This window comes from Polyodon spathula, chromosome 32 (genome assembly GCF_017654505.1).
Source record: "Polyodon spathula isolate WHYD16114869_AA chromosome 32, ASM1765450v1, whole genome shotgun sequence".
NCBI classification, from domain to species: Eukaryota; Metazoa; Chordata; class Actinopteri; order Acipenseriformes; family Polyodontidae; genus Polyodon; species Polyodon spathula.
The window spans coordinates 6,574,766-6,646,854 of NC_054565.1; the positions used below are offsets into that span (position 1 = coordinate 6,574,766).

The 72,089-nt window shown below is 41.5% G+C and overlaps 1 protein-coding gene across 1 annotated transcript; it reads right to left on the minus strand.

Moving 5' to 3' along the window:
- Positions 1–1,299: 1,299 nt before the first annotated feature.
- On the minus strand, positions 1,300–35,016 carry col8a2 (collagen, type VIII, alpha 2). Its single transcript, XM_041233848.1, has 3 exons — positions 34,442–35,016; positions 9,495–9,676; positions 1,300–3,403 (listed from the first exon to the last, which is right to left on the minus strand). Exons 2-3 carry the CDS (start codon positions 9,652–9,654, stop codon positions 1,488–1,490), a joined length of 2,076 nt encoding a protein of 691 aa, XP_041089782.1. The 5' UTR covers positions 9,655–9,676; positions 34,442–35,016; the 3' UTR covers positions 1,300–1,487.
- Between the last annotated feature and the right edge of the window lie 37,073 nt (positions 35,017–72,089).

Here is a 72,089-nt window from a genome sequence, read left to right on the forward strand (position 1 = left end):
TGTAAAGGACGGGTTCTGCAGCCTGTAAACTCATTCATTCTCACCAGTCATGAAACCCATGTCTCCACATTTAAAATGACAGCATAAACCCCAAACAAAAAACACACACATTGAAATAAATGCTTTGTTGGTCCCTTATAAAGGTTCACCACAGTAAATATGCATGGTCACTTTGCAGCTTTTCCCATGATTATTCTACGCATTTACAATGCTTGCCTATGCTTTACCATGCATCTCTGTGCTTTGCAATACTTCCCTATGCTTTACCAGACCTCTCTGTGCTTTACAATGCTTCCCTGTGCTTTACCAGACCTCTTTGTGCTTTACAATGCTTCCCTGTGCTTTACCAGACCTCTTTGTGCTTTACAATGCTTCCCTGTGCTTTACCAGACCTCTTTGTGCTTTACAATGCTTCCTTATGCTTTACCAGACCTCTCTGTGCTTTACAATGCTTCCCTATGCTTTACCAGACCTCTCTGTGCTTTACAATGCTTACTCATGTTTTTATCATGCTTTATTACACTTTGCTTTCCTTTTATTATGGGACGCTTTTATAGGAGGTGCACTGTCAAGGACAGAAAGGCTGTTTAATAAATTATTTGTGCTTTATGTATTAAAAATCCTATTGAATGCCACTTTGCTCCATGAAGCCACCCTCAAAGTAAGAGGAATGCACGTCATTTATAATGAATACTTCCATTATTTCATAGAAGGAAGGGTTATGTACAGGACTGTGTATATTGTGCACTAAAGAGCGATTCAATATTTCAGGGGTGATTTGCATATAAAGATTTTTCAACAGTCAGGGATTCTGGGTGTGCAACTTGAATCTCTGAACAACTGGACCAATCTGAAGAGGCCTGGGGGACGGTTAATAATTTCAGCCAATGGGAAAACATATTTTCAACCCCATACAACATCCCTTTTTTAACACTGGCACACGTATGGCCGGGTCACTCAAGCACACTGCGTTCTTATCAGTTATGCCCTAGGTTCTGTTGTGGAGCTTGGCATGGGTTGCCAGTTATTGAAAATAAATTCAAATCCTTTGGAACACACAATCTTTTTAGTCCTCCCTGGCTACATTTTAATTGCCTGCAGCACATGCTGATGTCTTAAACTCGTAACAAAGGCACGCTGTAACAAGTGAAGGAATATCGGTCAATTACACATTGCAGAGTAATATAATGAATGGACTGATTCCAAAATGAAATAACATAATAATAATAATAATAATAATAATAATAATAATAATAATAATAATAATAATAATAATAATATGAAATGAAATGACATGAAGTAAAAACAAATTGTATCCGCTAAAAAAAAAAAACACTGGAAAAAGCGGTGTAGAAACAGTACTGGCTCTCTTTCCAGCTCTCCTCTGCTCCCCTGCTCTTCATTTATTTCAAGCAGTTAAGCTGTATTTTTTGTTGTTGTTATTTCAGATCTATGGCTTCCAAGGCGATGCCCCCTGTGAACAGCTGTTATGTAGGACAGAGCAGGAACCCCGAGAAGGACGAGTGGATGTACTCAGTGGAATATATTCCGTTAGCCTGGTCCGAAGGCATCTGCATCCACACCTGATCGTTCTCCTTCAGTTCCAGGACGGCGCTGCCCGAAGCCTGGTCCATGTAGCCTTTCTTGTACTCGTCATAGGTGTACGTGGCCGGCACATTGTTCTTGTACAGAGCCACCCAGATGTTCGTTCCCTTTACGTGGACGTGGTAAGAGAAGTAATAGATTCCTGAAGCAGGGCTGGTGAATATTCCCGTGGCGGGGTTGTAGGCGTTGAGGCCGTTGTACAAAGTCCTGTCAAACTTGATGGGCATCCCGGAGGGGGGGAAGGGGGTCGACAGGATGGCGGTGAAGGCTGGAGCCACTCGGGCCGACAGCTCGCCCCGACCGTACTGCGGCTTCCCAGCCCCCGGCACCGAGGCGCCCTCCACCCCGCCATCCGGGAGGTGCAGCCCGGCGATGCTGGTGTCCTCTCCGTTGATGAAGGCTCCTGGCGGGCCGGGAGGACCTGGAGGCCCTGGGGGTCCGGGACGGCCGTTGAGCCCAGCTTCACCTTCCTTGCCGGGGGGGCCCATGGGCCCCGGAGCTCCTTTCTGACCCAGTCTCCCCTCCCCTGGGAGGCCCGGAAGGCCATGTTCCCCCTTTAGTCCTGGGATTCCTTGGGGACCAATCGGGCCGGTCGGACCCTGGATACCTGGGATGCCAGAAATGCCTCTCGGCCCCGGGGAGCCCGTGGTCCCTGGCTGTCCTTTCTGCCCGGGCACACCTGGTAACCCAGGGGCCCCTGGAAGACCAATATGTCCAGGTTCTCCTTTAGGTCCACTTTGCCCTGGTGGTCCATGAGGGCCCGGCAATCCCCTTTCTCCAGGAGCCCCAGGTTTTCCTGAGAGGCCATTGGGGCCTTCCTTGCCTTGGATGCCGGGGGCCCCTGGCGGCCCAGCAGGGCCAATATCTCCTTTCAGACCAGGCAGTCCGTACTTCCCTGGGAGCCCCATGTGGCCCGGTATTCCTGGGGGCCCCTGAATTCCCTCTTGGCCCATCTCTCCTGGCAGTCCATCCATCCCTGGTTCCCCCTTGTACCCCGGTAGTCCTGGAATGCCATCATGGCCCTTATCTCCTTTCATGCCTTGCAACCCTGGCTTACCATAGCCAGGGGCCCCTGGGAATCCAGGAGCCCCTCTGTTCCCGAGCTCACCTTTTGGCCCCTGTGGCCCTGGCATGCCTGGAAGTCCATCTAAACCAGGTTTCCCCACCCCGTCTACTCCTGGGGGCCCCCGTGGCCCCTGATCTCCTTCCTTCCCTGGTGCGCCTGGTTCTCCTGGATTACCCTTCTCTCCATTGAGCCCAGCTGGTCCTGGAAGCCCATTCAGCCCAGGCTTGCCGAGCCCTGGCGGGCCAGAGAGCCCCGCTGGACCAGGCGCACCGACTGGACCTCTCGCCCCTGGTAAACCTGGAATGCCATTCCCAATTTCCCCCCTAAGTCCAGGCTCTCCAGGGATCCCTGGGGGCCCTTTCTGTCCTGGCTCCCCTGTCAACCCTGGGTTTCCTCTGACACCTTGAGGTCCAGGCTTGCCATTCACAGACAGACCGACTGGACCCGGAAGGCCAGGTTGCCCCGGTAACCCTCTAGGCCCGTTTTCCCCTCTGGGGCCCCCTTCTCCTTTCGGCCCCGGCATCCCCTTCCCACCTGCCTTCCCTGGGAGGCCGGGCAATCCCGGCTTTCCTATTCCGGGGAATCCTGGCGGCCCAGCGGGACCCTGCTGTCCGTTGTGCCCTGGTTTTCCGACTCCTGGCTTCCCTGGCAATCCGGGAGGCCCTTGAGGGCCCCTCGGTCCTGGTTTTCCTGGCGGTCCGGGTTCACCCATTGGGAGGACTGGGGGCATGTCTAGGGGCAAGAGAAAAACAAACAAACATTGAGTTGGTTTGTCTTAATTACCCAGACAAGAAAGTGATGTCTTAATCACAGACAACGCTAAACACGCTCTGCTCACACCAATAGCACAGCAGCAATAAGGCCATGTGACCTACGACAAAGTTACCAGGATGCAGCAGTTATTAAAACAGCTAAAGAACAACAATGAAGAACTAAAATAGTCACAGCTTTATAAAGAGGTAAGAAAACAGTTCAAACCGGTGTTTATTAGCACTCCTTTAATGGATAAGGTATAGGAATATATGCTTTTCTTTTTTTTTTTTTTCAAACTGAAATGCACTGTTTATTGTAAACAGCTAGCTATTTGGAGTGTTTGCTACTGAGCAATGGCTGTTGTTTGTTATGCTAGCCTAAGCCGACAGTGAGAAGGCTGGTGAGTTTTATTGACAGCCGAATGGCTGTGAGGCATCGTGCTTTGTGTAGCCTGTCTGTGATTAAGGGGGCCCGCGGGGTTCATGCTCCAGCCCCTCCCTCAAGTTGACGTCAAGTCGTTCTATACTCTAAACAGTTTTTAATTTAGATTTGCTCTCCCTAGAGATCCGACCAGAACCTCTACAGCCATCTTCTGGTCACTCAACCCATATTACACCTGCATTTAATTCCTGACTGCCAGAGCTGAACTGCCACATTGTCTGTCTGTATCTCTGGAGTGTCACACTGACTCTGAGGGCAATACTATTCCCAGACTCCAGCTAGCCAATATAAAGAAGATGTGAAACATATTGCTAGACTCAACCATCGTAACCAGAGCTGTCATTCTCCCGCGGTCACACTGAGGTTTCAAGCTATAGCTGCCGTGTTTACATGACTGCTTGGTATTTACTAGTCAACCTGCAAATCTGTGTTACACGGCAAACCAACAGAGGAAATTAAGGAGTCTTTTGTACTTTGCCAGAATTTTTTGCACAAGCATCAGCATTGATCATGCAAAAAGAAACAACAACCGAGGACACGATCTGGGTGTCCTCCTAGCTGGCATATTCAGTTTTAAAAAGATTGCTTTGACTACACATGTCCACAAGAGGGCCCCAGTTATACAGCATAGGGGCGTCATAAGTGAACGGATTAATAAACTGCTTCTAAGGGCTGATATCAAAGTGCAGCCTAAATATAATTCTCAGAACTTTTGACCAAAACGGAAGCTTCACGTAAGTTTTGGAATTGATCAAAGACAGTCATCTTTTTTTTTTTTTCTGCAAAGGTCAGGTAGATAGGGGGACAGGCTGCGTATTGATTTTCTGTTAATGACATTATTACACAACTCGCTTGCGAGGAATCCAGCTATTCTAACGTCAAAAACATAGTTGCCCCGCATACAGTAGCTGCCTGCTGGTTATTGTTGCAGGTTATGTCTGTATTAGACCCCTCTGTAAGCTTTTATAGTCATTTCCAGAGTTCCTCCACACTGTGATAAACACTGCTTGATGTTTTCATCTTGGTGGTAATCCCTCCATGGAAATGTGGATCTGCTTGTAACACAGCTCTCTCTCTCTCTCTCTCTCTCTCTCTCTCTCTCTCTCTCTCTCTCTCTCTCTCTCTCTCTCTCTCTCTCTCTCCAGGGGATACCCACTCACTGCTTTGTCTGAATCAGACATCTGCAGACACTTCTAATTCAACTTCCTTTCAAAGTGAACATACAGTAAGACTATTGTACAGATCTGAACAGATCCTCCCAGGCAGTGAGTTACAGACCCACTTTTTAAAATCACTACGTAGAATAAGTTGGCTAACGCTAATCTTTGTCGCCTGCAGCAGGGTTAAGTATTCGATTGACAACCCCAGTGTAAAAATGTTTCGTACAGACAGCCAGACAGCCAGATAGCTAGACAACCAGACAGGCCCACGGTATAATGAATCTGGGTGTCAACTAAAAGCTTGCTTCTCCTTGTGGTCAATGAAGTTGATCCTGAAAAGTATTGAGTAAATGAACAAAAATGTCTTTGGTTTTGGCATGGCGAAAAAAGAGAAAGTTCTTTCGTTTTTTTTTTTTTTTTCTTTTTCTGTTTTAAAATAAACCCAGATGAAATATTGTATTACCGTCTGTGGTTTTTGGATCTCAGCTCTCTGGCGTGTCTCTGCTGAATGCCGTCGGCTTTAAAAATTTCCCTCCATTGGATACCAAACACCAGGAGGCCAAGAAGTAGCTTTTCATTCCAGTCGAGGGCCTGTCAACAAAGCCAGGCTGGGCTGCATGCAGGAGACGTTCGGCAGATGGATTTAAAGACTGGCCGATCCAGGAGGGGGCTAGCGATAGAACTTTGCAATTTTGGATAACTACCAGCAGGTGGTAGTATAGACATTGCGTTGGAGCTGCTTGCATTCTGCTGACTCTTAGTTCTTCCAGCCACCTGCCGTATTCTCAAAAGGTTCCAGCTGTGTTAATCTCCTAGTGAAATCTACAGCAATTGTGGCAGTACTGCATTAGAACCTCAGCATTATCCACTAAATGTAGCTGTGCCTTTTTGTACTGCAAACTGCAATAATAAAGCGAAGAGTAACAACAAGGATTGTGTGTGATATGTGAAGGATAAAAGCATGCCATGGTAATTTTGCACTTTTCCAATGTTTTCCTGTGCTTATACTGTGCTTGCACCTCACTTTACCATGGTTTGTTATATTGTTTTTTTGTATGTGCTCTATCATAACTCTCTCTGCTCACAATGCTTACTTATGCTTTCCCATGGCTACACCATACCTTTTTACACGCTGCTATGCTTTTACTAGGGTCAGCCTTTGTAGGGGAAAAGGCCAGGATTCATGAGCCTATAAGGTTGTGTTCTATGGCCATCAGGGGGCGATTCAGGTGCAGTGCTGGATAGGGTGACGTCTAACTGTTAATGTTTAAATTAGCATAGCTGAGCATACATGGAACAAAACAGAGATTAACTTATTTCGACATCCCCGTGTGGCCAAATAAACTTTGAATGGTTTCTTTAGAAAAAACCTACATGGAACCTTTTGAGTTACTATTTCTGTAACAGAAACAGTTTTGTTCTGGTTTTAAAAGAGGTGGAAATTTTGTGTAGACCTTGATAAAGAGGTCTGTGTTCTGGGCAGCTCTACCCCTGAAACAAGACTCCCACAGCCCCACTTTGATTACATAAGCTGCTCAGTGGCCAGGAATTTAGCAGAAAATTGCAACTGGAAAATGCAGGAAAATACAATTCCAGAGAGCCATTGAAACAGCTACCATTGGTCTCGGCCACTCAATAAATCATGCGCTCATGCACCATTTAGTGCCAAGGATGTGGGTCATTCGCCGGCTTTAATTCACTAGCAAATCACCACAGCAACTTCCAAAAAAACAAGGGATGGCACATGGCACTTACCATTCATCGGTCCCCCGAAAGCCAGGCTGCATTGAGGCTTCTCAAGATTGAAAGGGACACACAATCGCTGTGTCTCACGGCACCAGCCCTCTCTCATCTTTGTGAAGGAGAAACAGCGGGCACCTAACGCCTGTGCATGAGTCATTTCCACAGATTACAGGGCTCCGGCAAAAGAGGTGGGACTGCAGCATCCCACAGGCGCTGACGCTGCCTCGCACAAAGACAACCGCGGAGACAGCCACAGCGCAGGCTCACAGGGTGAAGCTGCATGGTCAGAACTGGGGTCATTTAAACCAGTGTCATCAGGAACTGAGCGGCTTCCTTCTTGGCATCTTCTTGTACTTTCATAAACTTCTGAAGACCGATTGAGAAAGCCTTTTTGTCAAATGTGTGCACACGTTTCTTTTTACCGCAATTTTATGAAGTTTTTTTTTTAAGTCTAAAATTCCATTTGGTACAAAAAGTTAATTTTTTTTTTTAGTAGATAAATGCTTTGAAAACAGTATCCTAAATATCTTACAATAGGGATTATGGATGATTTATATCTATATATATATATATAAAATTCAACTGACGCAAGAATAAGCAGCTGTTTGCATCACCCTTATAAAGATTACATTTCCACAGTATGGGTGCATTCAGCTTCTTTAACCATGGCTTGCTCAGTTCTTTTCTATACTCCTATGTGATTGAGTATTCTTGCCTACGCCTTGCCTTGATTTTACATTTACTTCTGTTTGCTATGCTTTGACCATGTGACTGCAGTAAACTGCAAAGGCACACACACACACACTCTCACTTGCATGCAGTAGTGAAAATGCGTGTCTCATCACCATCACTCTGATGCAGCAGATCTCTCTATCTCCCTCTCCCTCTCTCCACACACCCCTGGGTCTGCAGCCTGGACACTCTGCCAAGACAGCAACCCGTGGAGCACCAGAGTCTGAGTCTGCGAGCCAGCGCCTCTCCTGAGCGACGGAGCAGCTCGTAAATCACACAGCCCCGATCAAATGTCTTCATTCCCACTTCATTGGCATCCCACAGGGATTATGCTGGGATCAAGCAGGTTTAGAGTGAGCACTGCGCATGGGTCATACAGCTAACGATAAAGATTTCAAGCACGCCTTGCTCAAAACATGCATGATCCTTGCCACTTTTTTTTCAAAAGAACCCTGGCATGTTTTGTGCATGAAACCCTTCTTTATCTTTGCATGTTCCTTGTCTAACCTGCATGTCTCCCAGCACAATCCTGATGGGATGACAAAGAGTTGGTCTGCATGTCTTGCCTGATCCCTGTTTCTTTTTTTTTTTTTTTTTGGCCATTCTGAGGTATAAGTTTACCACGGTTAACCATTGGGGGTTTAATATGCTTTGCCAAACGTATCTGTGAAGCACCACCCTTGCCTGTGCTTTACCATGACCTTACCCTGTTTTTGCCTTGGTGTGCCACAGTAACCTTTTTTTAAGAGGAAACTGCTTCTTAATGTAATGTAACAGGCTCTTGCAAAGCCTCCTAACAAGGGTCCTTCAAGAAACATTCTATATTGACACTCAGATAAATGTCAGTACATTCTCTTGCCAAGTTTGAAACGGCAAGTCGGTGTATTTAACTTTTCCAGGCTCCTGGATATTTAAGTACTTCATAGACTATGAATTTGTTATTTGATCTTAATCGTAGCCATAATTTTCTACAATTGCAGTGAGCTTTTAATGTAATTCACTCTGAATAAAACACTAGAAGCAGAGCTATCCAGTATTTTTTGATTGAAAGAGCGATACCGATGTCCAGGGAATGCTTGATTATTTAATTACTAAGATAGTGAGTTTTCAGTTAAGCAATTACTTTTTTCTTCATTTTATATATATATATATATATATATATATATATATATATATATATATATATATATATATATATATATATATATATATTGCTAAATTGCTTCTGAATTGTTACTATTAACGAAGACATAAAATGACACAAGGTGCTATTTTTTGTCCCGCTATTTTTCTTTGAGAAAAATGGTCCCAGGAGCTTAAAGCTTTGATAAATACAGTAAGGGCCATTGTTATTCATTGTAATATTAATATTAATAGTGATTTTCTTAGGTCCCCAGAGTTTTCCCTGAATTTGTCCGGCACTCTCCATATCTGATCTGGGATCCGCTCCCCAGACACCTGAGGAATTCGGCTGTGGTATTTTCCTCTGTTCCACTCAGACACGAGTGCTCTGGAATTCTGGGAATGTTCTCCAGTGCGCACACAGCATTCCTGCTGCTGGAGTGAGTGGCTATTCCTGAGTGAGGCAGAGGATCTTCTCTCTGTTCACACAGCACGCCTCTCTGGTTCTACAACCCACCTCACTCCCTCGACTCTCATATTCTTCAAAATAAAAGGTTATTGATGTTTCAAAACTATAATTCACAGGACGGAAGCAAATCGTTTCTGGAGTGTTGTTAGTGTTTCGCATGGTACTATTTTACCTGGTAGGCTATTCCATGCATTTACAAACTTTCCTATCTTCTGTTTTCAACTTATATTTATTCAGCTTCCATTTTTTGCCTTCTCATTCTAGTGTCTGTGTTAAATTTTAAAGGGGTTGTACCTACATCTGAGTTGTAGTTTGGGAACATTATTCCACTCAGGAGAAAGGGGTTTTGCTAGGGGGAGTTATCCCAGAGATCCCAGATGAAGCTCCACAGTCGGCCACTTACCGAGGTACTGTCCCTTGCCTTCTCGGAAAGGGGGACCCGCAGGCCCCTTCATCATGGGCTGCGGGTACTTCATCTGGGGGAGTGGGGGGTAACCTCCCCCTGAAACACTGCCCAGCACCAGCAGCAGACAGGCAGGCAGCAGCAGTAGCAGCAGCGTCATTGCCTTGGTCTTGGGTACAAACCTGCGGAGACACACAGAGCACAAGGGTTCGGACATGGCTGCACCGCACATGAGAACAAAACATGGGAATGATCGGAAATGGAAGATTTGGAAGTTAATTGGGAAACGTCAGTGCAATTCACAGCAGGTCATCTGTCATTCTATGTCCTAAGTAACACCATTCCAGCCACACATCTCCATTGCATGAAGCACCCAGGCTCATTCTGTCTGTCTCACACAAACAGCTGCCCGCTTCTTTCCTAAGCCTGAGAGGTTTTTGTAACCCCGCAGCAGAGCCAGCCGGTGTCACGCAGAGGGCAGTTTACTTGACCTGCCATTCCAGACAGCAGCCTGGTGCTTTCTGTAATACACTCCAGGAAGGCAGGCTAATCTCCTCCTCATGGCAACCTGAGCAGGGGGTGGAAGGATCAGGTGCAGCACAGACATTCATTTACTCCAGGGAGTCTCTTCCTTTCAACCTGTTTGAGAGATTTAGATAGCCCCCCCCGCAAGGATAGGATTGCTGATTGCTTGTCAGATCGGCATAGTGACTAAAACTGACTTGTAACAATGAGCTTGTATATTACATCAGAGGGACCGCAATTTCTTTAGCAAATGAATGTGTCAGCCCTTATATCAAGTTTAAAATGGTAAATTTGCACAGTCATGTCACATGCTTTTCCTATGACTGTGCTACGCATATACCATGTTTGTTTTATATGCTTTTCCACACCTCTCAGGGCTTTACAGCACTTACTTATGCTGTGTTAAACCTTTCTGAGAGACGTACGTGTATTTACACATAGTGTGTGCTCTAGACAGCCAGTGCACCCCCCCCCCCCTTCCCCCGAAGCAAAGCTGCTAAACTCGCGTTTTCACTGCTGCTATTTATTTTTCCTGTGAGAATGTGATTTGATATCTTAATAGGCCTCCACCCGATGGGCTAGCGACTGGAAACCAGACTCCACGTACTCTCCTGCTGCACAATCCTTCCACTCTGGCATCTCGCTTGAGCTGGGAACAAGCCTGTAAACCCACCCAAAAAAAAGTCCTCAAAAGTTTAGATTTTATTAGTGGCAGATATGAAACGCCACTGAAGCAGAAGGTTTTTATAGTATGATGCTGAGCTGCATTACTGAAACAGCAGGTAAGTACAATGCAGGACCACCTGGATCACTGGGGATAGAGAGAAACATTTCCTCTTCAAGGTTAGGTATTTTATCAAACATATCTTTATGTGTTCATACCTAGCCCACAGGACTCAGAAGTAAAGAAGCACACTTAAAGAACTAGAAGAGTTAATAAAATTACAAACCGCTGCACTGTCCCACACGGCTCCACCCCGAATTACAACCGGATCCACTGCCCCTGCCCTGCACTAGGGGGCAATGGATTCATATTCACAGCCATGTACTGCTTTGAGTTAAAGCAATGAATATGTAGAGATGCAGGATCAAGTAGCAAGCGATTGCCCTTGAGTGTTTTGAATGTGTTTTAGAAAACAGCATTGCTGTTGTGTCTGGATTTTTTTTTTAATCTTGCCTAGATACATTCACAGAACTGCAGCATCTGTACATGATATAGAGGAGGAATTGAGAAAAGTCTTAATTCATTGATTTCTTCCTCATTCCCACGACATATTAGAATAAAAAAACAACAAAACTAAAATGACCTGTTCTGCAAAATAGCTGCAACGTGACTATGTGGGTTAAGAAGCAGCTGGACTATATTCAATTTGCAAACAAAGACACTTGTTTAAACTTTTTTGTTTTACCTCAAGGAAAGCTGTTCTTTGTTAGTCTACCATCCTGTCAAGCTCTTTGTTTAAACTCACATGTACCTGTGTGTCTGTACACGGAACATTCCAAGAGAATTCCATCAGTATTCCATGTTTTTAGAGATGTCAATAAACAAAGTCAGGCATTTATGTGTTTATGTATTTGTTTAGTTTGTTAGCCAACGCTAGAGTAAATATGATTATAAAACGCCTGGCCAGGAGCTACTCTTTCCCTCTTTAGATTCCTAACAGAACTGATTCAATCCTGTTTTAACTGCTTTTAGACGCAGTTAAAGTGTGTCATGCCAGTGGTCTGGCACAAACCCTCTGTCTGTTTTCTGTGCAAACAGCCATTGAAACAAAACGAGACAACAGGCTGCTGCCAGATGCTCAACACATCACTGAAATCCAGCAAGTCAACAAGCTAATAATGCAGCAATCGAGACCCGATGAACCAAAAGCCATTAAAACTGTTCAGAACTGTTTTAAAAAAAAATAAATTGTCGGTATTGCCGTTTCATTTGAAACAGACTGGGGAAACTGTTCACCGTTCAAAATCCAGTCGTGACCACCTCGAATCTGCTTACAACCCAAAAAATAACTCTTCATTAATACAAGTAAAAATGACAAGCGACACGCTTGACTCCCAACAGTAAAAGCGACTTTACAGTCATAAGAATGTGAATAAAACAGTGGGACGTTAATACCACGACTTGAAGCCAAGAGGAGGTCTGAAAACACATTCCTCAAAAGAAAGAAAGCACGGCTGCAGATTTTTATGAAGCCCGATGCAATAGCTGCTAATGTACTCTGTTTCAAATTCATTATAAATCTGCAGACGTTATTTGAAAAGTTATTTAAAAAGTTGGTTGAACAGGCAGGGCAATTTTTAAATTCAATTTTTAAAATATATATATATATATATATATATATATATATATATATATATATATATATATATATATATATATATATATATATATATTTTTTTATCAAAACATGAGATTGATTCATTAAACCAGTGTTTCTGTTAAGCAGCTTTTGAAGCACCTGTACATACAAATAGGAATCCCACTGACACAGTGCAGATAAAACACAGGCCCTGCATTCCTGACAGTAAAACACCCCAGCTGTGAAGTGATCTCGTAATCCTCATGGAGAACGAGACTCTGGCTGGCTGCACGGACGGCCTTAAATGCGTTTCCATCGACTGGTGTGAAACTGGGCTTGCCATCTCTGACCTTGGAAACCCCTGGGTAAGAGAAAGCCAGCTGAGGTGTGGATCCCAGTCTGATCTCCCTCTGAGTTACTTACTGGCCACCTGAATCAGTAGAATGAAGTAAGGGTCTAGGATTCAACCCACACTGACACTTCACTGTGTTTCATCTCAATAGATACCTGCTGGGATCGCAAAATCGCATCGTTTACATTAGTTCAGGCTTAACCACCTGGTGAGTGCTCAAGACAATCCACTTGCATTATTATGATAGTCCCACTCACCACCTGCTGGACAATGCACATCTTACAGCTACATTAAGTGGTTACAGAGATGAACCTTGAAAAACAACGTATTATAACATTCTTATGAAATGTTATCGAAAAAAATAATTTAGTTGTAATATTTTCTTATAATCTATTAACTGTTAACATAACTAAGCTTTTTAGATCGTATATAACATCATATAACGGAACCCAAAATCTATCAATAACCAACCATCTACATGTTTTAAGCTGGACTGATAATTAAGAAAGCAAGGGATGCGTTCATAAGAGAAATACTAGCAATAACCTCGTCACAAATCTAGACGTTAAAAAAAAAAGTATGATTTACTTTTCATTAGGCTTCTTTATTTCTTCTATTTCTGATCTATAAAACAAACCCCGCACCTTTAAAACGACAGCCCATTGGCAAGGCACTCAGTCTCGGCCCATGCTTGTCCAGACCTGTCAAGTCACATGGCCTGGCCATGCTTTCGCTGTGCTTTGTGAAGACAGCCAGCGTGGAAACCCAAGGCTTCCAAGACAGCTAAGTGGTGACCCTTCCAGAGAAAGGCTTGCCTGTTTCAGCCTTTCTTCATTCGAGGAAAGCCAGCATCTGCAGCTCATGATTTCATTGGCAGTGTACCATCTGCAATTTCTAATGAACATTCGCATGCTGTTGTTGTGCATGGTGAATATCCTGTAGGTATGCTTGCTTTTCTGAACTATTTAAATTGCTAACCAATGCTTTACAGTCCATTTTATTACTTCTTATTAGCTGGGCCCCTGTTTAATCTAGTTTTATTCACATCAATTCAGTGCATGCTATTTCTTCAGATGCAACGCTATGAATACATTTCTGCATCCAGGAATTTTCGCTCCTGTGTTAGAAACTTTCCATCTCTCCAGCTGCAGTGCACATTGCTGGGTGAATACTGTTATTGTGCCCTGCCAGCCACTGACACACCGCAGCACCACTTCAGCGTGTTTCCTTTAAACATTTACATGCACAAAGTGCTTATTTTGTAGAGTTTCTGAAAGCGTCGAGGGAGGGGAAAATAACTTTTTTTTTTTTGTAAGTGAAAGGACAAAACTTGTGTCATGAACCCTTTACTCATAGGTCCTTCCTGCCCTGCTGTGGGTCTCGATTTCCTCAGGCCAGAAACAATGGCATTGTGTGGATGTTTTTTTGCAATTGCACCCCCCGTATCCTCCTCCCTCCTTAATGTTTTAAGACTTATTATATGTGCTTAATAGATTATGACAAGTGACTTAATAAGGCACTACAGGGTATGTTATAAACCATATTTACAAATGATTTATACATGCTTTATAAATATATGTAATTTTAAACTGTGGCATTCTCACATGTCCCACAAACTGTGTCTGATGCAGCGGCAAACACATTCATCATTTAAAAAAAAAAAACATCACAAAGGTAAAACTTACAAGAAACTCTAGTAGACCAACATTACAGTCAAGCAGACAAACGTCAATGTTAAAACATTTGTCCTCTTGCGTTAGTTTCTTGTAAGTTTGACCTCAGTAACACTGATGGGGGCCCTTGCCAAGGCGTTTTCTCCTCTTGTCTTAGCATCTCGTGAGTGTGACCACGTCAGATCCTGGTTCACTTTTTTGTGGTTACACTAAGAGAAAGGGGCTGTGAGGCTGTAATCCCTCTTCCTGCCCCTCTCACCGCCACGCTAGCCAGTTCACAGCCTCCCTCTGGAAAACTCTTTGTGATGGTGGTCCACTATGAAAGGTGCTTATAAAGATATTATTATAAAAGGGACCAAACTTCAGTTTAAGTTCACACTTTTTGATCCATTAATACCTTGAATCTTTATATATCTATTGCATCTCATTCTTTTACAAAGAAGATCTGGCCAAGAGGGTGACAGTTCAAGATTGTAAAACCCTCGGTGAAAATAGAGGTCAATGCAAGTTCCAGTTAGACAGGCAGCTATTCCTTTACATGAATGCGACAATCAATCACAACTATAATTAACACTCCACAGTGCTGAATTTAGAAATACTGAAAGAAACTCAACGACAAACGCTTCCTCTACAAGACTATCTCAACACGAGACTTTTAAATCGAAATGTTTGCCTTTGAATTTAATACTTTTTTTTTTTTTTTTTTTTTACTATTTTCTGGATGTAGGAGAGAATAATTTATTACGATTAAAAGATGTGGACATTTCCCAGTTGAAAATCTCTGGGCAGCTCTCCTCTATTTGGAAGTGGAGAAAATGGGTCAGTTAGAGTCAAATGACATTTCCACGGCCGAATCCCCTCGCTCGATGAATTGGAGTCCTGCTGCCTGCAGAATGATGTCTGTGTGTCCACTGCCTTTCATACTAACAACTCAATGAATAAACAAGCAGCGTGTTATGTGCCATTGTCCCAGGCAACGTGGGCTGCATTTTAAAGCATTTTTAAAATGCTTGAAAGTGATTTAAAGTGGCAGTCCGTCCTAATCCGATACCTCTCCATTTTTTGCTGAACAAATCCTGAATTTTTTTTTTAAGCATTTCATTTGATAAGATATGTTACTGCTGCTTTCGTTTTTTTTTTTTTTTTCCCTGATAGGCCACTTGACACAAAAGATCTTTCTCATTGGCTCAAGAGTTTGTGATGATGTTTTTATATGCACACAGCACACACACACAATTCAATCAAGCTTGCAATCAAGCATTCCGATCAGCCATATGGAGCTGTGTCTCTCCATGTAGGATACACTATGCCACGGTGCATGTTTATAGTTCTGTTTTTTCATACAGGCTTGGGTACTACTGTCACTTTGACAAGTTAAGAACCTCACTACAATTAAGATCTTTTTTTTCTGAATTCTGCAATGTTTAAGAGCCCTACTTGCGTGACCCAGATAAGCACCCCCGCTTAGCATTTCAAAACTTGAGTTATTTTATTTGTACCGCCCCATAACGTTGAAATGATCAAGCTGCTGAGTCTTGTTAGAGTCAAATGGCATCCTGCAAAAAATTAGCAAAAACTTTTTGGCCCGCTCGCAGACTATGAGAGAGCTGGAAACACTAGACAAAAAAATGTTCTCAAACATCCTGCTGAAAACCAGGGGAACTTACTTTGCCTGGTATAAATCTCACAGAGAAAGCTGTTTAGACAAAGTCAAGCCAGCTATCAGTGACAGGGTTAGTGAAACCCTTCCTCCCCAAGCGTTATTCACTGATCTCGTAAACTGTCTTGAACCTGCCGCACTCCTCTATCACTTCACTGTTTTACACTCTGCATTCAAGAAGTTAAATATTCCAGTTTAGTGCTCTTAAGAGCACAATTCAAATTGTTTTGGGTGTCAGTTTTAATTGTTGTTTCTCAATCTCGTTGTATGCGGTGCAAACCACACTCGAGGAAATGACCGAAATGCACCAAAGAGACTCAAGGCAGATAAGGATGGACAGCATAGCTGTGTTGTATCCTTTTCAAATCCACCTCATTTAATAGATAAACATGCAATACAGCAACCCAGCAAACCCCCACCGCTGTGAAAGTCAAAGGCCGTGGCATTACTCACCATTAGCTCCTGCTCTGAACACACGACCCCAGAGTAAAATTCAGGTTGAACGGCTGCAGCTCTGAGTTCACTTGGCCAGTGAGTGCTGGAAGGGTCACTTTCCCTCTGTGATTGATGTCAGTAATGAATCAGCTGAAGTAGCTACTTTGCCAGACTTGGCACGGGCTCAGACATCGGACAGGTCATATCCAGTGAGAAGTGAACAGTATGTATGCATGCATGTATGTATGTATATATGTATGTATGGACTACATTTTCTAGTGTGTGGTGTCCCAGTGTAACGGGCAGTGTTGTGTACAGTGCAGTTGCAGAATCTGTGCCCTGTCGGTGAGATGAGGTTGAAAGCTTTAAAACCGAGAGTACAGATGAGCCCAACTCTTTTGCATTGTAGTTAAGATGCTCATTCCTGGTTCACCCCAAGCCCCCGTCCTGTTACACAAGAACCCCCAGTGTAAATTGCTGAATTCAAATGTGACCCCACAAAACGTAAGTACATAAAATCATCAGTAGAAGTTGATTATAACTATTTTCAAAGCGTTTCCTGCAGAAAATCATGCAGAAAAAAACAACTTACTGGGATATATATATATATTCAAAGTTTTTTCTGCTTAACATTTTTGTACTGAATGCTAACAGGAGTCTGGACCATTGCTTAACAAGTTATTCTCATCACTGATCTGATCTGAAGTTGGTATTAATAAAACACACATGGCTTGCGATTGAGTACAGTCAAAAACAACGTCAATCGCCTGGCTCGCTGGCTTTCATTCTTTATGGTCTGTGTCCTACTCTGGCTCTGTGATCCACTGAGAGACGTGTGAAAAGCTAGACTTCAGGACAGCTCCACACACACACTCACACGTACTCTCACGCTATGCTTCCCAGCCCAATATTTATCAGTCTTTCGTTTCATCTGGTCCCGGAATATTTTTCAAGTTCTCAAGGTTATTGAGAACCTTTTTTTTGTTTGTTCTTTTCTTTTATTCTTTCTTTGATTTATAACTCCTTCTGCAAATGCCAGACTGGCTCTCACTTTGAACACTCGCAGTGTTCTTGCTTGCCAGGTGCATAGCTGTTGGCTGGTCTGGCGCTGCTTTGCAAAAAAAAGCTGGTGTTTTATGAGAAGTTTCCTGTTTAGAAGAGACATTTATTTTGGTTGAAAAGTGGCCATGATTATGTTGTTGACGTTCAAGCTGGATTCAAAATGGATGCCAATGGTATTCTTTCGGCTTTCAAAGTACTTAATAAGGCTATGATGTTATTCTTAATGAGGCTTAGGCTTCAATGAGATTTTTCATCCCTCTGCCAGTTCAGCAGTTGTTTTGAACTCCCTTCTGTTACTTCCAGCTTCCAGAACAGCAAACAAATCGCACTTCACCTAAAGCAATGTAATCAACTCTTTCAATATATGTAAATAAGTCCAATACATTCGACACGGTCACTTCATGATAATACAGTAATACAGGTGCCACCAGGTGCGGTCAAAATGCACCAACTAAACCTTTATATCATCAGCATGCTCTAATATTGAATTCCATACCCGCTGGAACCCTATTGCGAGTCTCTATTCTCGTTTCTGCTCATCAATTGCCATGCTCTCTAACTGAACAGACTCCTGCGCACTGGCGTTTTGTCTGAAGTGAGATATCAATCGATTGCTGGAGCGCAGAAGCCCACAGTCGAAGCATCGTGCAGCACAGACCTGCTTCTGTGGTGCAGCTCAGCGAATGTGCCTGAAGCGAGTCACACCGTGGAGAATGCAGAACAGTAATCCTACACGCATCACATTGCAGCTCGCAAGGGCCAACACCAGCATTCACAGATCCTGAACGAGGAACTGCTTTCCAATAAAGAGGGAGCAGTTTGCAGGGCCAGGGAGCATGGGTTACATCAACATTATCACTGGAGAGTGAGGTCGGCTTTGGACATGTGTTGTCAGGTGCCTGATATACAAAATACCACCACATTCAGTTGCTAAGTTTCCTAGTCATTATACTGTAATCATCAGGCAATTATTACTAGCATTACTTAGCACCAACCATCATTTATATTTCAGAAATGATTTTGTGGCTGTCGTAATCTTAGAGTGAACTCGCAGTGTGGTGCAGTAAGTAATGTATGAGTAGGTGTAGTGTGGCTCAAGGCCACCCTTTGTAAGGATGAAACCAGGAAACGTTTATTTGGTAATCAGTGCGTTCTTTGATTTTTAATCTGGTTGGTATAAAACAAACTCTAAACAGCGCTCTGCTCTCTGCCATGGTTATATCTCAGCTGACTCCTGTCTGTGGCTCTGCCTGCTGATATACAGTACTCTGCATCACATGACCCATGTGGGCAGGCCAAAAGTAAAAATAAATAAATAAATGTAAGAAGAAAATAACAATAGAGGTATAGAAATATGGATACGTACAAATAAAGAGGAACATTTACCAAGTTCCAGTTTCCCTCAATTATGTCAGGCGATGCCCCCTCTATTCGTCACATACAGAGTCTTTAGCCTCTCATTGCATGTCTTTGCTACAACATCCTCGTCACGGGTGACTCATGTGCTCTCTGTGACATCCCACTGCATAACCCTCCTGAAACGACAACAGCGCCCACAAACCCACAGCCCAGCCTGAACGGGATGCGAGGAAAGAAGCAACGGAGAAAGCAAGAAGACCGAGAGGGTCTGGAATGGCAATTACCTTGCTCCATAAGCTGCCACTTTATAGAAGCATGTGTATCTGGTGCTAAAGTATGCGTGTGACTCTTGGTATGAGCTTACAAGAGCATTGACTTCAAAAGGAACATCTTACAGCAGTGGGGTATTAGTTTGACAGGTGTTTCAGAAATGCTCAGTTGAGGGTAGGCATCGCTCACTGAGTTTTTACTCATGCTTGACGTTATTTGTACAATAATCTCCAGTACAGTGCAAATATCTGTGGCTTATGGTCTCCTGAGGAAGTGATTTTCAGATATACAGTAAGAACCACTTCCGAAATTGCAGGGGTTTAAGTGAATGCTACATTAAATAGAAGGGCTATTGTTCTCACATTGGGAAACGTCATTCTTACAGTAAACTGTGGTTACCCAGGGGAAAAAAAAAACCATTACCACACAATGAGACTTAACACACAACAGATCTGAACCCATGGCAGTCCTATAAAAATCTGCTTCAACTGCACGGAGCGGACAGGATTTTAAAATTAGACACAGGGAAGTGCTGTAAAAATATTTAATATATGAATTCCGCAACGGCAATGTCATAACTGATGTCTCTTTGCTCTTCCTGCCTGACAATGTGATTGGGTAGCACATGGAGCTTTCACAGCTGTTATACCTTTAGCAGCTGGAACTGATCAGGGGAACCTTTTGAGTATCATGTGCTTGAGAAACAAATGCATTTTTTGTTAAAATAGAGGAACACAGCACTATTTTCTTGAATAGATATAGATATATATTATGAAAAAATGTGATAACCCTCCCTGCTTTGCTGATTATTTTTCATTCTTAATAGGTACCAAAGATCTGAAGAAAATGAAATTCTGGGATATCATTTTATTTTTTTTATTATTTTTTTCAGGACACCCCAAAATTCAGAACCTTCTTTCCAGCAAATCATAAATCCATTCTAATCATTTCACAGTGCTCCGGATCATGTTTTTTTGCCATAAGTGTCACCTCACCCATGGCAGAATACCAGCTGAAAAAAACTCTAAAGACATGGAAAAGAGCATTGACTATGGATTTTTCTTTTAAAAATAAATAATATGGATAGCTGGCCCTCAATTTGGGTAACAAAAGTTTCTCAAGGTGTTCGCAAGAAGACTCTCGTATACCGAAGAGACACAGGCAGCTGTTCCCATTAACTTATATTGTATGTTTCTGCTGATGTCGTGAGAAACTTATTCAGAGGAGCACTTCATCCCTTGCCTGCCTCTCCCCTGCTTACTCTCCCAACTGGAGCTTGGGCTGTCTGGGACACGGCCTGAGAAAGCAAACAAGTGCAATTGTATCTTCCCCAGATTTACACCCTCATTAATCCGTCGCTCCTGGTTAATTTACTGTGCGGATTAAGAGCGCAGCCTCCCTGAAGATAAAGCCAGCCGATTAAAAATCCTAACAAGAAAAAAAAAGGAAAAAAGAAAAAGAAAACTGAAAGTGACCTATTACCTCATCTCACCCCTCTCTCTCTCTCCCTCTCTTACTTTCTTTCTCTATTATGGAGCATTTGGGGTTTTTATTGGAATGACTTATGGTCTGCCTTTTGCTCTGTCTTGGAGCTGGTGTGTGCGTGTTTGTTTCCATTCCCCTGTGCCAGTCGTTCCCCAGCCTTTTCCTTGGTGCGCTGATTGCCGTGTAAAATAATACAATGCTCAGACATCCATGGGCCTTGGTCTTATTAAATGGTTGTGCTCTGGTTTGCACTGGCCTAGACGCCTGATAGACTTTGGCAGAGAGTGAGCGAGTGGCTGCATTCGGACAGGGTTCTAGCAATTTTAGAGGAAACGCTGTCTGAATTTGCCATGAATAAACAGCAAGGCACCATGCAGACGTGTGATTTAAATAGAGCGAGTGTGCACATGAAACACATATGCTGTCCTGCTTATTAGAACCCTTGTAATTCACCAGGTAAAGCTCTCTCTAATGAAGTCTTGAGTATTTAATCACAAATATCAAAGGACTGATTTCTTGAAGCCCGTTTTTATTAATTAAATCAAGTGGGGGGAGACCCCCCCCCCCCCCCCCAAATAAAATGTTTTAGAGACGGTTGGGAGTTTTTATTCCTTTTCTCCAAGCACTGTTTAATCTCAGGGACACTCTTTAAGAACCAATCCATATGCTCAATGCTACAATTGTACTGTGGTGGCCTGGTGGTGAGGGAGGGTGTGGCAGGAAGCATCCCCTCACAAATATGTCGTTAAAGCTCTTGTGAGCACTTCTATTAAAACAACAAAACATTTTTTTGACAGTAAAACAGAAAACAAATGCATAGCTTCCACTGGAGCGCTTGCAAAAAAAAAAAAAAAAAAATCTAGCTGCTATCACATGGAAAAATAACAGGAGCCAAGTACCAGCTCCGGAGGCACACCCTCCACTGCTTCAGTAAAATAACTCCTGTGCCCGCAGCAGTTTGCAACCGGAGAAAAGACTTTTTGCTTGATAATGACTGTTCTGTTACACAATGCAGCTGCAGGTAAATGTCAGTCTATAACTACTCTGTCTGCGATTATGTCTAATGCAGTTTAGCTACATCTGTTTTTCATTTTGCCATGTAACCATTAGTGTTGACTAGACTTGCAGCCGTACAGTCAGATTCTTAACTATAAAAAATGCCAGCCCACAACAGCCACTGTCAGCTGGACCCTGCAACCTGAATGTCTGAACGATGTCTTATAAGAGCATCAGCTGCTGGGTCACAATCGCACAGATGTGTGTTCTGCAGGAAGTGTACTTGACATAGTGTTACTTCCCTGTGAGTCCTTCAACAGCTCTGATGAAGTCATTAGCCATTAACACTCTCAGTGTGTGTGTATATATATATATATATATATATATATATATATATATATATATATATATATATATATATATATATATTTATTTCTGGATTGTAAATGAAGTGAACTGAACGCCCCACTGGTGGTAACCCTTCAATTCTCCTCCCCCATAGGGGGCTAATCTCTTAAAGCAGATATTTGTTTTCTGCTGACTTCTCTGTAGGCACAGTAATGCAGCATATAAACAATAATGCATGCAGTAATGTGTCACTTGTGAATTGAATACCCCGCTGAGGAATGGGATGCTACAGTATCCAAGCATCCCGCCCTGAGGGAGGGCATCACATTCTCATTTATCACACACGACCCCATGCAGTATGCTTTATAATCATTAGCCATTAACACTCTCAGTGTGTGTATATATATATATATATATATATATATATATATATATATATATATATATATATATATATATATTTATTTATTTCTGGATTGTAAATGAAGGCATTTCAGATCCAGTGAACTGAACGCCCCACTGGTGGTAACCCTTCAATTCTCCTCCCCCATAGGGGGCTAATCTCTTAAAGCAGATATTTGTTTTCTGCTGACTTCTCTGTAGGCACAGTAATGCAGCATATAGACAATAATGCATGCAGTAATGTGTCACTTGTGAATTGAATACCCCGCTGAGGAATGGGATGCTACAGTATCCAAGCATCCCGCCCTGAGGGAGGGCATCACATTTTCATTTATCACACACGACCCCATGCAGTATGCTTTATAATCTCTGCTGAGTAAACTGTTAGCAGTGAAACTGCTGACTGAATGAGATCCACTCAGCTCCTAATTGTAGACAGCTTTTTGCTTGAAATGAAGCAGTCGCTGAACGTTTTATCTGAAGTTTGGATTTATGGGCTCTTGTTCTGCACAGACAGCTCTATAAATCTGCTATTAAGTGCCACCCCTCTTAACTGAAATATGGAGTGCATCTGGGGCTGTGTGGTTTTCGGACGAACTTCACTGAAGGAAACCCACATCATCTCTTTACAATGTGCACAGCTGGCTTGTGATTGATTGAGAAGGACAATGAAGGCAGGGGGTAGCTGTTGTAAAAACCTACCTGGCCACTTTCTCAGCCAGCTGTACAGAACCTCACACAGTGCTTGTCACTTTCATTCCCAGCCTGGTATACAATGAGCAGCCCCTTGGGCAACATCTATTGTCTGTACATCTAGCGCTTCGTCACTGGTATGCAGAACAATGTGGATTTAAATTGACCAGCCCTGTTGATGAAATGAACTATTTAGCTGCTATAAATTGAAGGAAATTAGCGATTCTTGGATACAGTGGATGAATCCTGAGCAAGATTTATTTGAATGACACTTTGTATTGTGTATTAAAACCTATAAATGTGTAATAAAGGCTGAAATAACCAAGACTAGACGGCTCATTAGAGATAACATTTTATCTTAGAGATGCGTTATAAGCAATTGTAAGAAAATAATAGCAAAAGTGTATAATAATAGTCTTATTATTTTGAATCATTGTCTATAATTGTTAATAACACAATTAAAAACATGTTTATAGACAGTTTATAATTGCTTATAGAGTTACCGAAAGACTACTGAGAGCTTTTTAAGAGGGTAGAGTTAAAGGGTGCTTGAATTAAGAAAGCTTGCTTGAGTACATGAGCATGGACATCACAGCATTGCTTATCTGATACAGGGTTGGCAGCTGTTTTTTTTTCCTAGAGCCCGTTCACAGGGTGTTGGTGTATATGTGAGCCCAGACAGCATTCTGTTATCTGACGGCTTTATTATTTTCAATCACCAGAACTGCCACCTAAAATAAGTCTACCAGATTATGTCTCAATCCTACAATTTTAGGTGATGCAAAACATTTGGCCAAATAATTGTATTTTTCTGTGCCAGCTTTGACAAAGCGCCCCTTGTCTGAAATGGGGAGTCACTGGGGGAAGCTGAATTACTAAAATTGAAGGAAAATAAACAGAGGCACTCTGGGGGGGGGGTTCCTTTGATATTTGAACACAACCCTTTCTGAAAAAAATCCTCAAAGAGTTTCATTAAACTGGGGAGGAGAGGGGCTCGAGGACTCCCCCCGGAGGATTGAGAGGGGAATGCGGTTTCACATTGTGAGCGGAGAAGCTACAGAATCGAATCAAATCAAATAAAACAATCCCAGAAACGTGTTGGAACTGTTGCTCTACAGCACATTTCTCTGGTCTAAGGTCATTCCTCTGGAGTACAGGCACAGTTTGCTCCAATACAAATACCACAGTGTTTTGTCTGAAAAAATAAAAATTGTGATTGACTAATTTTACCCTGGATCTCACTGCAGCTGTAGTCTTAAACACAACCCAGTTCTAACACCTCAACCGCCCTCTTTTTTATTAAAGGGAATCTGAAATCATACCAGGCGATGGCAGCTGAAATGCAAACAGAAGTGATCCAGTTTTTTAACAGAAGTATCGCATTCAAGTTAAAAGCCTGAACAGCCAGCCAATCAGGGGAACAGACTACTGTGTGAAAGGGTGTCAGAGCAGGTAAAAACACACACAAATCAGCCTTCAAGTTAGCTTGAGATACACTTGGCACATAATCGTAAACAGACTTAAATCATCATTTCATTTAAAAGAGAGGAAAAAAAAACATTTGGAGACTTGTAACACTTTACATTGTGTCTCTAATTACTGTGTATTTACAAAGTAGTTAAATGTGTACTTACACGTCACTACAATGTTATTATGCATAGCTACAATATAGTTTGTTCAATTTATGGAACTACACATTTGTATCAGAAACGGGTTAGAGTTAGGGTCCTATCATGCAAACAGATTGACACATTAAGTACTTTGTAACCATGCATTATAACATTGTGATAATGTGTAAGTACACATGCATTTACTAAGTAATTACTATGTAAATACACAACGATTAGAGACACTTAATGTAAAGTGTTACCATAAAATGATAGGATTGCTAACCCAAGATTTTACAGAATTAATTTTCTTATTGGGACTTGCATAACCCCCCCCCCCCCCCCCCCCCCCCCCCCCCCCCCCCCCAACCCCATTCTTCTGTTGAGTTGTTTTGTATCCTTCAATTTGCAATTGCAATCAGAGACAACACTACAGATGAGAAGCTGTTGCTGCTTCCTAGTTCCTCATCACTTCGTGTCGCAATTCAAACCTCCAGTGGTCTGGCTGCAATCAGACCATGTGATCTACAGCAAAGGTACCAGGATGCTGCCGTTGATCTTTAGCATTGAGCTTAGCCTCTGTTGAGTTTTAACCTGAGCTCACACATTATAAACAGTGACACAAGCCATTCTCCAAATCCCAGACAGCAAAAAGAATCATTAATCTGGGAGAGAAAGAGGAATCCACACTCGCATTATACTATCCCAGTGTGCGCTTGTCATCAGATTCACAAGCATAAAATAACAAATCACAGGGATCGAGTTTTAGGGGCTTTGGATAGAAAACCAGAGCAACAGAAAAATAAAAAAATAAAAAAATAATCTAATGCAAAAAGCCACTGTTTTCTCTTGATCTCCATTCGTGGTTCCAAGCTGGCATATGAAGTGTGTTTACTGTTAAAGTGCTGGTTTTTATTTATCATACTGTTGGGACTGTTTCAGAAAACAAATTACAAAGCCACCACGCAAATGAATGCAATGCGGCAGTCCCTGATTAAAGCCCGGTGCTGAATGGCAGGGGGTGTTCCGTTCAGGACTGGGGTGCGCTGGCTCTGCTCAGACTTCACAGGGGAAGCTCTCTTTATGGCTGCCACCAGGCCGGTGCACTATTGCCCCCCCGAAATGAAATGAAATAAATATTTATCCCAGATAAGCTCACTGACAGTCATCTAGGTTCCGCTGAAGCACATTAACAAACAGGATGACGATAAAAATAAACCAGGAGCTCCACAAATAGACAAAACAATAAACTCAGCTCGTCTCAGTGCACAAGCCACCTCTTCTATAAAGGGATTCAGCACTGTCGGACCCTGTGGGATAGACACGCTAAGCTGTTCTCATGTGTGAGCACAGACGCTCACCCAAGGAAGGTCTACATAGTCCATGCTTGCCAAAACAACGTTGGATGGGAAATGGATGGGAACATCAATTTATATATAATTTGCCAGAGACCACCCAGCAACCCTGGCCCAAGCTGTGCTCCATACATGCAGTCTAAGAGTTACTGGAAGGCCTTACTTATTCAGCGCAATATATTTCTGCTTGGGATCTGTATTTTGCTAAAGAGGTTTAGTGCAGATTATTTTATAAGCCAACATCCCCTGACCCTAAAACAAGTACTGTATACACAAAGTGTAGCAATTGTCAAAAGAAGGTTAACAGCTTATGCCATACAGTACAACGACTGATGTTCAAAACTACATTGTTTTATAACAGAATTCCAGTGATTACTCACAACAGCCATCCGATCTGACCCAATGCATTAGTGTCTCGCTGCACATGGCATAGGATCCCTGTACACGCAAAAAGCTAATGATCAGACAGTTGGAAGGACAATAAGTGGAACTGCGTGCACCGATCAGCAAGCAGCATGAACCCTGACTAGATAAACATTGATATAGTATTCAATTTCTACTGACATGGCCTGGAACCAAACCATCAAGCAAGGAAATCAAAGACATCCCATGGGCAATCAACTCAAGGCCTGGTAATCCTTTCCAGATGACATCCAGTGATACTGTCGCTTGTAACGTTACACACTCTGGCTAAGTCGGAAATCCCTGGGTTTTGATCCCTTTGTTAAATTCTCTGCTTCTCTATGTACTTTGCAAGTCATTAATTTGCTATTAGAAGGATGTGGCACATTGAAAGCGCATTCAGATTTCTGTTTTGAATTAGGGCAAGGCAACAAAACAGGAATTTTATTGGAGTTATTTAAACCAGACAACAAAAAAAAAAACTCTACCAGTTAGAAACCACATGAAAAAGCTTCAGTAATTGACCGAAATCACAGTAATTAACAACTGGGAGAATTTGCCAGAAAAACATTGCAAAACTGTTCACACCTGTGATAAAACAGCACAGGGTCCATGGTAAGGATTTAAAGATCTCTATTGATTTATTGACTCCTTTATTGACATCATTTATTACAATTAAATTGCTGTATAAAGATGGCTGAGAAGAGCTATATTATTACAGCAGTGTTTGGATAAATCCTATGTGGACTTATTGGGACACCACATGCAATACATATACATGGGCTGTGCTTGGATGCTGCAAGGACCACAAGGAATTCCCAAGATTCAGCTTGGAAAAAATAAATAAAAAGCAATGCAAGATTTGTACATGAAATCCTTCCTCACCCTGGCATCACTCAAGCAATTCGCTTTTGATTTAAACTTGCATGCTCCTTCTGTTTTCCATAAAGCAGATTGCTGGTCCCATGTAGGCGAACCCTGCATTGCATTAGGACCCCTTAAAATATTTAGCAAAGGGGCCTGGCAGGTCATCGTCACAGCGTGTTGCAATGTACTGAGCGTGGGGATGCTCAAGGGGCAATGTGGATGGGTGCATTGTGCCTTAGCACACTTTGCTCTGCATGAGCTGTGCCCAGCATCTGATGGGGAAGGAGGAGACAGCAGCTTGGTTCATTTCTGCTCCTGAATGTTATCAGTTTTAAGTGAATATGCTGCAAGAGCCCTGCCTTGCTCTGCTCCACCAGCACAGAACAGAAGGAGGCTGTTAAGTTCTCATACTTGTATTCTGCAGCTGCGCACGACCATCGCCAATGAGAGAAGTGTCTGTGATCCGAAACCAGAGACACACAAGATTAAAATGAAAAATCTAAAATGATAATGTTAACTACACAGCAAATGGGATAGTGAGAATTTAATTTAGCTGATGGAATAATGGCTGGGTTGTATGGTACATATTTTAGTTACCTTATTTTTTAAGAATTTGGTCCACCTATGCTCACCTGATTCCTAGAATAGTTGGCTGATCTTAGAACTCCTTCAAGTTGTGTCTTAAAGGATCCCAAAAAAGCATCAACAACAGTGCTAGATACTTCCATGCCCTCACCACCAGAGTGTGGTGAGGGCATGAAATGGGTCACCAAGACATGTTGTTGATGCTGAATCATTGGGAACCAACTTGAATTTTTAGATCAACTAGCTACTAGGAACTGGATGAGTATCAATGGACCAAATCCCATTCCTAAGTTTTCATATGCAGTTTAGTCCATAACAACTGAGGTTACCCTTTTAGAGTTTGCCCTATTCACTCACACATGTAAATCCAATCAGCAAGGCTTGAACAAATATGCTGTGGCTGAAATCCTGTTGCCAAGACACTGATCTGGCTGAATTGTCATTTACACATCAATAACCCCCCCCCCAACAACCCGTACTCTTCAACTAAAGCAACAACATAAAAGCATGAATTGGGTGGCATCAGTTTGCTTTGCACCTTCTAAGAACAGAAGAAAATATAGGGAACAAGAAGAGCTCCTTCCATGACCATCAAGGCTTGCACCCTATTCAAACAGACCACACACAATTTGTACTGGTAGCTTACAATGAGAGTCACTGGGAAACCTGTGAAGGCTCAAGTTGCTTGGCAGTGTGAATTATTCCCCCCTCAGCTGTTGGCTTGGGTAGTTGCACTGTCACACACGGTTACGCAGTCCAGATTGGGTCATGTGCTCATATTAAATGGTTCCCTGTCTCAAATCTTATACAACAGCTAGTTTTCAATACCTTAACACTGTGAATTTCCCTTCAGTATACAAGCCTCACCTACAAACATGCAGCTGAAATGAGATGTTGCATCTAAGCTGAACTTTCCAACACCTAACCTCCTCTAGATTCAAAAGTATGGCGCATATGTTGAACTTAAAGAATATTGTATATGCACAAAGCAGATCTCCAAATAGGATGTGTCTCAATAACCATGCTGTCCCCTGCAGGAAAGACATACGGTGTTAGGTTAGCATATTTTGTGATAAGCGTTTTGATTTATATGGAGCCTTTAAACAGAACAAGGACAAAAAGACTGCCGACAGACTTCACAGCGAGGTAAATGAAAAATTATAACGAAGCCCTGCCAAGCTCCGATCCCCATCCTGCCAACGGAAAAAGGCTCCCCCATCCAAAAAGCTGGAACAGACATGCACATTGGTTCTTTAACCCATACTGCGCTGTAGCCTCATTCTTATACAGTAGCCCCTTGAGCTTCTCTAGCCAATTCACTGCACAGTACAGACATGCACTTCTGAATTTAACTGAAAATTATCAACACATGTTGAGTCTCCTCCTTCAAGTTCAATGGCAAAGCGTTTGTTTTCTGTTGAGTCCCGCTTGAAAAGCAAATCGCTTTTCTGATCTCCGCTTCAAATTGCAACCGACAAGAGGAGGATGTTTGGGGGCGGGGTCTCCCTGTGATTGGTAGTTCAGAAAGTGTTTTCAAGTATCTGAAGTCTCGCAGTAGACTTGCCCCAAGCTGGAATCGCTTGCTGTTAATGAATTCAGTTCAGTGCTGGGTTGCCTGAAGGTGAACATGCTGAACAGTTATGCTATGTTTCCATTTGGAAGACACAGTAAAGTATGTGTGCTTCATCCCCAAGAGTCCCAAACACTCTTCTCTTTATTTAATCCCTTCTTCTTACTTTGAGACGATGCTGTACAGCTCTGGCCAAATGTTTTGCATCATCTAGAATTTTAGGATGGAGACGTAACAATCATTTAAAAAAAAACTGTATGAACATAACTGAGATCTTTTATTTAACACCATGAAATCAAAGAAACTACAAAACGATATTGCAAAGTCTGCCGGAATCCAGAATAGAAGTACAGTATTTCATTTGAGATTTAGAAATGTCACATTTTTCAATTGTTGTCGGTATATGGAAAGCGACAAAGTAGTATGGAATTCAATATGTTAACGTAGCATTGTGCTGCAGATTTCCTTCAGCTTTATGAATCAAAATTAGTTCATTGTTTCGGGCGACGCATGGGGGTGTATGCTGCAGGCATTCTTGTTTATCTTGGTGAGAATCCATCTAGAACAGAAGCTCATTTGCAATGTTGAACTGATGATGCAAGGAACATGTTAGGATGCCAGACCATAAAATGCAAGTTTAAACAAGGATGACACAAAGATCAGGAAGACCCCTGCAGCCTACCCTTCACCCAAACATACTGTAACCCTTGCATTGTAATGCATTTTTAAGACCTGCACGAAATCCTTCTGTATGCTTGTATCCTCGTTGCTTACTTCTTGCATTAAACTTGCATTTATGGACTTGGATGAGCGGCAGCAATAAATTGTCCAATACGCATTCAAACGGGACTATGTAAGCAAATGCCATGCAGACACATGGTAGTCTCTTTAGTGTATGCCATTTGCCAAAGAAACAAACTATTGTAATTCCAGGAGTGTTTCAGTTATCTATGTTTTGTATTATCAACTGCAGCTTTCCAATTACTGAAGCCAACAGTTTAGACCAATCCCAAATTAAAACAGTTTCTGATAATCCGATACTTCATTGTTTGGCCAGGGGATCTCGTTTCCAGGAGAGTCCTGGAGGACAGAAGCAGGAGCAGCAGCAGCAGCACATATATAATCACTCTCTGTCAGGAACAATATGATCTTAACCCCTGTCAACTTCTTCTGAGATTCTGGGGAGGATATAACTAGGAAATGTTCCAAAGACTGTTTAAAAAAAAAAAAAAAAAAACACACACACAAAATGTCTTTGCACAATGAAACGATTCACTTGCAGAACACTGGCGAGGATGGGATTTTATTCCGTGAATATAATTGCGCTGCCCTGTGACTGAACTGAGGAAGAACTGGGTTCCTCAATTTATTTGCTTAGTGGAACGGAGATCCTGTACTTTTTGTACAAAAAGGGAGCAGGAGTCCAGAGTAACGGATCAGGGCGTCAGCTGCTCCAAGGTAGGGCGGCTTTTGTTCTTGAAGGGAATGCAAAGCATTTCCTGTTGGTTCAAAACCTCCAGGAGAAACTAAACAGCAGCCCAGGGCTCGGTGAGCAAATCAAGAAACAAATTTGTATTGTGTGTGTGTTTTTTTTCATATACTAACACAGTAATTGCACAATAATTTGTGAAGTTACACTAATGAGTCAGTGAGGTCCATATGCTAGAATGATAATGAAACTACACCTGTTCCTTTGATTTTAAATGCAGGGACATTTTCAACACAACATAAAGAAGGGAAAGTGGAAAAACCAGCCCCAGTAACTACCGTACGTGCTTAATTACTCAATTAAAAAGAAGGCAGTTTCTCCTGATGTATGTGGCCATGCATTTAGAACAGCACTGTTATTTGTGCTGCAGTGTTTCTGGAAGGATCACCATGCTGCTATACAGCTGCTTGCTCATGAGCCTGCAGCCTAGTGAAGCTGTTCCTATCAGTCTATCTACCATGAGAACTCTGTCCTGTCAAGGGCAAAGCCCTTCTATCAGTAGCAGCTTCGGATCTGAGAGGGGCTGCTGACAGGTATTCTCATAAAGGATTGGAAACCTGTCCTGTCTGTGAATTGCCACCTGCGCTTATCCTCTTTGGCAGCTGTTTAAACCAGATCTATAACTCAAACGGATTTTGTGGTTCTACTGAAGTGATACAGTGACATCTGTATCTTATTACAATTGGGTAGCAGACAGCAAACAGATGAAACAAGACAAGTGAACATCAGAGAGCGTATTGAAACGCAGTAAAACGCTTTAAGAGGGATACTTCATATCATATACCTAGGGCTTCTTTTATTGTTTTTAACCGAACGATAAAACACCCCTGATACAAAAAAATTTAAATTGGTGTATATCAAATATATAAACTGTCAAGTTATTATACATATTGTGACAGGAAAAAAACGCCCAAGCATTTTGGAAAGTAACCAAAAACAATAATTTCATACAGTATAGAAAAACTAGAAAATAGCTACAAAATAAGCACAGAAAAATGGCATTAATAAAAAGTGAATAACAGAAACCATATACTGTACATGTTCCTTACATTTCTACTCTCTTATCTGTTTGATTGTGCGTGGGCTGGGTGGTTCTCTCTCTTTGTTTTTGCTGAGATGATTGTTCGCCATGCTTAACAGTTATCTTTCGACGCCCGTAGATGAAGCATTGCACGCCGAAGTCCATCAAGCCATGGTTGCTGTTATTGATTAATAATTTCAGCTAATAAATAAATCTGCCTCTTTACTAGAGGTCCCTTCATACCGTGGGAAGAGTTCTAAGGTGGCTCCCCTTTGATTTATTATTTAATTCCACAGGCACTTACATTTTCGACATAAGTCAGAACACAAAAAAGCATGGTCTCACAGCTATGGCTCCGGGCAATAGCGTTCTAAAGGGGGAGCACTCTGCTAACTTATTGCACCAGTAGCTACCATGCAAAAACAAGAAACACCGGTAGCTACCCAGTTATTACCATGTTTTATTACATGCTTAACTAAGATACATAATCTAAAGCACTACAAGCAAATAAATAATGCCTGCAATCACCACTCTGTAACAACAGACAGTGTGATCACTAATCCACATGCTTTACACTAATACTGTGCCAAGCCTAACCACTAAAGAAGAGCCCCTCCTTCTCCCTGATGTACAGCAATCAAGGCAGAGTATTAAGCAAGCCCCTGGGCTCCGAGTCATCTCAGTGAACGAAAAAACAACTGCTGCTCTGAAGCGTTTAAAGAGCGACAAACTGACACACACCCTCCCAGGCCACTGCATTAATGAGAGCTCACAGTCGTCAGAGCGAGAACCTTGGGACTTATCAATTACTAGTACAGGTGAACTTCCAGACTGGTCCATACGTTACATCAAACTGACACAGACACTGCGCCGCTCTCCCTGCCAAAAAGGAATAATAAAACCCACAGGCTGAAATAGCAATTACGTCCTACAAGTGCCAACAAGTGTGCCTGTCAAGTCCTTGGTTGGATGAGGGGGGTGCAGATTTCTACAATGATTGTGTTTGGCCTGTCATCCTTTATATCACAAATAAATATGTCTGCAGCAAAGTGTAACTGCAAGAGGTCTATTGCTCCTGGCCAGCATGGTATGTGGGTTCAAATCCCAGTGTGGTCATATTCTGCATGTCTGCCTACCTTTTTAAATACTTAGAAACAATCTTGAACCCTCTTGAGTTTAACATTTAGAAAATGTAGCTTAACCGTTAAAGACACCTGAGCAGTATGCATGGGATCTGGGTTCAAGCCCCCTATATATACATTGTATTGATTTAACAGCTACAAATCATCTTACACTGCCACCCAAAACATTCAAGTTGTTTGAGGGTAACACAAAGGCAGGTAGCCAGTATGCAAAGACTGATTTAGGTTCAGTTACCAGTTCATTTGATATATATATATATATATATATATATATATATATATATATATATATATATATATATCGCTTGCAGCTAAATAAAAGAAAGAACAGGTTTGCACTGCCTCTCACAACATTAGCATTTAAACATGTGCGGAGTGGAATGTATTGAAAAAAAAAGAAAAACATGTTGATTTTAAGTAGCCAGTTGCCCTGGCAGCCTTGTTAGCTTAGCACCTGGACTTTAACCAGAAGGTCTAGGTTCCCTTCCCAGTTAGATCAGAGCACTTCCTTTTCTCATTGCAAACAAATATCAATCCAGATGTGCTAAGTGTCCAGGAATGGGTTTACAACACCTTCCCAACAGCCTATCCAACGTTAACTGAAGCCCAGATACTTGACGCTAGAGCCCATATCTGACATAAACAATGACATATGACCTGCAGTATCAGGGGGCTGAAGCTGGTGTCTGTACCTTTAAAAGTGGAACCTCTTAAGAGAATACGAACTACACATGCTTGCTTAAGCATTATATGCCAATATATATATATATATATATATATATATATATATATATATATATATATATATATATATATATATATATATATGCACTCTCCTCCGAGCTGAGAGAATGAAACTATGTGTTCAGTTTTTTCGCAGATGTTCTCACTCGAAAGCTCACATAGAGTAGATGTGCTAGGAAATATAAAATAAGCACATGTGTTAAATGAACAAGACTAGAAATTGTTGATTTCCTTCAGCATTTCACAAAACATGTAAAGTTCTGAGTTTATTCAAAGGGAATCACAGAGTACAGCTCCAGCAATAGTTATTGAAACTTTTGAATAACCGTTCTGCACCTGACAGAAAGAAAGAAAGAAAGAAAGAAAGAAAGAAAGAAAGAAAGAAAGAAAGAAAAAATCTACCTTCTGCTTCTAATCTCTCTGCTGTATTAGTCTCTGCTTGGTATTACTGTACCACTTAAAATGAAGTTGGTCTTGTGACTTAGAAAATAAAAGAGACTGTTTTCTTTTTTCTTTTTGTCCCCCTTTTCAATCGCATGGCTTCGTGCAGCATGGGGTATTAAATAGGTGAAGTGGATATGAATATTAAAATATATTCTTACCTCTTTTCTCTGTTGCTGGGAAGTTTATTTTTTCTTCAGGCTTTTAGTTTTTTACAATTCTCTCTTTCTTTCTATCTTTTTTCTGTTTTTCGTGTTCCAGCGAAGCTTGGCAAAACTTGCAATAGTTTCTCGCAGAAATAAACAAAACGTTTTCCTTCCCCTTCGTCTTGTGCTCCTAATACAAGGCTACTCCGTGGGTTGCAGTCAGCAAGGACTCGATTTCTTCAGCGTCTTGTTGAATCTCTCTCTCTTTAAGTAGCATTCAGAGGCACCTTCAGGCTCGCAGTCAGTGAGTGAGGAGGAGGGAGAGAGGACTGAGGAGAGAGAGAGAGGTAGGGCACTGAACACAGCTTTGCTGCAAATGGGTGTTGCGGACAGAGCATAGGCTCTTCACAGGATTTGTTATGGGGCAAGCCCACACCAAAAGTCTGTTTTTTTTTCTCTTTTTTTTGAGAGTCTTCCAAGTAAGGATTGCTTCGTAGTTCCACAGATACAAAGGAGAGTGTTTGCCTAATAGGAGGATGGGAAGCCTGAACAAAATCCCTGAAACAAGGTACCTATTGGTACCCAGCAGACCTGTACTGTGTGTCCAGCCCTTTGCACCAGGGTGATGTAAGAACATGCCGATACTGAAGGTCTAGCACCACCCATGTGTTCAAAACAGTCAAAAGAAACTTCTTTCCATAAACCCGAGGATGACTGAACCACTGGAAAGACATCAGATACGTTCTTGGAAATCCCTTTTCTGTTTCATCCATTTGAATATATATATATATATATATATATATATATATATATATATATATATATATATATATATATATATATATATATATATATATATATATATTCCCCCTCGCCCCACCCCCTCCTGTCCCCCCCCCCCCCCCCCCCCCCCCCCCCCCCCCCCCCCCCCCCCCCCCCCTCCCCACCCCCCCCCCCCCCCCCCACCCCCCCCCCCCCACCCCCCCCCCCCAACCCCCCCCCCCTCCCCCCCCCCCCACCCCCCCCCCCGCCCCCACGCCCACCCCCCCACCCCCCCCCCCCCCCTCCCCCCCCGACCCTCCCACCACCACACTGTCTTACTTGGATCTCTTTTAATAAAACTACTGTAACTCGAATCCATGTCTTTATTAATCAGGACAAAACATGTTGTAGAAGGCAGATTTGCTATGTTGTTGCTTGAGTTGGAAATGGGCACAGTCAAAATATATTGGCTCACTTATGATAATCTTGTTCTGAAGACAGCAGATGCTGGCAAGGAACAAAGGCCAGCCCGGCAGGTGCTAGCTTGTGCTCTCCGGGCGAGTGGCCAGTAGTGGCCGCTATAGCACGATGAGGTGACCACGTCCCTGCTGATTTCTCCTCCCTAATTTGCAGGAGCACCAGAGCCAATGTGATGTTTCCAGTAGCAGTGACAGTGTCAGCATTGACTAGAGCCAGCTTGGAATGTTGGAACAATAGGAGCAAATTGGGCGAGTGTGCAGGGATGGGAATAAGACTCCCATTGCACAGCACTTTGATCCATTCCTGGCTTTCCTATGAGTTAAATAAGACACACCTGAGCTTGTTACCTATACACTAGGGCAAATCAAAAACATATTTAAAACTGGAATGGGTGAAACTGCGATGCAATAGGAGTCTTATATCCTGGTGTCATACTAGGACAACCTTATGGGAAACTAAAAGTTGCTGTCACAATGCTGAACCATGCAATATGCAAATAGGGAATTTTAGATGGCTTGTCCAGTGTCCAATTTAAAGAGTCTTTTTTACTTCTCTTTTCAGACAGCAGAGTTTTATGCACCCATGATTAAAGATCTTGCTACTGAACTATTCTATTCCTACAGAGAATTTTCTCTTTGAATGCATAGTTTTGTAATGACTGTACTTTGCAATGAGGCTCAGTCTTTGAATGGCATCATTAGCTTCACCAATTAAGTGGAGAGTATTTCCTTTTGATGTTTTTAAAGAGCAAGGGTCTGTTCTGTTACCAGTTTTGCTCTAAAACCTTGACTAACACATTGCACGACTCTGAGAATGTCTGTAAATTCAACAGATGCAAAACTGTTAAGGCTATTCATTTTTTTGCAATATATTTTAAAAAGTTTGTTGTATCATTCTTGAAACTTCCGGAAAAATGCAATTCTGACACCAGGCAGTGCTTCAACATAATCTGACATTGCATATTTGATACACACCGGAAATGGACAGAGACAAAACCGCTTAAGAGTAAAAATGTACATACTCGTTGAGGATACTTATATAAACATGTATTTGGCACGTCCCTAATTATTACTAGACTGCAGAGGGTATTGCTCGTTGTCTGTCTTGTTATAAAAAATAGACACCTTTTACTCCTGTTGAAAAACCCCTTACAGTATATACCATTTAAACGTGCAATATTACAATTAAAATCGCATCTATCCTTGGAATGCTATTTTTGTGATGCACGGTTCTAGAAATAAGGTTTGCTTAGGAGAACAAAAAATACTTCTACAGCAATCGATCTCTGATCCGACTTTGGTTATGAGGGACAGACGATTACTGTAGCAAACAGAACACTGACGTAAATCAAGCAGAGCGAATGTGCAATCCCTATGTGATGTAATCTAGACAGCCTGTACGGTGTGTGTGTGTATATATAACACTTGTGAAAAGCAGGCTATTTGTAACATTTATTGCTTAATTGAGTCTGTATGGGCAAGCCGTGGAGTCTCTGGCTTCCCCTAATTATTGCTTTAAGTAAATATATCAATAAACAAAATAACCAGCTTCTAACAAATTGGATACTCTCACTATCCCAGAGGACCTGTTATTAAAATAATAATAATAATAATAATAATAATAATAATAATAATAATAATAATAATAATAATAATAATAATGTTCTGCTACCTTCCACCTGCTTGTTGAACAGAGCCACCCTGCAGCCCATGTGAACGAACAGGACAGTACTGTATTACAAATAATTTATTCAAGATCTTAAAAAAAAAAAACAACACAGATTTTGACATGTGTTGATCAAGCTAGGCCACTAGGGGAGCTCTAAGACCCATATGGATTTATAGTTAGGCTGATTGTGGATATGGGCTCAAAGCTAGGATGCTTTCATAGGCTTAGTTTTACATGCATACATACTGTACATACATACAGGGAATTAAACATAATATACCTAATGTGAACTGAATCAAAGTGTATCCCCATAGATGACAGAAATATTTTAAATGTGTTTATTGAGACATTATAATACATATTTGTTTTAGCATCTATAACTTGGCAATACACTATTTATAAATGACACATTGATATATAATGATTTTCTAATTTTGAGTTCTAAATTCACACTTTTGATGCCAGTACAACGTTCTTTCAATACTGTGCCACTATATAAATGTAAAAGTTAGGGATGCCCTTTTTATCTCTTGTTTTCATCTAATATTCCAGCTCTGGATTTTGTAGTTTGCTGATCAGGCAGGCAGGAAGGGAGGCAGGGAGGCAGGGAGGCAGGCAGGGAGGCAGGCAGGGAGGGAGGGAGGCAGGGAGGCAGGCAGGGAGGCAGGCAGGGAGGCAGGGAGGGAGGCAGGGAGGCAGGGAGGCAGGCAGGGAGGGAGGCAGGCAGGGAGGCAGGCAGGCAGGCAGGCAGGCAGGCAGGCAGGCAGGCAGGCAGGCAGGGAGGCAGGCAGGCAGGGAGGCAGGCAGGCAGGCAGGGAGGCAGGCAGGCAGGCAGGCAGGCAGGCAGGGGCAGGCAGGCAGGCAGGCAGGCAGGCAGGCAGGCAGGCAGGCAGGCAGGCAGGCAGGCAGGCAGGCAGGGAGGGCAGGCAGGCAGGCAGGGAGGGAGGCAGGCAGGCAGGCAGGCAGGCAGGCAGGCAGGCAGGCAGGCAGGCAGGCAGGCAGGCAGGCAGGGAGGCAGGCAGGCAGGGAGGCAGGCAGGCAGGCAGGCAGGCAGGCAGGCAGGCAGGCAGGCAGGCAGGCAGGCAGGCAGGCAGGCAGGCAGGCAGGCAGGCAGGCAGGCAGGCAGGCAGGCAGGCAGGCAGGCAGGCAGGCAGGGAGGGAGGGAGGGTGCAGGCAGGCAGGCAGGCAGGCAGGCAGGGAGGGAGGCAGGCAGGCAGGCAGGCAGGCAGGCAGGCAGGCAGGCAGGCTCAATGCTGGGGCTCACAGGTGTACTCATATATTGGACCGACTCACGGAAATCTGACCCTTGTTTTTGTAGGACTAAAACAAAAGAGAAAAGGCTGTGTTTTAATCAGTCGGGATCTTGGAATAAAAGAATGCGAGGATTATTATATTAAATTGGTTCCAGAAGGTGGCACACACACCGGTCTCCGTTCAGATGAGAAATTCAACCTCAGACAAGGGCAAAAAGCACGTTTCAGAATAAAAAATAAAGAACATTATTGAAATAATTTAACAATACAGTCGAGTAAAATATATATGGAATTTGATTTGCAAAGTTCAGACTGGCTACATACAATATGTCAAGAGTTACAGATCGACCACACATACAGTAGGCAAGGAATTGCATGCACATGCACATACTTTTATATAAACAAGATGCCATTTTGATCATTGTATTACTACACATATAACTATATATATATATATATATATATAGAGAGAGAGAGAGAGAGAGAGAGAGAGAGAGAGAGAGAGAGAGAGAGAGAGAGAAAAATAGCTGTAGAGAAATGTATCTTTTTCTTTTGTTTTCTGTTTCATACATTTTCTTTCAAGGGGGTGTATACCATGATCATTATATGTTTCATACATTTGAAGATATGTGTGAGAACTTTTAGCAGAGCGGTCCGATGCCTGACAGTGACCCCCTCCCTCCTTCCCCTGGGCATCCTATCTCACCTGGGCGGGACGTGATGACAGGCTCAGAGCCAAGTGACTTCCTGAGTGCGTGTGAACCTGCCAAGAGCAGGGCTGAGCGCGGTGGATGAACCCGGAGCTAAGAGGAACAGGAGACGTGGCCAGGGCTGAGCACGGTGGCTCACTGCTGCACCAGGGATTGGGCTAGGGCTCTGCAGATCAGCTAACGCAAGCCTCATACAGCTGGCAGGCTAGTCGGGGGGGGGGGGGGGGGGGGGAATAGAACAAGAGTAGGAATATGTATTTTGAAAGTTTTTTTTTGTACGCTTTTTACAGCTACCAAAAAAAGGAATTTCACAATGGGGGGGGATAGACAAGAGTAGGATATGTTATTTTGAAAGTTTTATTTTGTACAGCTTTTTACAGCTACCAAAAAAAGGAATTTCACAATGTTAAGAAAACCGCTTTGAGCAAAGGGAGTGCGCACACGCGGGAAACAGAAGAATGACTGTGAGACTGTATACCGACTCCCGGTCAGTTTAGTGCATTGGTTGGTTGTGCAATCGAGCGACATAAACATTACTCGTCAAAGGGTTCGGCGAGGCAATGCGGTACACACTATGCACTTTGTCGCACAATCATTTTATGAATTGGATTTCTGAAAACACTCAAAGTTTTTACTGTTCCTGTTAGACCAGCAAGACTATTACTGATCCTGCACACATCTGATTGATTTTGGATCATTCCATTGATTTGTTTTCCCTCGTTATTAGCAGAGACTTTTGCAGCCTGTCACACTGGGTGGCAGGTCCCTGAATTTGCAATGTAAACTGGATCTTTTTCTGTAATGACAGACAGACAGACAGACGGACGGAGCGACGATCCCAGCTGAGAGCAGACCCCCGTGCCTCTGCACAGACAGACTGACGGAGCGACGATCCCAGCTGAGAGCAGACCCCCGTGCCTCTGCACAGACAGACTGACGGAGCGACGATCCCAGCTGAGAGCAGACCCCCGTGCCTCTGCACAGACAGACTGACGGAGCGACGATCCCAGCTGAGAGCAGACCCCCGTGCCTCTGCACAGACAGACTGACGGAGCGACGATCCCAGCTGAGAGCAGACCCCCGTGCCTCTGCACAGACAGGCCGTCTCACTCTGAACGAGGGTCTGCATCAATATTTGAAAGAGAAAGTATATGAGTAATGGGTGTTATTTTATTTTTTACCAAACATCACCCCACTCTCTGCAGAGAAAGTAAAAACCACATGAAGGTTTGTTCACCGTCCAACAATAACGTTTGCTCGTCTGTCTCCCAAAAACAAAAGTTTAGCCAGCAGCTAGCCAGAGCAGGAAATCCACTGGGCTACTATACACTGCCCACGGTCTGAAAGCATGCACCCACGCCCAGGTCTCACGCCTTAAAGGGACGGCCTATTTTTTTATTTTACACAATGCCTTCCTCAGAAAAAAATAAGAATTATTCATTTATTATAACTTTAAAAAAAAAGAAAAAAAAAACATACATTTAGAGTCGGCAAACTGTTTCAGCTAAAGCCTCCAGCATTAGTCTTGTTTATGTGAGCTAATCAGATCCAAGCTACCTCTTTCTATTCTGCATGTAAAACAGTTTGGGGGAGGTCAGTAGCATTGATTGCTTCGGACTCGACTGATTTTGGCATGTAAACTCAGTACATTTGTTTCTGGATTCAAAACGATCAATTGTAAAACAGACTGTTACATATGATTACAGGACGGGTTGCTCAACCCTTGCAGCTGCCCTTGCCACACAGGACAGGTACACACATCGACAGGTGAGACTCATTACACCCTGGGGAAGTTTAGCCTGATTGCTCAGAATTCTGAAGATGAATTCTGGAACCAAGGATTGAAAAACAGAGAACTGTTTTTTTCAAAAAGTGGAACTGCTGCACCAAAATAAAAAACTGACAACACTTATTTGCAATGCCTTGACATACTATACAGTGCAATCTGTCTTTGTAAGTTTTGTTTGTCGATAAAGTTCAGCAGAATTTAACCCTAAATCTACGGCTTCTGTCAGTTGCAGCTGTAAAGCAAGCTCCAAGCTGGCCCACACACACACACACACACACATACACACACACAAAATGCAATGCGTACACATTGGGAGAGGCAGGGTAAACAATTTAGTAATGAATCGACTACATCCTGTCACTTTCTCGTGGGAAACGAACACATTGGACTTCTGAATTTGCCACCCTCTCACTTTTAGGATTTGTTCCTTCTTAGTTTGCAATGATGATGTACGGTAATAACAGGATTTTCAAAGCTTGGTAAACAAATGTTTAAATGTACACAGTGAAGCTGCATTTTGAATGGTAACTGATTCCAGAATTCAGGAGGAGAACATATTGAAATATGTTTTGTTTTCCAAAGACTTGATTGAGAAGGGTTTATTTATTTTATTATTCACAAATAAAATAATTAAATAAACGCTTTTACATAAAAAAATAAACCAGATGAAATCATATATATATATATATATATATATATATATATATATATATATATATATATCCTATTTCAATAGTTCATCAGGTTTTATGACAAAGGAACATTAAAGCACATGTAACTCAAATGAAATGTGCGACTCCGTGTACACTGTTGTGTGTTCTCTAATGTATTACACAGCAATAAATCTCAACCTGTAAAAATCTTAAAATCTTCCACTACTATATCCTGTGCATATCCTCATTCAGCGCAGACTCACACACACGCACACACAATCAAGCCATTAGCCTCGGCTCTCTCCAAATGATTCAGATGGAACTGTTTATAAAAATTCTTTCCATTGAAATCTCTGGCATAAATTACATTTTAAAATCAGAAATAAGGGGTCCTTTCTAATCATGTTCAGTGTCATTTTCCTCTCTAAAAGCTCCTAGATTGTTTAACATGACAGTGTTTCCAAATGAAAAGAAGGTAGAAGAAAGAAAGAAAGAAAGAAAGAAAGAAAGAAAGAAAGAAAGAAAGACGTTCCAGAGTTTTTTTTTTGTTTTTTTTTAAGAAATGTATTCATTACTAAGTCAGAAACCAGTGTAATTGTCTTGTGTATTTTGGCTTGGATGTTGAAGCCTGAAAAATGTTCCTATACCCTGGAACTCTGGGCTGTGATATGTAACACACAGAGTGGTTAACTTTGTAAAAACATACAGAGCTGCTCAGAATTACCCCGTGATTTACAATCGAGAGGGCTGTGTAATCACGCAGCTGCTTTAGACTAATGGCTGTGCTCAGGTAGGGAAAAATCAGCCCCAGGGCATCAATCACAAAACCAGGGACTGTGCCCAAGACAGAAGGCAGCTCTGTGACTGCCAGGCTCCATTACGCATGTGCCAAATGTATTTATCAAGCAACAATCAAATTGGGTCAGTACAGGAGATGAAATCGGCGACCAATCTCCTTAGTGAATATTGGTCAGATGATATTCTCCAATAATCGTTGCATTGAGTACAATTTTTATTTTATTGAAAAACAAATGTAAGATTCTTCACAAAAGCCTTCCAATGCAACTCAAAACACATACGTGCTGTAATATAATATTTAGCTGCGAGCCTCACAATAGGACGATTTGTTTTTTGATACAGGCTCCAAAATGAAAGTCGTTACTCCTGTGATTTATCACAGTCTCTAATCTTAGAGAAAGCTTACACACGCTTACAAAAATAAAAAAGGTATGTGAATTAGGTCAAAAAAAGCAATTTAAAGTAATATCCCTCCACCTCCATTGCCTTCGACAGCAATTCCAGCAGGGTTAAGAAAATAACAAAATGTACATTTAAAGTCAATTTTAGCAATCAATTATATAGTCAAATTGTTGTTGTCTTAAATAGCTGTTTTCCTGTGCCAGACTAGCTTGTGGGGAAAGCTCTTAAGTAACCAAAAAGTGGGTGTTGCAATTAGTGATTCTCTTCAGTAGCTTCTGGAGTCTTCCCCAGAGCCCACTTCCTATACTTTCCTCTCCACGTGCCCGCTTAGTAAGTGCACCAAAGACAACAGAAAGTAGCGGCTCACTTCTGGAGGCTAGAATTGATAGCTCCCAGGGAGACAACATCAGGAGTGATTACAAGGCCGGTGATTTTAATAAAGGAGAACATTCCCTCAAGAGTATTTTTCTACATCCTTTAGCATGAGAAAACATGTACTCTACATCTTTCCACAAGATGTTAATGCTCAGGCAACCAGGCAAGCAGCATGGCCGGCAGGCGGGGTGGGAGAGGCAGGGAGAGAGAAGGATGATTTCGGAAGCACCTGTTTCGCATTTTCCTTTTTCTGCAAATGAAAACAAAAAACAAAAAAGCAAAAAACAAAACCGCTGTTTCTATTTCTGTCTGGTCTACTCCTGAAATGCTTACATGTAGTTACTTGGTTCCGATGCATGACAAACTCTGTTTCGAGCTAATTACACACACAGGCACAAAGAGGTAAAGGTCATTCACTGAGGGACGATTACAATTTTCTCTGCGTGCTGCTGGGAGATGTAGGAGTTATGGAATAGGTCTACAGTACATGCCGTGAACCATTTATAAGCAGAGCAACACAATAATACCGCGTGTGAATGTGTTAATAATTCTCATTTACTTAGTCCTCGGTATGGAAAAAGGTTTCTCTTTCGTTCTTTCTTCCTTTCTTTCTCATCAGTGTACCTATACCTATTTAAACAATTATGACCTGAAGCACAAAACAGTGAGCAAACGAAAGCTATGCTGTCTGTAACTGATTGATTTAACATGCAGGCGTTTAGTTAGGACTGCTCTGAGCCCACTCATCGTGTTATGTGTGACACTGATAATAGGGAACAGACTCCTCTGCAAGACCACATCCATCAGCCCTGGCATTTACCAGTAAGCTGAGATATTTTACCAGTAAGCTGAGATATTTTACCAGTAAGCTGAGAGATTATGTAGCGGTCAAAAGAGCCGACCTCTAACTGCTGCACTTGTCTGCTTTGCTAATGAAATCTTGTTGTTGAGAAGAGTCTCATCAGCTTGCAGGAATGTGTGTTTTTCCAGCTCTCTGGTGGAGATAATTGCCTCCTGATGCTCATTTCAAGGATAGCTCCACCATCGCTGTGATCAGATCCTGTAAGAAGAACCTCAGAAGTGATTTAATCCCCAATGGGGGATCTGACTCGACTTCAGACTCAGGATTTTTTTGTTCTTGGGAAAGCTTAGAAATAGAAGGCGATGACAATACTGGTCTTTTTTTTTTAATAATTAATTTTCGTCTTTCATTGTGTGTGTATTTATCATTTAAAAATGGGCAGTGGTATAATATAAAATTATTATATATTATTATTATTAATAATAATAATAATAATAATAATAATAATAATAATAATAATGACATTCACAATTTGTTCATTTTAAACCCTTAAACAATATGACACTAAAACTTTGGAAGACAAAGACAAATTAAGTATTTGTATTGTGAATCAGAAAGTTCAAAATAAAACATATAAAACACCTTAGAAATGTATATGAAATAATTTCAGTTGAAAGCATGGAAGGACGGTAGCTTGTGTCATTATTGAGCTCAGTTTCACACCTTCGCCCTCGTAATAAAGCAGGGAACTGATTGGTATGCAGCTCCCGACCGCCCATTCCAAACTGATTAAGTAATGGTGCAAAGGGATGCCAAGCCTTGCTCAGCACAGAGCTCGGCACTGGGAGACAAGCCTGCAGCTTCTCAGCCTCCCAGCCTCTGAACTGCCTTTGTGAGCGATCAGCAGCTTCAGAACTGCTCCAGCACTCTGTGCACAGTGAAGGAGAAGAGCCCCTCGGAAACCATTGTCTGAACTGGACTCATGCTGAGTTAAACGAGGGCACACACACACACACACACAACACATTGACAGGGAAGGTAACGCTTCACAGCAAGAAGCACTGATTGCATTGTTTTGAGCTAAGTGGCAATAGGCATCTTTTCTATAAGGGAGATAAGCATTTATAGGAAGGGGGTTTTAGTTCCATTGCCACTTCTGTTTGTTGTAATTGTGGGGTCCACACTAATGCACCTCTATTGTTGCGATCAGCAAGCAGATGCTGGCAGCCTTGAATAGCTGGCACAGAAGCCACTGCTCTGACCGCTGCTTGAAAAATGACACAGCGCTACCTTTCCCCCGGGGGACAGTGACTGACAATGGGTCCCGATCGGTGCCCTTGCCGAGAATGCCTGTTGCTAAGCGGAGCGGCTTGGAGAATGTGCCAGAGAGGAAAATCCCGGGCTGGGATCAGATGGATTGCCAAGTCGGTATGCTCTCGTTAACAATGGTCACATTGATTCTCCCTCACTTGGAGCACATTCCTTTCCGCCATGTTGACCCCTTTTTTTGCTACCAAACGATACTGTACTGAGCACTGTGGTAATCTAAGGGAATTGTGCTAAAGTATCAACCTGGCATTTCATGGGACCTAATTCAGTGCCCATTGCTTCAGTCTCAATAAAGAGAACTGCAGCTGCAGCTGGAGTAATGCTGAGAACTATTATCTTTCAGGTATTCAACTTCAATATTCACAGTATCTACAACATGCAAGCCTGTCTATTATCTGTCAGTCGGTTCATTAGAACAACTGATTAAGTGTCAGGCTCCACGAGTGCTTCCACTCACCAGCAAGTGCCCCTCAATATAATCTGAACACCACCGGCGTGCAACTCAGTTCTAGGCCTCTCTGGAGCAGACAAACAAATATTTTGATTCGTTCCCGTGAAAGTCACTGAATTGTTCCGATTCAAACCCAAGCCTCCAGCGAGGACTTTGCGCTCCACCCCATCTAACCCCCAAACAAAGCTCATTCTCAGCAAGCACCAGAGGCCAGAGTTGTTCTCTACCTTGCCATGTGGGCAGCATTGCTCTCTCATCTTGCACATGTTCAGAGAGAGAGAGAGAGAGAGCAAGATATAATATATATATATATATATATATATATATATATATATATATATATATATATATATATATAGATATATATAGAGAGAGAGAGAGAGAGAGAGAGAGAGAGAGAGAGAGAGAGAGAGAGAGAGAGAGAGAGATGCCCTTGAGTTTTATATGTAATAAGATCTAGTTTAAAAACAATATTGCTGTTGGTTGAAAGGAGGTTCCATTCTGAGGCCCAGGCTGAAGTTTCCCCACTCCTGCTTATCTGGTGGAGGCCCTTGATCACAGTATACGTGGGGAGTGCGGACAGGCAGCTGAGTGCCAAACATGTGGGAGAGGACTTCTTGGGGTGTATGCAAATTAACTAAAACGTCCATTAAAAACAGGCTTACTTTACACGTTTCCAAACAGTCGGCAGCCGGTAGGGCCAGCACGTTCAAGTAAAAATTTTTAAAAAATCTTTATTTTTTAGAAATTAGAAAAACCTCAAGACAATTGAAGTGCACAGAGTTCTGTTATCTCAATGTGTCTTGTAAGTATGACAATCACTTTTCCTAACGTCCACGATTGCCACATTGCAACCCGTCTGTAGCGATGTTGTAATCGTGGTGTACTATGGCTCCGCCCCCTTTCTAAAATGGCCGACTTCCACCTTTCCTGGAATGGAATTGCCAAACCATCCAGTCCGGGGCACACTAGTTCTGTTCCCTTTCTACAGCGCTCTCACAGGTCGGGAGAGAGTGATTTAAACCAAGATTAAATTCTTTCTCTGTCAGAAAGACAGTTTAAGGGTGCGAAACAGCGAACTTCACTTTCCTCTCAAATCACTGATAGTAGTAGAAGATCAACCACTACAGTCGGCTGCAGTCTCATCTCAATGGCTCAGTCTAATCAGGGTTAAGTTCCTGGGAAGGAACAGCGAACCGCAACCTTCATCCCGTACCAAAGTCAACAAGATTTTCTACAAGCATTGCTGACATTTTTCATGAGAAAGACACAAAAAAAAATCTCCCCTTACTTAAAAAAAAAGGTTTTTCACTTGACGGTCTGGTGATAAAATAACAAATTGCAACCACATTGGCTATTTCTTCTCACAGCAAGGCTTCAGTGAGAACAGACACAGTACATGGGCGCGGGACACATTTATGTAGAGCCACATAAAGCCATATATAGCCATGCCACATTACTGCAGCTACGCATTACGCCTGCCGAAGTCTGCAATGGGACAAGCCAAATGCTTGGCATGTGGCTGCAAGTAATTAATTACTCTCTCTGTAACAAGGTACTGTTTACACAGATGGAACCATGCCTTTTGAACTCGGGCACGCTTTCACAGTGCTATTTCCTCTATTAAGCTAACTATCACACCCTGTCAAAACACTGTCTGCCCACTACAAAAACAGTACCTGACAGCGCCATGTCCCGAACGCGGCGGATTCAAACCTCTCCGCCCTCTGCTCTAAATGCCCAACGCCAAACCTCATATCTTCGGTATGTCTCGCAGGGCGGAAAGGTGGCAGTCCTAGTGGAAAGGCTAGCTCAGTCGCCATGCCTTTCTGACAGCTGTGAGACTTTGCATCTCTCAAGACAGCAATCCACTTGGCTTCTGAGCCGAGCGAGCTGAGATTCAGCTTGTCTCATTAGTGAGAAAGGGAACAGGGTCCATGGGCCACTTAACCGCATAACCTTGAGGCTTCCACGGTAGTTATGCAATACACTTGAAATTGTTTGGCTCAGGGGTTAGCTTTTCCTCTGTTTGAAAATGCCCTTGGGAGTTTTGAATTTTAATGATCCCCCCCAAGCTGTTTCTGATATCGTTTTTTATATATCTGGGGAGCCTGTTAACTTTATAAGTCCATATTGAATATTATGTGGTGTATAGGTGCTTTCACTAAAATAAAATAATAAAAAAAACACACACCACTTGGAAAGCGTGGATTTATTATGGTAACGCTTTTTTGAACAGCAGAACAAACAAAACCTTAACAAACCGAAAAACTAGAAATGCACAGAAGGCTAAGCTGTGGAAGACTTGAGTAAGCAGACACAAGGGGGCACTATTCTGGAGCGAGTGCAGAGGCATTTTGTTTTCTCTGATAAGCACATTGTCCGTGGCAGCTGTGAAAATGATAAGAGTAGTTGTCATGAGCAGGTTCCTGGTGTACGGCAGACTGTGGCTCTGAGATCACAGGCAAGGGAAAGGAACTTGACCGCGTCGGAGCAGAAGAGCTCTATTAATCCACTTCAGCTACATTATTGCAGTATGGGACTGTGCCAAGACTTTACCCCCTTGGTCCTAATTAGTTACAGGGAGGAAAACAACAGGGGCACCCTCCAAAAAACATCCTCTATTTAACACGCAAACTATTTAAAAAATGAATAAATAACAAGCTGGCTTCCCTTTTTGAAAAACAAACTGCCTGGGAGGTATGTATAATCCTCTAACCCACACAAAGACAGCTCCCTAATCCGAAATTAATTGTTTCAGGCACTGAGACCCTGTCCGTCAGCTTCTTACTTCTTGATATTCTTATTACGTTAATTGCTCACCACAGACTACAGTTTGCACTTCCAACTTTACTGATGAGCATAGCATTCCCCAGCCGCTAATTATAGCCACTTTGAATGAGATACTTATCTTTTATACACTCAGAATGCCCTGACTGGATCACCAGTGTCTGCACAAATATGGCTTAGCTATTAGCTACAGTGGCATGCAAGGGGCTAAGCCTTACTGACAGCGGGTGAAGCCTAGCATTGTGATCAGTGCATTATAAGGTTGCATAGAAATATATATACATCGCTCCCCCATTATCCATTTTAAGTGATTATAAGCCATCTATAAATATGTTATTAACAGTTGTAGATTAGTATAATATAGCAATAATAATGCACTTTTGAAATGAACAGGTTATGAGAATGTTAGCTATGATCTGTTGTTGTTGTCTGACTTACTTTACAAATCAGAAAACTGTGAGATTTTGAAAACAGTGAATTGGTTGAATTTGGGAATTGACCTATCGTGAAATATACAGTAAACATAGAGACTAGATTGAGCTACCATATTTATTCCAGATCATCATTAGCGTATTTTTCTAGTAGGAACCACAATCAAAATACACTTCTAAACAAAATAAGCCCCTAGATGAAACGTCTGTGTTTATTTATGGTTTGTTAATTTTATACCAATATTATATATATATATATATATATATATATATATATATTATATATATTATATATATATATAGTATATTATATAATATATATATATATATATATAATTGTCCTTTCTGCAAAAAAACGTGAAATTACAATTTTATGGTTAAACCACATTTTAGTGAAACTCTAGATCGGGTGCAACTGTTAGATTTTTATTTAAAGTCAAAACCAAAACAACCAATTAGGGAATCCCGATGTGAGAAACTTCCACAAATTGAGGATGCAAAAAATCCCGTCTCTCGACAAACCGCTCCCGAGTCTATGAAGTCCATGCCAAGAATGTATCTCCCTCCACTCACCGTCCAGAATTCCAGAACACTGTATATTACCAATACAATGTATAAAATGTAGGATCAAGGTTGCAGGGAAACATCGTTGAGCATCAACAATTGCAAGTGATCTATCTTTAAATGTGACCATATGTTCCTCGAAGACCACACACAACACCAGTGGATGCAGCTTTCACTGAAAACTGTTGTTTTAGTGTCGAATGCCAGATCTGTGAAGTTACAGAACCCAATGTATGAGTGATCTCCTACAAATTAGGAGCCCTCAACGCTATTTAAATATACAGTTTACATGATACCCTTTGCCGTGATTTAGTTTGAGTAAAGGCTGCTAACAAACCTCCAATTAACCTTTTTATTTATTTTTTTGGTAAAATTTTATTTTAAAAAAAGTCAGATTATTTCCCTTTGCATTCATATTGAATCCAGATGAAGCACACATTGACTTATTCAGCTTTGTTTGTTTGAAGTTGTTGGAGAGGGAGATATTCACTGAGACGCAACAGTCTGTCACACGTCACTTTAAGGAACTATTAATAAGCGTTTATAAAGATGATATTGAAGGTAATCAAGATTTTTAATATGGAGTGACAGAATTCAAATAAAAGACCAAAGAAAACATCCCTTCAAAAAGCTTTATATTGTAATTATCTTAACTGTTCAGTGAAATCCTTTATAACGCATGTATAAATCACTTGTAACATGTGTATAATTAATTTATATCGCACCTCTATAAACATGTTATTAATAAGCTATTAACAGTTATAGGTTAGGAATAGAAACACTAGCACGCAATGGAAATACACACTTGAAACCATTCTTTGCTACAGCATGTTATAAGAATGCCATAATACAGTATATGTTATAACATATATATAAAACACTTATAACAGATCCCTAAGTTAATGTTGTACACATGCATTAAAGGGCTTTATTAGTGGCATTTTGACATTTATAGAGTTCAACTAAATACTGGCACAAACACAAGATGTATGAAAAACTAGCAATGAATGGAAACATGTTCATGTCAAACTCACTTGCTTCAGATCTGATGTGTTTTAAAGAAGTCATCTGGAGCACACTCAGCTTTTTTGACCAGCGGATTGCTTTTATCCTCATTCTAGGATTAACCTGATGCTGCCTGCTTTGAAACCAAATTAGTCAAACCCCATCTAAAGCATTCAAACACATGTTAAATGTACCCAATCCAGTACTGTCACGCTGACAGGGCTGGTTCACACTGCTTCGGCACTGCTGAGAGCAGTCGTTTTTCATTTGTCTACTGAATGAATGAATTAGTAATATATACGGAAGAAAGAAGTATACAAACCTTTACAACTGGGGAGATACTGAAGACATGATTGATCAGAAACCCCTATCTGAACCATCTGAGCTAATGTCCACTGTACTGGATGGAATGCAACACAGTTCACACAGGGCCAGGTCACACGACATGGTTTGGAACAATGTGTTTATGGTGTTGGGATGTTTGCAGGACACACACATGACATTCGGATCTGACAGGCATGACATGAGCTGGGCTGTGAGATGTTTGAGGTTGAACACCAGCAAGCGTAACCCAGGAACCAGATGTAAATCTTGTTGTCATGCTGAGGTGAAGAAACTAGCCTGCTAATCGTGCTTGCTGAGGGAAAGCAAAACACCACCCAACCACTCTTTCCCATTATTCTCTGGCGGTTGGCAAAATTACCAGGCAACACTTTAGTGAAGACATTGAAACAGCTTTACACTCGTAATGTGTCATCTGCATTTAACTAACTGTTACCCCTTGGTAATCACCACCTTTAAAAACACATTTATAGATGATTTATCTGTGACCCAGTACAACAGTGTTCTAAACTGCTAGAAAACTAAAACGATGCACGTTTTGCCTACTGCCTGCAAAAGAAAAGATAGAATTGACCCTACAAACTGAATATGTAGAAACTGAGAAAGTGCTTCTGGAGGGCTCACATGTTAATTTTTTTATATGCTGGCTCCTGAATTCAATGCAAGGGTCTGCAGTGTTTTAAACCTGCCTCTGCTAAACAGATTTTGCCTGATCAGCCCCTCTCCACAGCATGCACTTTTGATGGAGCTCTGAGCTGCATAGCCCATATCCCAGGAGCTCTGTAACCAGGAGGTCCTGTCAATGAGCAATCAGCAGTCCTCCGAATTTAATTGCAAAGCTCCAATCCCGTTGTTTGGAAAGGGAAATGTGTCAGGGTGTGTTGGAACATTATTTTACATCGAAACATCTCCATTCTCACGTTCAACAATGCCAACTATTTGAAACCTTCACACAAACTTTACAGTTTGTTTTGCATACTGTAATTCACACTGATTTATTTGACTTTTATTTCTAACAAAAGTCTAGACATTTATGACCCTTACTGCTCATTGCGGACTTTTTGTAAGGAAAAAAAGGAGTGGGGGGAGAAGGAATAACAATCCTTAAAAGGAAACAAACAGACACATTTTTGCAACACTTTCTAATCATATAAAAATATTTATAAAATGATTCTTCTCAAAGTGATGTGGGCTGGTCAGGAAAGAGTGTGCTTGAAGCAGTAAACAGTTCAGTCTGGTTTGAATAAAGGAATAAAATACATGTCCCATTGCAAATCAAAATTGACACGACTGGCTGATGAATTATAATACTGCACTCAGCTTGCTGGTATGTACAGAAGTACATACGCCATATTAAATCTAATAGGAAATAACTTTTGCATTCTTTGTTTTAGACGATGCTTTTGGACAGTATTAGGTTTAGAAAATTGCTTCCCACAAGACAATGATCAGACATTCTTTGACTTCCTTTCTATATATATGTATGCAGTTTCAGTATATCAAAACTCTGCACAAATGCTGCACTACATAATCTATCAGACAGCCTAAATCATTTTTTAATATGCCCTATATGCCACATCAGTGTGCTCCACTATCAGTGTAGAATGGGTTCCATACCCATGCTGTTTCCATTACTGGTAGTGATGTGGTCTCCTAATGGGCTGGGGTATGAGAACGGCATCCCAGTGGAATTTCGTTTGGGTTTTTTGTTTTAAAGGCTGCAGTCTGGGAGGTGCTGGCATGACTCAAGTCGGTTATCCAGCAGTGACAGTTCTGCTTTGTCGAAATGCAAAGACCACATGCATGTCGCCCTCTGGATATTAGTTACAGTGGCTGCAGCCCGCATCCACCTCTTTTTTCACGGTACAGTAACGCCTGCTGTAACTGTTTAGCTTTTTTGGGTTTTTTTTCTCTCTCCCCTCTGCGTTGACCGCTATTTAGATTCTATTTTGTGTTCCCCTTCACAAGTTTGAAAGTAGAAGGCAGTAAATCAGGCAGCAGAAGTGAAAGAGTAGCACAGCTCTCAGCGTTTGAATGGAGCCTTTTGAGTAAAGGGGCCCACCGCTGCGGTTCCAGCATGAGCGTGATTAACTCTCAACTCACACAAAGACTGCCAACCCTCTGAGTGTAAAGAGAGCAACTTTTATGCAGACTTTGCCAGCCGAGACTTCTCTTTGCAACACATCTGTTTATAAATGCTCTTTTTGTTTTGTGATTGATACATCAAGCTAATATGTCCTGGCTAGGGTGGCTTTTATTGTAAGAGACATCACTCCACACAGTTTGAGCAGACAGAAATGCATGAGATACAATACAATACAATGCATGAACTTATATAATAATAATAATAATAATAATAATAATAATAATAATAATAATAATAATAATAATAATAATACAGCTATGGCTAAAAGTTTTGTATCAGAATTAATAAATTTTGCTTCATAAAGTTGTATGACAAGTGATGAATACCGTTAACATATTGAATTACACACAGCTTTGTAGTTTTCCATATACATTCCATAACAAACTGACAGAAACTGAAAAATGTCACATTTCAAAATCTAACATGAAATACTGTACTGCTTTTATGGCTTCTGGTAGACTTTGCAATATAATTTTGTAGTTTCATTGAATACATTCTGTTAAATAAAATATAAAAATTATGTGTTCTAAAATTCTTATTGATGCAAATGTGTGGTCATAGCTGTAATAATAATAATAATAATAATAATAATAATAATAACAGGTGAGTTTCAGGTGCTCATGCATAAATACACGCTTAACGAGTAAGAAATGTAAAACGGGATGTAGCTACGTAACATTTGCTTGTCTGATTCAGGCCAGTGTTGTATTAATGGCCCATTGTTTCTCACTGCAGTCTGTGCCAGTAGCTGTGGTGTTTCACTGTAAGAGTTTAACGCTGCAAGAACCCGATCTGTCCTTCATCAGCTTGCTGCTTGCTAAGTTTTTGTGAAGGATTTAGTCTCATATGTTCACAGGACCAGCCAGGCAAGTCAAACAAACCCTAGCCTGTTAGGAGAGCTGAAAAGCAGCCAGCCATTCCAGGAATGCTTCAGGGAGAGAAGACAGGCTCAGATTTGAAATCCAAATAGCCAATGGAATGTTAATGGCTTGGAAATCAAACCCCTTCAGCTGCAGCAGGTCTTCTTCTTCTTCTTCTTCTTCTTCTTCTTCTTCTTCTTCTTCTTCTTCTTCTTCTTCTTCTTCTTCTTCTTCTTCTTCACATTGCAGTGGTTCCAGACAACAACGATACAACAGTTAACATGTTTTTATGTTACACTAAAGGTATGATAGCTCATTCCAGTTAGAAGGGCCAGAGTATGAAAAAAATCTTGGTCCAGTGCACTACATTAGCACATGCTACTCCCCCCCCTTGGCAAGGGAGGTTCTATACAAACAGATAGAAATGCCAGCAGCCAGCACAGTCCACTTCTCATCACAGAGATACAACAAAGCCACCCTATGATTCTCCAAGGCTCTGATACATTTCTTTTTGCGTGTTCATCTGTAATACAGTATACACAGTAAGGCAATGCTGTTAGCCTAAGAAGATTGATTTCAAATATTTCTAAGGTGGAAATATGTTGGATGAAGAATTTGAATCAGTCTCACCTCCTTCTTGCACTAATATATCATTAAGAATCCACACCGACTTCCTTGCTGTCAGACCCTGGGCTCTCTCTATCTCAGTAACAACCTCTTGGCAATAAAGAAGGGTGAGATGAAACATTGAATCACCCCTGACTGGAGACACTAGGATCGAATCCCCACTCACGCAGTTTTTTTGTCTTCGTTTTTTTATAATTTGTTTTCCAATCTTGAACTGAGAATTGTAACAAAAATAAATAAATAAATAAATAAATAAATAAAAATAATAATAATAAATCAATCCGCTGTAAAAGTTGGCATAGGTTTTGGGTCCTGTCCAAATCCCTATTGAAATGAATGGTGTGATACCGGAACCTCTATAATCCAGAACGTGTCTGCTCTGGAATCCATCATGATTTGTATTGCTTGTCTGCCTAAAATCAGTGTAAATCTGACTTGTCAGTCTGGCACCAAGTCATATGCTTTTTCTTTGCCAAGTTTATAGTCAGGTATGAACGCAATCCTTGAATTAAAGGATATACCGAGACTGTACTTCTACTGTACGGCAATAAAGAGAGTCTTTCATATTTTTATTTGTATTTATTTTTAGGTACATTATTAGACTTGGCAGCACCTCAGTAATCCAGCACATCAGCGCCTGCCTAACATTGTACGCTTGTGAGCAGCGATTGAGTTATTAACTGCTGGCAATTCAACTTCCCCATTCCACTGAAATCCCATGACAACGTGACCTTTAAACTGTGTTTAAAAAAAGCAATCTATTCGAGAAACACACACACACAAATGTGCAACTGTACATGACAAAGAGCAGACCTGAGTGCGGCTGCCGCAGCGCTATAGTTCAGAGCACTTCATCACTTACTCAACACTCCACTACAAGCACAACTGTTTTTCAGCCCTTACTCCAGGAGTCAGGAGCTGAGCAATGGGTTGTGCAGCGCAGATGCTTTCCATTCAGTGACTGGAGCCTCTTGGAGTAGAACATAAACTTTAATTACTGGTAATTCATCAGAGAGCCAGAGGATATTATTTATAGCAGGGAGGCTGATAAAGCCACGAGAAATGAGCCTGATGGATCTCCTTGGAGACACAAGGTGCACTGCAGTTGTGTAACAGGAGATATTTCTGCTGTCCGATCCGCATAGCACTGTATAATTTTAATTTCAGCTCATATCTGTTTCCCAGGCAGGGTTTGAGGTATTAAATAAAACGCTTGCCTGTGCTAATTCAGAGGTGAGAAAGACTTTCAGAACACTTAGAGGAAGACAGACTTTCAATATTTTGTAGCCGTTAGGATGAGTGTAGCAGGCTGAGCCTGACAACTAGAATTATTGCAAGCCTCCAATGGATACATCTATTTTAATGTTAGTTTGTGAATTTAGTGTTCATGAAAGGGGTCTAGACTGTACTAGCTCTGTGAGCTGCGCACCTTAATCCTGCCTCTCCTAAGCAAGAATGCCAGTTGTGTCACACTGTCTGGAGACAGACTAACGTCTACTGCAACGAGATGAATCCACCGTCCTTCCTGAAAACAAAGGGGAAGATAAAGAAACTGATATCACAGCATGCTGTAGTCTTTATTATTATTACAAGTCTCCAGGAACTGCGTCCGAATGGTGTGCGTGTGACGGAAAATACAGTACGTGGTAAGCAGCCATCCACAGCACAACACTCCTGTTTGTATCCATGCTGCCTGTTCCTGCTCAATCCTCGTCGAGAGTTAATTACCTGATGACCCTCCCCAAGCCTGAGATTGGCGAGATGTTTTGGGAGCGCTGCGGCTGCGTGTCCTTGGACACTTAAAGAGCGGCTCATCTGCTGTACCTCTGTTAGCTGTTCCCAGCATGTCTGGGGTGCCTGATTCAATCAACGCTTCTGCTGGAGGGGGTAAAAAATGAAGTTGCACGGAGAAACCTGAGTTAACACCAGTCACCCACGGGTCTGCTGTCTAGACCGCTGCTTAATAGGACTGTCTAGATTTTCATCACATTTCATTTCTTCTCGGTCTAATATCCTTTTAAGCATCATTCTCTGTTGCTGTATCTGCTTAGAGCATTATAGATCAGGCATGCTAAACATCTCAGTAACACTGTTCCCATTCAGCTGCTGGATGTGCTTTTGAAAAGATTCGCCTAAAAGTGTGCCACTGTAATACCCTGTGCCACTGAGAGCCCCCATTTACTTACTCACTTGCCATAGCTGCAGAGGGAGCAGAAATTTCAGCTGCACTCCTGTAGAGGTAATTTATAAATTCACCTCACTGCGGAAAGCCATTTAAAGAACATTTCAATAGAAAATGCCATTCTCTCTATGTGTCTGTGTGTCTGTGCGGGACAACCTTGCAGAGAGACAAAACAGATTCCATAAGGACAGCGTAATGGGGGAGAGGGAATGTTTAATTCCAAAACATTGATTTACATATAATAACAGCGGCGGAAATGTCCCTATTTGTTGCAGTTATAAACAATAGCCAATGAAAATAAATAAGAGGGCGCTTAGATTCGTTCTTTCCTGTTCAGCTTAAAACTGCCACGACAAAATCATTTATAATAATAATGATTTCCCCATTTTAAAACAACTCCCTAGCAACACTGCAAATAGGAGAAGAAATGTCTGGTGTAAGCATGTTAAAACATAGAAGAAGGGAGCATAATAAACGACAGCATTGCACTGGAGAAGGTACACACATGCGCTAGGAGGAGAATGACATCTTTTTCAGCCTTGAAAAAAGAAGGGAAAGAGGGGACTTTAAAATCATACATGGTAAAGATAAAGTTAACCCCAGACAGGACTTCAAATGTAGCAACAGAGAGAAGAACAAGAGGGCATAAGTGGAAACTGAGTAAAAGTAAGAACAGAAGATAGGAAGCAAGTAAGAAACGAATCGGCCTAGGATTCCATTTCAGCTATGGCACTGCTATCCTCATGGAGACTTTCGAAAAGTACCAAATATCAATATGCTAACCTCAAGAAAATCTGTAATGCTAGCACTGCATAAAATGTAAAACAAACCCACCAGCGATCTTTAACACATTTTTTTTTTGTTGGTTCATTTTGTTACTTGGAAAGGCATTACAAAAATTCAGTCCTTGGGTTTTGTTCTGATTCCTTTTTGGCTAGTTTTAAACTGCAGGGGAAAAAAAAAGCAAAAAACATGCTAAGATTAAAAAACGCCTGGCTTGATGGCAGAGTGTTTTTGATCTCCAAAGGAATGCACACACAACTCTGTTTAATTGACTAATGAACGCATGATACAAACCTCAGTTCCCATGCCCAGCAAAGCCTGATATTTGCTATCTGCCCAATCAGGTGCAGTTAATTTCACTGATTTACTGGGTCTGTATTTTTTTAAGAAGTCTTAATTTCCCTGCCGGTCGCAAAGAGAGTCTTTTGGTATTTGCTCACCACTCCTTATAGAGGCATTTATGTCAGACCCTATAATCCGTGTGATCTTACGATTGATCAGATAAATGCGACGCTCTCACGGCGCCACTGCAGCCAGAGTTCTCATCATTCAAAAACGACACAGCAATGCAACCTGTCATCAAGACCAATGAGAACGATTGGTTTTGCCCAGAAATCTGCCACTCTTGAAAAAGACAGCTGACATCCTGGCTGAAAGCATTCAAATGAACTGTAACCCACAGCGGGAAATAATAAAATACCGCACGCCTTTACACTTGCAAGCGTCCGATAGCACTGGAGAGTGAAACTATAAGAGGATTCTTTTCTAAATGTGTGCAACTATTTAATGCTCACACAATATAAAATGTCAAAACCCATCAGTTACCTCTAATTTAATTGTATTTTATTTTTTCTATAAGGATAGCGTTCCCAGGTTAAACAATCCTAGGTTAGTGCATGCTGCTCAGAAATGATACTGAAGATATCCAGTCTGTGGGGTAACAGTATGCATCCAGCTTCATCAAGTCCTGCTGTGCGTATGAATGTGTGTGGAAGCTTACATATTCATGGCAATCCTGGCCAGTGACGGCTGGTGAATTTTGGGGAAAGTGGGGAGTAGGATAAACAAAAAAAAAACGTTCTTACCGTTGAAATTCCACTGCGGAAAACCTTGTACATTCGCCATGGCCACTGGTACAAATGAGCTGAAAGGAAGAGCAAGGCTACAGTTGTCGCCCTCCTGTTATCGTTCCCTAGGTAATGACCGCAGCCTCACCTTCCTGTCAGAGAAGAATGCCCTGCTATGAATTTGCTGTGTTCACGATTCACTTCTACTGATTATACACACACATACACGTGCTGTATATGCAGTTTGTATATATTTTGTTTATAAGATATTTGGTTATTTGTTTTGGTCTTATGCTTGAGTGCTTGAGATCTCGTGTTGAAAATGCGCTCTATAAATTTGAGATTTATAGTTACTGTTATATTAAAATAATGTGTAACACCCTCTATACAAGAGCCTACACTGATCCTGGCCGTACGGGAAACAGCCTGCCTTTCTGGTCAGCATTAATGAGGCTGTAACCTAACACTAGCCCGATCCAGGCCGCTTGTTATGACAGACTGAAACCTTTATAAAATGACAGGACCTCTTAGAAAGAACACGTTACTTCTCTGTTTAACAAGGCTTTAACAAGAACGAGGAAAGAACAAATGACCCGTATCGCACTGAGCTGTCAAGCCTTCCAACATGTTCCTCACCTTGAGGACAGCCCGCTTGCTTCAAAGAGGCTGTTTAAGTAAATCATCTTCTGTGTCGAACGACTAACTGCAGCTTGCTTTGTCAGCTAATGCCCGTAGTGTTAAATGGTAACACAAAATACGTATGGACTGGATTCTCAAAGCTTTTTACTAGCGGAATTTTGGTCTGCAATAAAACTTTTTTTTTTTTTTTAAAACAGTATGTACATTTCTAAAATGAATAACAAACAGCTTAAGACTACTCACAAGCCCCTGCATTAGAATTTTGATTTGCTTATTGCTTATTTTGGGTTTCAGAATTTTTTGGGTGCACTTTTGCTATAAAAAATACATTTTATATAGATAGATAGATAGATAGATAGATAGATAGATAGATAGATAGATAGATAGATAGATAGATAGATTTGATGCTTTTAAACATCAGTGTTTTGTTTTCTTTTTTAGATTTAAAAAAAAAAAGGTAATTTATTTAGCTCAGTAGAAATGTTTTCTGAATATGGCCCAGAATATCTGCAATTAGATTACTGTATGAGTTAAAAAAAATATTTAAAAAAAAGAGATTTTTCTTAGCTTCTATTTGAAGACCTGGCAAAACATTAGCTCAGTCTGATAGCACTGGTCAACATTGTCGCTCCTTCTCCCACTTCTCCAGACACACAGCAAAGCCCTGCGCCAGTGTTTCAGCTGCAAGCCAGATGTGAACAGCAAACACTGGGAAATAATTTCAGGTCTGACCAAGCACCAGACTGCAGGCTAACCAGGGTCCTGGGGCTGTGCTGTTGTTTGCCTGCCAGCCAGAGAGCCAGCCAGCCTAGCCACAGATTCTGAATAGATTATTAGCAAACCGGGTAATGGTGACAAAGAAATAAAGAAAACGTGACTTAGATTAGGAAACAGTTAAATAAAAAAAAAGAAGTTACAAAATACAGTCTTACAGACACGCATGCCCAGATGTTCGTTTTACTATACTGTGTTAGCGAGTGCATTGCATTGTCTCATAATATACTGTATAACTGCAGATTTCTGAGCTACAGCTCCTCATTGGATGAACAAAATTGTTTTTTGCCTTTTTTTATGTGTTTTTAAATCAAGTGAGGATAATCATTTTTGGTCTAAATATTCTCACTCACTTTGTTGGTGTATATACAAAGACTGTTCTGACACCTACAGCAGGGTGAGGTACAAACACAAGCACGCACGCACGCACGCATGCACAAGCACACACACACGCTCACGCACGCACACACGCTCATGCACACATGCACACACACGCTCATGCACGCATGCACACGCACGCACATACACATGCACGCACATACTGTTAACCACATTCAGGGTGATGTCACATTCAATCGAGTACACTTAATAAAGTAAGTTGCTAGGCAATGTATATTAAAACTGCCCAATGTAATTTAGAAAAAAATGTGTGGTTTTGAAAGTCAAAACCACAGCAAATAGTTTGTGAAACCTAGTAACCTGACTTGGGGGCGTCGTCGATACTGTATCGCTTGCTGCCAGCACTCCCCCTCTCCACAATTGGAGAGAATGTGCTTTCTTTCAACAAAGTTCTGGAAGTATTATATAGCCGTGGTTATTAAAGCTAGATTGGAATCATTATCGTATCAGAAACTCAATGTCTCACACACTGGTTTTATAATGCTTCTTTAACCACCCTATTGGAAGCTATCGTTTTAAATACATGCTTTAAAAAAAAACAAGATGTTTCTGATCCAGCTCTTAAAATGCTATGGCTGGACCAATGAAATGAAAAGGCACCAAGGTAGCGCTGGTGGATACATCAGCGGACCGTGCAAGTGTGTTTTTTTTTTTCTTTTCATGTCCTGCATTCCTGCCCTGTGCTTTCCAATAATTGGCTATTTTATCCAGCAGTCAATTCTTCCAAGTGTTTTCCTATATATTACATAGAGAAAAAAAAAATGATGCATTTTCCATACATTCAGTGCTGCTTTCTATGAAGTTGCCCAATTGGCCTCACTGTCTAATGGAAGCTCCAGTGGAAGGGAGGGGTCTTACAGCACATGCACGTGCAGACAGGTAAGAGGGAAGCAGTGTGTGCCAGGAGTAGATTTAACTTAGAGAGCTGAAGGGGCAGAGAGGAAAGTTTGGCTTCATTCAAATTCAGCAGCTATTAAAATGCCCAACTTGTGGCCTAATCCATAAACATCTTTACCACAGGTGACATTCCAAGCACATCTTGGCTCGGTCTTCACCAGGGCTTGCATCCAACTGGGACAGTTTTCTGAGAAACCCAAACAAACTCACAGCTCAGCAAGTGCGGCATCGAGGAACCAAACCTTGAACAGGCTGGACTTTGAATATAGCCCTGAAGCAAGTTTGCAGGGCTATATTATACAGCACAGAAAAACACCCTAAACTGAAAAGGGAAAAAAAAAATATTACAGTAATCATTTGTAACTGCTGTTGAGCTGTGGACCTGATATGAGAAGGTGCTGCCTGGTACTTTTGATATTGCAGTGCTGCACAAATGTGGGGTAATACTTTACATTAAGCATCTCTAATTACTGTCTATTTAAATAGCAGTTACTTAGTAAATACATGTGTACCAATACATAATTACAATGTACTTTACATGCACTTTTGTGCACGATATAACCCTAACCCTAACTCTAAACCTAATCCTTTTCTGATACAATTGTATACTTACACATATCGTACAAAAAGATTGACACACTAAGTACATTGTAACTATGAGTAAGTACAAATGTATTTACTATGTAAGTACAATGTAAATACACAGTAATTAGAGACAACTCATGTAAAGTGTTCGGAGTCTTTGTTCCACGTCAGTGTTCTAATTGACTTAATTGAGCACGTCGAAACTGCCCTTGTGTTATTTCCTAGTGCAAAACTATATTGCTTCACCATTGAATATGAGAGCAGGTAAAACAGTGAGGAGCATGCAAATATGCTAACAGCCATCGTACATCATTCTAATAATAATAACAATAATCATCGCAAAGGAGCAGCGCAGTGAACTATAAGAAAAAAACTAAACAAAACCGGGAAAAAAAACCTTGGGTAACTTTGATGTTAATTAATTTATTTATTTATTTATTTATTTATTTGTTCTTTCTTTGTTACTGAATTCCAAACTATTCCAAAATGAACACATACAGTTAAGGTTCTTGTTTCAATATTACTTGCAGTCCTGTGTGTGTGTGTGTGTGTGTGTGTGTGTGTGTGTGGGTGGGGGGGGGGGGGGGGGGGGGGTGTGTGTGTGCGTGTGTGTGTTTAATAATAAGAAGAAAAGAAAAACGCAGCCATTCAGCTGCGTGTTTTGACTCTCTGCCGAGCCCACTGTATCCAGTTCTAATGATATTTCAGACTGAGTTTAGGCATTAGATCTAAAAATGTAATTGCATCTTCTTTCCAGCTGGTTCTCGTTGAACAGAATGTGGGTCTTATTAACTTTAAAACCGTTGCCTTTTTTTAAGGCCCTTTTTTTGGTATCAAACTGCCGTACGTAAAGTAAGGCACTTTAACTGAGAGTTCAGGGCTTAATTGAATTTATAGAAACTGGCTTTCAAGTTGTTTAATTTGTTGGTCACATTTTTAGTCATTATTTTTGGATTTCCTGTACTTCATTACTGCTCATTTCCATAGTTTATAAAAAAGGATTCCAAAGCCCTGTTTTTGCCATACTGTGCATTACTTCATCATAATCCAACAGTAACTAGTTACAGAGATGGAATATATTACTGCCTTCCCAATAACTACGTACTCGCTATGTAAGACATTGAAATAATAATAATAATAATAATAATAATAATAATAATAATAATAATAATAATAATAATAATTGCCATAATCTATTGTTAATTGTTAGTTAATACTGTATATAGTAACCTAGAACTTATAAAAAGTATGAACTCCAAGTTTTATTATTATTATTATTATTATTATTATTATTATTATTATTATTATTATTATTATTATTATTATTATTATTTGTCAAGTCTTTTTTAATAGCCCCTCTTTATATCGCCCCTCGCTATACTGTGGATCCGGAGATATCTCACTCCTGTAGCTGCCACCTCATTTTTACAGTCTAGCTGTTCATGCCTTAGTTGCAAAATACATAGGCATATATACAAGACAATTAATAAACAAAGCATTACTATTGTACTGTTATCATGTACACACACATTGCACAATAACACAAAGCAAATTAAACATCTCGTTGCCGATAAAACGACGGCGTGCTTGTGGAGTAATTGTTATCAGCCTGTGTGTTTTTCTATGGGTCTCTCGCTATATCACGGCCCTGGATATTTTGATGATTTGCATTGGACCCCGACACCCGCGATATAGCGAGTGGGTGGTGTAGTTTATTAATAGGCTACTACGTGCTTACTAACTATTAACACACAATGAACGGCACTTGTTAACGTGTTAGCGAGCTAGTTGTTGATTTAAAAATAAATAAATCAATCAGTTTGGTGATGTCAGCCTCAGTGGACAATCACAGAAGTAACAATATATCAATACGTTGCTATACATTACTGTGCGTTATTCTTTTCTTGTCTAGCAATCTTTTAAAACATTATTTCAATGTCTTACCACGCTTTCACTATAATTGCTATGAACAGCCCGATTATAATTTTGGTTAGGGGGTGGGAGGCTATATATTGTTTTATTTGCTAATTAAAATCCAATAGAAGTTTCTACAGTTTTTACATCTGCTGGATCTAAACTTCAGTGCATTGGGTATCAACGTATATATTATGACATCACACTGCGTCATGTGACTGCATGGAAATCCTCCCCAGTGCTCCACCTCTTACTCTGGGCATTGCCAGCTGCACACTGGCAGGCTCCACAGTTCACACAATGAGAGTGCCCCAGCAGAGCTTCTGAGATTAGCTGTTTTGTCTGAGACTATCCAGAGAATGCACGAAAATAAACAAGTTTCTCAAAAAAAAAAGTCTCCGGTACAATAATGACAGACTATTAAGTTTTGTTTTATTCAACTGCGGTTATTGGAAAGAGTATCAAAGTAGTCTTATTTTCAAGAAATCCGTTTATAAGCTAAACACTTTGATTCAAATTGACGTTCTAATACTCCAAGGCTCAAAAGTAAATTTGGTTTTAAGGCCGGCACTGAAATTTTGGAAAGACTCTCTGTGAACCTTCACAGAATACTTTGAAAACCCACAAGGCTGCTCAAGACCAATCGTTTGGAAAGATGAATTAGTATGGATTATTAGGGTGACCTCAGTTAGACTTGAAACTAATCTGCAAGGTTTCCTGTCTGCTGCTCTGGAAATTTATGCTGTGATTCTGAAGATTTTGTATATTGGAATTGAGGAAGCCATGTAGACATGTGGTTAGTGCTGTGGTCTGGTTGTGCCAGGTGATTTCGGCTCAACCAATGACTGCAATGATAGGACATTATATGATGCACGTGATTCCAGTGCAGGACTTTCAAACTGTGCCAGAACCAGTACCAGTAGACCCGAATGAAAGGAGCCACAAGACCCAACCAGTTCTAACACTGTAAACTGTTTTATAAGAAGATGCAGTGTGGAGGCTTTTTGACGTTGTATTTTGAGCTAGCTTATTTACAGTTCAGATAATACTTCGGGTGAATCACACGGCACACACATACAGCAAGAAAGATGAACGCTAGCAGGAATTAGAAGTGCAATGTCTGTTCGTTCAACTTGGGGAGAGAACAGTAGGAGAGATTTCCAGAGACCAGGCGTTCTAGAATGCAGACTATCGAATCGTAAGGGGGGGGTCGCACCTCAGTTTGATTTGAATTCATTTAAACAAGGTGTTGGCCTGGAGCCAGAGCAAACAAACACATGTACAGAGCTCCCCAACAAAACTCTCAGATTAAAAGGATTAAAAGAAATATTCTGTGGCTAAAATGACTGGGGAAATATTTACACGAAGGCTGCTATCACAGTGAATTACCCCCGAAATATTCCTGCGTTGACAACAGGACAATAAAAGTTAAGCTGATTTATTTTGGCTGGGGAACGGGGGTGGGGGGGGGCACAGTTTACAATCCTTTTGCTAAAAAAAAAAAAGAAACATAAAAAATAGGCACATTTCTCAGACTGAGAGACCGATCTCCCCTTGTGTACTCCACTTTGAAGACCCCTTAAGGTATTAGCATAGGCAAAGATAAATATTTGGAAAGTAATAGCATACATTTCTCAAGCAGGCGAGAAACAAGGGGTTTATCTTGGGGAATAAGGGAGTCTTCTCCATCTTATTGTGCAGGGTTTCTCATCAAATTAGAGTTAGTGAATTGAAAGGGAGAAAAGAAAGAAACTAAGAGCTTTTCTCTTCTTCATATTGAGATCTGGACCCAGACCAACTGAGGGCCATGTGATGCAGGTTCTGTTACAGCAAGAAAGACACAACTCCACCGAGTCTCTCTCTCTTCCATATATAATACAAAAGGATACAGTTTTGCAGCCATCACAAACACAATGCTTTGCGATCCAGGTAACTAATGGTACTGGTAGTTATTCCCATTGCAAGTATTTGTATTCATTAATTTCATTACACCAATGCTAACCATTACTCCAGCATTAATCATTATCCATTATTTGGATACAAAGTAAGATTTCTATAGGCTGTATAGGATTGTGAATCTCAATAAAAGTGAACGGCAGAAAGACTGTGATTGTCCTTCAAAGAGTACGTATCAGGGTCCCCATTAATACAGCTCCACGCGCCCCCACGTGTTGCTACAGCTGTTTAAATAACATACCTGGCTGCTTTCTTTTCATTGTTAACACCCTGGCAACTTTCTACACTTAGAACTTTAAAGTCTGTTTCAAAGCTCTTTTCAAAACAGCTGCTCTGGTGCCAGGATTATTGCCCACATTGTCAAACAGGCACCACAGCACTAACGATCCAGGATGTGGTACCAGAAAAGCCGGAGCTCTTCTTGTTATGTTTTAGGGCTTTGAAACAGGCTTTAAAGTTATACGTGTAAAAAGGTGTCAGGATGTTAAAAATGAACATTTAAAAAAAAATGACCAGCACATTATTTAAACAGTTGTGGGGACGTGTAGCGTTGTATTTACCAGAACTCCGCTCTGCTACTTATTCTTTAACACTGCAAACAAGTGTACCCTATAGGAATATTGATTACTGCTCTTGATCCCACAAGCCACCTATAGGGTTTATAGAGCTTTTAAAATCAAATCCAGCCCAGTGTCAGGTATCCTGTACCAATAAAATGATTGGGCAGCTCATGTCTTCAGGGATTGTGTTTTTTTTCTTTTCTCTCTCTTTCAAACATCCATCAGGAAGACGAGCCACTCAGTCCTGAGAGCCACAAACAGAGGCTACACTGTTCCGGAACGTCAAGGGGGGAAGCCGGTGAGCAGGGAAAACATTTTATTAGCCATGCCTGCACAAACAGAGGTGGTTTGTATTAGAAATTTAAAAAAAAAATCACCAGTCGCTGCCCATAATGGCTCACGCAAGGTAATTTTTCCCCTGTGTAGGCATAAGAGAGTGGAGTTGCAGAGCCAATCCATCAAGTTGGCTGCCACCCCAAGGGTTCCCGTTACAGAACAGCCAGCCTCAGCAATGTTTTCTCTGCTCATGATAAGTTAACAGAATCCCTCCACGCCACTACCACATTAACCTTTTAAGGTACGAGGGTGTCCCATGATTTCAAACAAAGGTAACTTTCTTATTTTTGCAATGAGGTGCACGAAACGGGGTTTAAAATTTACTGACAGGTTGGATCTAGTCACTCCACATAGTCGGTTTCCTCCCCGTGACTCCTGAGTCACTCTCAAACGCATTTTAAGAAGAAACTGTTTGAACAACAACCGCTCAATTGCTTGTGTACCTTAACGGGTTAGTCATGAATTCCTTTTTCAGTTCACTCAGATCAGACTGAAAGGCTGAGGCGTGGAATGGGAGAATGAGCGACAGGTTCAAGAAGTAAGCAGTGTGAGATTATGTGAGGGAATCATCTCGGATGGGTAGTTGAACAGATTGTGATGAATGGAGTAGTTCTGGTCTTGCCAAGTGATTTGTAATTACAAGCCAGAGAAGAGGCCTTATTTGGGTGATTGGCTCATTATTCTTTCTTTTTAGTGGGTGTGTGAAAAGCGCTTATGAGCTTCCAGTAGGTCACTTCCAAGTAGAAAAAGGGTCAACAAGATCCCAGTGACTGTACTTGCAGCTACTCTGCTGTTTTGTGTGTGTTTCGAGAATCATTCGGACAGAAGATAAATGAATACATATGCAAATGGATTTCTGCAATGGTGCCAAATTTAATGTTGCACCGGTCTTGGCAGAAGCTTCTATACGGCTACAGTTCTGGCATAGCTATATCCTCAAAGTTGTAGATAGGATGGTTATCAGTCCAAGTTTAACCACAGTTCCCGGTGATCCACTGTGCTTGCCTGTGCCTTATCATGGTTGAACTACAGTATGCTTTTACTAGACTTTGCTTTTACAGCCGTTTAACGCAGTTAGCTTTTGCAAAGGTGCTTGTACTGAAAATAAAACAGGTAACCGGATAGCATAAATACTTGAAAAAACGACACACGTTCATCTTTGTTTTGAATGGGATTGGGATCAAGAAAGAAAGCAAATCAACCTTGACCCCGTCTCCATGAATAGGAAACGTTCCCGTTAGTTTTAAGCTAGACTGTGAGCTTTTACTATGCCTTGTAACTGCCATTTTGTTTTCTCAACATTTGCATTCATAACACATTACTTCTCTGAGCAAAGCAAGCGTGGGCCTTGATTGGATTGCCAGCACTACAGGATATGACGTCGTGGGTGAGGTCACGGCGTACCCAGGGAATGTGGAGTGAGAGTGTCTGGATGAAGCCTTCGGTACACGAAAACAAGAGCCTCTGTGTTCGGGGGAAAGGAATGACAAAGCCCAGCATGTTTTTATATTAAATCACACCTGTCACTCATACCTAGGGTATTTAATTAGTTTTCCAGTTAGATCGGAGCGTTGTCTGGCACTAAATAAAAACTTAAAGTTAGAGCTGCCCTATCCACTCAGCTGTCACTGCGGCATGACCCTCCAGTGATTAGACAGCAAATTACATGCAATGTAATTTACCCTTGACTGGCCTGACCGTGAATTAAGTTTCAAACAAAAGAACCCTGTATTAAGCGCACTGTAACTATGCATAATAACACTGAAATTATGAGTAAGTTCACATGTATTTACTGAGTAACAAATATGAAAATACATAGTCATTAGAGACACTTAAGACTGCTACCCACCAGACATGTTTCGACAAGCAAAACTGTGTAGCGATGCAACAAAATTAATAGAACCTATACTTTTGATAAATATCTTTCACACCACAGGCAAAGCGAGAGAGGCACCGGGGCGACGCCAAATAAACAGGATTGAATCCTATCTTTTGCAATTTGTCTTGCGACAACGAGGGAATTGACCAATCAGAGAATAGCTTCAATGCACATGATCCAGCGGGGTAAAGCAGTATCCAAAAATGACGGAGGAAAAAACAATACTTGCCGTGGAAAAACACCCAGAGTTTCCTGACAAAGATTATCACAGTTGCAAAGATACAGTTGCATTTATCTCTCTATTTGCTGTTTAAAAAATATTATAATCTGTACAGATAATTTTATAAAATAGTTCTGTGCAGATTCCATGAAATATGATGCTTTATCTGTGACATTGGTGTGAATTAATATAAAGGTTTACTGTGATTTACCATGGTATACTAATGTAGTAAAGTGTACTATACTATGTAAAGTGAAGCACTGTACAAACCATGATTAACCAGGGTAAAGCATGGCACTGGAAATGCATGATCATAGTCAAAGTGCCCTTTACAATTGAACTGGCAAGGAACTAGCACAATAGTGCTGTGGGAATTTGAATGCTCAAAAAGTACGACTCCTTATCTTAGTCTCATCCGATCCCTGGAACCTTCGATTGCACAGGACACCTGAGCACCATGCCAGCGAACTGGCTGAGCTAGAATCCAGCAGGAATCCATGCAAAACCTTGTATTCTCTGGTGGTCTCTTATCTAAATACTGGGCAAGGCAAAGCTGTGTGACCAGCTTCTGAGATCTAATGATATCAGAATTGCACTTGGTGTGGCTGCAAGCCTACAGCAATAGCAGCGTTTATTATTGTAGAATTTTTTAACATACAAGGAGCAGCAACGTGTGGGTGTTGGGTGGTTCAATCGCAAAGCTCCTGTTGGGATTTGCAAGACGTCGAAAGGAGTTGTCTCGGCTCAGACCTCGCCAGTAAGGGTCACACAAACGTGAAGCAGTTCTTTCAGGCCTTTGGGAGTTTATGGGGTGTTAGTTAGGTCAGAGACCTGGGTTTTATTGCTGCAATTATGGAGTCAATACAAGTGATAACTGAATTAAAAGGCTTTGAATTTACATAGCAGGCTTGTGTCAAACAGTTTATACTTTGTCTAATTGTGCAGGTAGGAAAGCACTCAAGAACAGCAGAAATAACGATACAATGCTGTGAAATGCTCCAACGGCAGAGCCCCCCTTTTCAGCGTAACTGCCCCCTCGGCTCTCTTACAGGGTGACAGGCTGCTTCAGTCGTGATTGAGAGGGTGCAAGGTCCATGTTTGCCAATGACAGATTTCCTGAGTGCAGAGTCAAGGGGCTGCTGCAGCAGCTGAGCTCTGTCTGGAGGGTTGAGGAACAACACAGCACTGTATGCTTAGACATTTTCTCCATACCAGGAATCGCAACGGCTGGAAACATTGCTTTGACTCAGAAGGAAACTGTTAAGGCAAAGTAATTACGTATTTAGTCAGGCATTCAGGGCGGCCGGTGTTTTTGCAACCAATTCTTAACACCTGACATAGGAAGGTGTAGAGCAATTCTACCCACAATGCAAATGTGTGTCTTATTGTAAACTCTTGTGTAAGAGCCATTAGAACTGAACCATCGTGTGCAACAAGGAAAACCCATCACAGGCATCTGCAACCACCCAATCATTAATTAAGGTTCATTAATTAAGTAATTAAGTGTCAGTGAACAGATATTAAGGAGCAATGTATTGCTATTATTATTATTGCATTGCTGGCAAGATACAACAGTGCACTAAAACAAAAAAAAAACAAGCAATATTTATAGCTCATGTAACAGCAAGAGCAGCATTGAAAATACAAAAGAACAGACAGTGGAGACCGTTCCCAGAATGTAATTGATTCCACCTCAAATACATTGAGGTGGCGTTGAGCTAAACGGCGCCCTCTGCTGGTGCCTTCCTGTAAGACCATTGAATTTGACCCAGTTATTATTCCATATTCCTAAGAATGAGAAAGAACAGGGAGCCTGTGCAGTGTTACAGCAACAGCACTACACTGAACACGGTTTACAAATCACACTGTTTAACAGCGCTGTCTTTCTTTATTTGAACTGAGATTTATGCTTCAAGACAACAAAATGGACAGAAGTGTTTGGGTCTAACAGAGCAAAGTTGTATTGTTTTAGGAAGAAATATCAGGGAAATGCCTCTGGCAAAATGTTTAATGTCTGATCCAGCTGTTGTTTCAGCTGTCTGCCTAGATGTGTTTTAATGTTTAGGTGGTCTTATGGATGGGTTGTGGCAGCCAAATATAGCAAATGCATCCCATTCACTCACTGCATCTATGCATCTATTTTGTAATGCTTTTTTTTTTTTTCAGGGCAACTTGTTGAACTCCATAGATAGTTCATACAAACTGTTTCAAAATTTCTAAAAAATTAAATTATAAAAATATATATTATTGTGCAGATTGAAAAAAAAAAAAAAACTTTTGTACATCTGAACAAAATGTGTCACACTCTGAGCCTATCGTAGAACAGACCCCCATCCCAACAGGAGCCCCTCAAACTGAACCCCCCTCACCCCCTACCTCGAGTTTTCAATGAGGCGACTGTGAGCCCCTGACACGGGTACAGGAAACCGTTTCACGGGCAGCCCACGCAGGTGAATTCCTGCCCAGCCCTGCTCTGTGACAGGGGCAGGCACATGGAACCCAGGGGGCCCCTCTCAGACAAAAGACACCTTTGACAGGCTGCAGTGAGAGTACCGGCTGGCCTGCAAGTGACATCATGCCATTAGGAGCAGGTCTGATTGAGGGAAATCTCCTGGAGAACTTTTTTCCAGCACCTCCACCACATACGGTAATTGCTAGTCGCAATTCTCGCTTTAAGAAAACACCTTTTATAACACATAATAAACTGTAACAACACTCAGGCACAAACACACATGCACCCCAGCAATCACGTCTCTGTCTAAAACATAACCAGTGAACAAGCCAGCTGTTCATACTGTAAAAAAGAATGTGTTATCTAGCTGGCTCAGGAATGACCAGCGAATCCAGTGAATTAATAGCCAGAGCTGTCCTAGCTAAAAGAGCTGTGCTGAAACCAAGAGGCAGGCCACAGACTGGATTGTTTACTGAAATTAAAAAGGCTGACTAACGATTAAATCAAAATACTGCTTCGGTGATTTTATTTTCCTCAACCTGTTGGTCTGACTGTGTTTTCCACCAAAGATGACACATTGTCATCAGCAGGCGGCTAACCAGATTTCTGTATCCGTATGAATAAAAAAAAAGAAAGGCATTCTACATTAGTATTGCGTTGTTGAAAGAACAAAAGATTCTTGTGGAAATCACATCCAGAGTTAACTGCGCCCCAGGCAAGGTAGTGAGATGATGTATAGCTTGCGAGAACACCCTGGTTTAAAACACATGTGCAATGGTGAGC

Excerpts from the sequence above, each read along its gene's own strand:
- col8a2 (XM_041233848.1), bottom strand. The coding sequence starts at position 9,654 with ATGACGCTGCTGCTACTGCTGCTGCCTGCCTGTCTGCTGCTGGTGCTG. Across the intron at positions 3,404-9,494 it reads AGGCAAGGGACAGTACCTCG|ACATGCCCCCAGTCCTCCCA; the intron begins GTAAGTGGCCGA and ends TCTTGCCCCTAG.